Raw genomic sequence first — 71,830 nt, 5'->3', positions numbered from 1 at the left:
ACAGCACATCAGCACTTATTGTGCTGGGAGCCACAGAGACACTGTGTGCTGAAGAAATCATTCTCATACTCATCTGGCTGCTGAATTAGAGGTTTGTTTTATGCCACTGCTCCTTCTTCAGGGTTCCCATTTCATTAGTTACACCCATGTTGTGCATTAGCCCTATCACCAGCACTGCCCCAGCTGTGTCTCAGTTGATGACATATGGGAAAACAGCTCTCAGTAGTTTTTTCCAAATCATTTACCCAAATAGGTATATATTGTTCTGATTGACTGCAACTGGAATTCATTTGTACTTTTCTATGCAAAATGAGATTAGAGGTAAATATTCTGACATGCTGAGGAAGTGCCAGATGGAGATACACTGGGTACAGAGGTCTGTCTACACACCTATTCAATTTTATTCCTTTTGCTTGTTGTTTTGTCTGTATTAATCTTCCCAGGGCTTCTTCATTTTGTTTTATGTATGGAGAGCTCTTAGCAGGGTGGGACTGAGTTTCTAGGAGAGGTTCCAATCTGCTCTCTAACCACAGCTCCCACTCACACCAGCAGTCTCCACTCTTGTGCATTAGCAAGAGAAAATGTGTGTGAGATCTGCCATGGAGGGCCAGGTCACAGAAGGAAAGCAATATCAGAAGCATTTGGAGAATTAGGACATGGAAAATAGCCATGAACAATTTCCAGAAATGTCTCAGGAGATCATTGCCTTACTCAATACCTCTTATTTCTGCCAAACTATTTTTGTCTCAGCCCTGAATGTGTCCATCTCAGAATGTGCAGCTAACTTGGTAATTTTTAACTCATGGCACTAATTGAATTGTTATTGAATGTGATTAATTAGAACTGGAACAAGCCTCTAACAATGAATTTATCAGATCTCTCCACTGACTCACTGCTTCCCAATGGATTTGAAACTTGCAAATTGGGCATGCTCCTCCAGTCCTTGGCAGGTTCCAGCTATCCTAACTCCACTGGAACTGCTGCCTTATGGACATGATGCCTGTGTAGGCATCCAGGCCTTTCTCTACCCAAAAACGACCTCTGGGAGAAACAGGTTTTTTGTTTGCACATTTCCATCTCCAAGAGCATCAAGGCTGGCTCAGCAGACCTCTGCTCAGAAAGCAGCACTCCAGCCACAGTAACTGAGCTGGAATAATGCACACTCCATAGCAGGACAACAGGAGGGACCTTCAGCCTGCCTGGGCTCCTAGGCTACTATAGGAATGCAGCTCTTTAATACAGATTAGGGTTAAATATCTTTGTGGCACAAACAGGGTGGCAGAAGGCTTCATATTATGTGCAAATATTATGGCTTAGAATACCTCTGGAGATAGGTGTGTGTGTGTCCAGGCAGAGACAGATGCACATTCATCTCAAATCCAAGAGTTTTCATGTATCTTGTGGTGTTCTTGGCCACAATGATGTCAAATAACACTGATTTCCCAGTCTGATTGTTCCTGCAATTGAAAATGTCATTTTAATTAGATTTTACCTTGGCTTATTTTTATTTCCTTGCCCATATCTCCCTCTGTTTCCCATGGGAGATAGTAAGGAATACTTCACTTCAGAGGTCCCTGGGCAGGAAGGCTGCTGTTCTTGTGTTCACTGGAAATCCTTTGTAATGGGTGTCAAAGAAAGGAGCACTTGGATTGCAGGAGCTGGACCCAGGGTACAGGCTCTGCCTGGATAGATCAAGATGATGCTTCTGATGTTGTTCCTGTGCCTTCTACTGGCCATGGTTTGTACAGGGGAGAAGCACAAAGACAGCCAGACAGCCAGAGGGGAGGTTTTAACTGGGCTACTTGTCAACCAAAATGTTGTTTTCATCTAAATGGAAAAGCAGTGTAGAAAAGCCAAAAATAGAATGATGCTTTTCTAAACCATTGAAGAACTTTTACACTCAACATTTAAATTTTTTATTTCCAAATTGTCTTTCAAAATTAAATAATAATTGTTTTTTAACTTCTTTCAAGGGAAGCCACATTTGGTTCTAGTCTGGAATTCAAAATATGCTGAAATAATGACTTGTCCTGGAATATTCAGTTCTGCTGTGGGACAGCTTCAGGCCAAAATCAGTCAAAAACTGAGTTAACTTTTTGACTGTTTGATGATGCAGGTCAAACAATCTGTGAGAAATTATCATTCCCTGGAAAGTATTTCAAGCATCAAGGTACCTGTTCTGCATGCATAAAACTGAGCTTCTTCCAGGTGGTTGCATGAGCTTGAGATTTCAAACTTAGGAAAAGTCTTCTAGCTTCTCTGAATGTAGATGAAAGAATTCAAGTCCTGGCTCAAGCAAACCCAAATTTATGAAGCTAACTCCAAAATATGCAAAGGGGATTGCTAACTCATGGAGAATCATGAGAGTTTGGAAATGAAAAAATAACAAAAAATGGGAAACAAACCACAAGAGCTGTTGCTCTATACAGTGCCCAAGCATGACACAAAACCCTGATGTGTTTCAGCCCTGGCCCAGCCATGAAGTGCTGGGTGGGTGGTGAAGGGAAGCTCTGGACCCCAGACCCAAGTGCCCATCCTGTTCTCCTTGGCTGAGCACGTCCTGCCTAGGAATCTTGAGAGAAAAGAGATGCAGCCTGGCATCAGCTCAGCTCAAGTATTATTTTAAAACATGAGGTATAGCACACTTAGACAATTGGACTGAAAAACAAACAGAAGTATGTTGGTAGCTATTTACACTAGATTTGGAGTTCCCTTTTCTATGATGTCTCAACTTACAAAAAATACACATATTTAATTCTAATTTTCCAAGGCCTTCATATATTCATTGTGACAACGTGCTTTGCCACCTGAAAAGAAATGAGGACAGAACAAATAAATGCTAAGAAAGTTCAGTCCTACCCACTTATTTGAGCTAATCATCTCATCTGTACATGCTCAGCAAACAAAAGGTGATCCAAAGCAGTTGTCCTCTTGGTTTGCCTGGGGAACATAGAACAGGTAGACCATGTCACCTGGGGGCTGAATTCATCATTGTTTCTCCTGCCAGCTCACCAGAAGTCCTTTTTTAGAAGCTTTGGGGTCATGTGGCATCCAAGGAAAAAAAAATAAAAAGGGAGGTTTACTATCAAATTGTCAAGTTTGGAATTAAAACCCCCCTCTCATTCTTTCACCAGTGGTAACTTCAGTGGGTGTTATGGAGCAACTTGTAACACAAACTGGCAGCAGTATTTGAGCAGTCTCCAATTTTCCCTCTGGGCCCTGGGTAAAAATGTACACATTTTTACAACATTTTTCTGGCTCAAAGAAGTTTGGAGAGAATAAAGAGGCTTGGCTTGCACATCTCAAAGGGCAGGTCTTGGACTGATGAGAAGGGCAGGCAGTGAACTTTTGCCTTGGATTTTTCATCAGTTCACCTGCTGCAAGGTGCCACCCCCCATTCCATCTTCTTCAAAGGTAACTAATGTAAGATCTGCCTTTGGGGGCCAGAGAAGAGATTTCCCCTGGGATATTTGACTTAAGGGAAGATAGAATAGTTGTTCCTATTCATGCCCCATATAACTCTCCTGCATGGCCAGTAAAAAGTTGAATGGGAAATGACAGTTAATTGTGGATTACAGGAGATTAAATACCAATGCAACATCTTTGACAGCAGCAGTGCCTAACATGTCTGACTTGATTGCCATAACACAGGAACAACCTCATCCAGTTTTAGCCATCACTGATGTTAAAGATTTGTTCTTTATGGCCCCACTTCAGAGAAATGACCGAGAATGTTTTGCTTTTATCTGCAATTTTGCTTTTATCTGTGAGCAAAACAATTGGGAAGCTAAAGTGTCCCAGACTCCTCCATTATTGCTGCTCTAGTGGCTTTATGCCAGACAAGATGGAATATTTTCACTGCTGCTCCTCTGTGGACCAGCACTCTTCGCCCCAGCCCTGCCAGCAGCACAGAGGTGCTGCAGGAGCTCAGCACCCTGCCCTGGGCTGGACAGAAGCTGAGGCTTGCAGTCCTCACTGTCACCTCCACATGGCATTGCCACCCCAACAGCTGTGAACCTGCCCCTCTCTGGATGTGTGCCTCGCAGGTTTTGGGGGTGTTTAGTTTTGCAACTCCCTGCCAAGAGCTCCAACTCTCTTCTAACGTCACAAGATGCAACTTCTGTCCAGCCTGGCCAAGACATGGCCTTAGATCCAATGTGTTCTGAGCAGGTTTTGGAGGAACATTTGCTTACTACCAAATACTTAAATTCCTTTTTTCCTTTCCACCCAACAAATATTTCTCCAAGCCAAACACAAAGGGCTATACTGTACACAGTCTTTGAAATGTACACTTCATTTTCAAGGAGCTGGCTTCAAGGAGGGCAGCATACTTGTAGGTATTTTGAAGTAGCAAGAGAAAAGAAAAAAGACAATGCAACAGCAGAGAACTGAAGCGTGACATTTCTGATGTTTGTGGATTTTTTTCTTTGCCCTCCTTCCCTTTCTTTCCATTTCACCCCCGCCCCCTCAGCTCTAGTAATTCTTTACTCTCATGATAGTTCACAAAATGCTTCATTTGCAAAATAAAATATGACCAGCACCTGTTAGGTAAAGGAAATTATGGCCAGCAAGGTGCTGTAACCTCTTCACAGGATAAAAATAGACCAGCAAGGTGCTCAGGTGAGAAATCACCCAGGCTGCAGAAGCTGGTGGATGTTGCAAGATGTATTTCTCCTTTCAGTCAATTATAAACCACTGTGTTTGCAGAAGTGATACATAAGCTGTAAACATGGAGGCTGTGGCTATTCATATTCACTGAGTTGGTTTTTTTTTTTTTCCTAAGTTCAAATATGCCCTTAAATCCCAAAGCCCTACACTGAGTTTCAAAGTCTGTGTTTGTAAGAATTTTCTACATGCAGATCTCATGTCTGTAAGGACAGTTGGCTGATTAATTCTCTCTGTATCAGTTTTCTTTCTATGAAATTTGTGGCCACAAAGGCCTGGTAAAACAATGGCCAAGAAGAGGCTTCTACCAAGATGGTCTGAAAAAGGATATGTCCCCAAATTCAGACATCTACTAAAGGGCAACTGCAGTTACATGCATTGACCTCTGCAGATTATATCAGAGAAGATGTAACACATAAAAAAAAACCCTATAAATTAATGTCTTGGGTGTTGATGACATAGCATTTCAGTGTATGAGGCCTCATAGAGGTAAAAATCAAATAGAAGGAAGAGGTAAAAATCAAATAGAAGGAAGTAAATGCAATAAGTTATAATTTTGTCAGAGTTGTTAGTAGTTTACATTTTAATTGCTCACAATTTCCTTAAAAGTCCTGCAAAAAGAATGTTTAACTCTTGGATTATTGAAGAAGTAACACATCTCAATAGAGAGCAAACTTTCATCCAAAAGGGGCATTTGGCAAAAGAGAAGGACCCTTTTCCTTTTTTTCCAATTACAAAATATTTATGATAAAAAAACGTATTGCAGATCTAGACATTAAGTCTGGTCCTGATTTACAGCACCACCACGAACCTCCTCCTAAATATTCATGGTAACCACATTGCTTATGGGTAAGAAAATTGCAGGTAAAGTTGTTGTCTTATTACTCAGTGTGGGTAGCAGCAGGTGGGGCTGTTAGTGTCTGTGAGAAAGATAAAGAAGCTTGCTTTCAGTAGTTTTGTGGAAAGCCCCATTCAACAAACAAATAAACCTTTCACAATCTGCCACTGCAAGCTCAGAGATCTTGTCAGTACTTGAACAAAATTATCCAGCAGCTGATTTCTGGGGGGTGTTTAATACTTGGGAATAGTGAGGTGGCAGAGGTAGCCTCTGCTTTTTGCCCTCCACATCCTCTGACTCAGCTTGGAGCAGGACACCTTGCTTGACAATCACTGCCCATGCACCTGCCTGCACAGCAGCTTTGTGATGTGTGTGTGTCACTCACTTGCTTTCCCTTCCTTCCCTCAGTCTCAGTTGAGTTGATTTCATTTCTTTGTCACCAGAAAAAAAAAACAAAGTGTGCAGTCAGGTGAGAGAGTGAGGTGCACAGACATCCAAGTGCAATGGTGAGGAACCCTTAATCCCACTCCCACCAGTGCAGCCTCCCCCATGCTGCACCCTCTGCCCCTCTAACTCCACTGACTGCACCTTAGGAGGCTGTGATGAATGAGGGATTTAATTAGACATCTATTTAATTAGACACAACTCCTCTGAAGGGGCAGCAGAGAGAAAATTTGTTGGGGGTGTTGGGATGTAGGGATTTGCACCTGTGTGATGACCAGTGAGTTTTTGTCCCCAAGGCTGAAGAACAAACCATCATCTGTGCTGAGATGCTGGTGCTGTGGGTGGGCAGGATCACACCCAAAGAGAGGATACCTTGATGGTAAATGGGTTTCTAGACATGTGGAAAATGTTCAGGCATGGACTTTTGTACAATTCAGAGCTGCTCTTGAAGTCCCATAGCACATACAAGTCCATCAGAAGAATCACAGATTTGTTCCCTTTCCAATGAGGGTTTCCCAGTCCCATTAATTTACTATATTGTAGAAATTAGAATTCTATCTACATGGAAATAAAAAAAATACTGATGCTTTGAAGAATTCCTGTCTGTGACAACAGAAAAAGTTGCATTTCACAGAGCCTGCAGGCAGACAGGTAACACACAACACACAACACAGCTGGACTGTAAATTTACTTTATGGTTATGCTGGAAGTGCTTGGCCATAAAGCCTTCAAATTCACTGAGGATCACCTGTGGATTTTCTAAGACTACATTTGCATTAACAAATAGGATGAACTAAGAGGAGCAGAGCCAAGGATCAGGAAGATTTTTTTTGCTGAGGACTTGACATCCACAGTGAATGCATTTCATGGTTTATTGCTTGAGGCTTTGCTGTTTGGTTTTTTGCCTCTTTTTTAATTCTTGCCATCCAGTCTGGTTCCCAGTGGTGCCTGGAATGGCTTAGGGAACCACATATTCCAAACAAGTTTCTTTCACAGGGACAGTAATTCAAGCATCCTTAAGATGGCACCACAATGCAAACCAAGCTACTTTTACAGGGAGCTCCTGATCTGAACTGAAACACTAATGCAGACACATACTCAGGGCTTCACAGTGGTCTGAATCAATGGATCTGTAATCTCTATTGATATTTGGGGAGGAAAGCATGGTTACTAGTCCTCAAATATTCATAATCCCTGGGATCACACCAGATAAGGCATTGTGGTTACTAAAGCTATTAATTTTATGTGCTTTATCAACTTTCCAGCGACACATAAAGCTAATGTTAAAAACTTACCATCTTGAGGGGAGTAGGGAAAAAAGGGGGGAGGGAGTGGGGCAAGAAAATAAATAAATAAATAAACAAGAAATTAAGCATGAGATAAGATCAACACTACTGTTCATTTGTCCTAAGTGTGTGAGATAAATTAAAGAATAGAGATCTTTATCTAGGCAAAATGTGCATCCAGTACCCTTCTTCCCCTCCACTGAAGTAGGAAATAAGTAGCTTATGACCAGCTGGGACAATCTCTACTGAATGGCTTTGAGGCAATAAATCACAGAAGCTGGTTTGTCCACATTTCTTTCTTTTCTTCAGACTGTTTGGCTAAATCCCCCACAGAGAAAGTTACGCCATGCAGGGGATTCAGCAAAATGCATGAAAAATGTACTCGTCACCTACAAATTCCCCAGTTCTGGCCAAAGTCCAGTTGTGGCTTTAATACAAGACAATGCCTTACTGCTCTCCCTCCCTGAATCCTTCAAGGGCAGCTGTTTAAACATTCATCATTAAATGTTTCCAAAAAGAGAGCTCACTGTAGCACAATGATGCTATTTGAGCCTTCACGTTTGTTTCCGGGACCTATGGAACACGTGCAGGTTTGGGAGGGGTCATCCCACAGCCCCACAGTTGGTTTAGTTTGCTCACATTCATGCTAAATACCTCACTAATGATTTTTTTCTGTATGTATGTTCCTGATTCTTCACAAATTTGGTTTAGCAACTCCCAAGCTGTGGCACAGACTCAGTATTATAGGAAAAGGCCTTACAGCTGCATCAAGGAGGAATTGAGCCAGGGGAAAGCTGGCTTGCTTTCTCCCTCTGCTTCCAACTGCTCTTCATGTCAATTCTCCGCAATTCAATTCTCAGATTGATTTGTTCCTGTCTAGAGATAGTGTGGATGCAATAGGTCTGTGTGAGAAGGAGGAGGACAGAGAAACTTCCTGAAATAGGAATGTATAGAGTTGCTTAAGACAGAGAAACTCCTGTTGCAAATGCAAATAGTTGCATTTGGAAGATTCATATGTCCTTGCCAAGCTCTTACATGTTTTTCCATGGATCCACTAGCACATTGAAAGAGCTGGATCTTTGGGCTGAGGGGGTACAGCCACCCCTGTGCTCACAGGAGACCACTTACACGAGGTACCTCACAGGGCCATTCTCCTGTGGACAGATTCCTAAAGGGACAAAAGTCAGCACATTCCACAGCAGGATACCAAGAGCCACAGCTGGAATGATCTTCCAACCTGAGCTAGTCAGTAATTCATGATACAAAAGCATGAAACTCTGCCACCTTCAGAGATCCTGTGGGGCTGTGGATCTCCTCTGTGTTCTGGACACATGGTTTCAGGAAAAGTTTAGTTTCTCCTGAGAAATGAGTTTATTAAATGCCTGTGTGGATCTGATGGCACATGTTTGAAGGCTCCCAGGTTGCCTGTGCTGTTTTGGTGCAGCAGGAGACAGCAGCATGCCCAGCCAGCCTGCACCCAGCACTAATCCAAGCCTCTGTTTGCCTTGCAACAGCCAAATTTCTTCAGCCTGGGTGGCTGAAATGAGGCAGATAATGCTACACTTAATGACCTATTTAATGGCCCATTTTCCAGAAGTGATGAGAACTTACAATTATCCCTGTGCTCAGTGTGAGCTGTGGTTGCTTTGCAAACAAAAAGTCCAGACCAGGCATTCAGCTACCCCACTTTAAACAGGTAAAAGTAAGAAAAAAAACTCAAGCCTTAGATCCTTGTCCTACCTACAGTCATGTCAAACATCAATACACTGAAATAAAAGACTTCCTCCCACTGACTTTCATGGGATTCTCAGCATGAGGCTGGAGAATTGGTGTTTCCCAAAAGCACAGTAGCTCCAGCCAGTGGCTCAGCAACTCCTGCAGGCTCTGGCCCCACCTGCATCACATGTGCTGCTCACCAGTTTTTGCTGAGAGCACCATTGGAGCTGGGTACCCACTGGGGCAATTCTGGGATCCTGGTGACTGGAAATCCTGGCTTTTCCAACCTCCTTTGGATTGTCACAGACCTCCCTGACCATTACATCCTCTCTGCTCTTTCAGGGTAATAGAAGATCTCAGCTAAATGGCTCAGTGTAGAACATCTCCACAACTCAAAAAGCAATTATCATTTCCCAACAGCCAGGCCTGAGCACAGGCTTTGTTGATTTTGGCTCAGAATTGAGAACACTGACTCACCTGAAGTGCTGTTTGTGAGCTTGCCATCACATCTATGGGCTGAAAAGCCTTTCCTGCACAGCAAAAACCAGGCTGGCATTCTGCAAAGGGAAACCCTGCTGCTCATATGGAATCCCTTGTCAGCTCAGGGCTGCCACTGGGCACGTGGGGCCCAATCCACCTCTGTGGCACCAGGTGCCATCAGCCAAGCTGTCCCTGCTGTGTAGGCTGGCCCACAGCAACCTCCACTCTCCACATGAGGATTTAGTATTGGCAGAGTATAGTGTAAAGGAGACTGTGACTGCAGACATGGATTTTAATTGTGGTACTAAAAAATCCCCAGTTAAATTGGTTGGAAAATGGGGATTCAGGTTCATGAGAACAGTGGAAGGTGTTTTTAAGCGTATCACTCAAGTTTGGAACACTTTTGATTGAAGTATGCTCCAGCAGCAGGTCTTGAAGCCCAATATTTATTTTTGAAACACCAAAACATATCTGCTTTTAATTCAGAAGGCTCAATATTCACCAAGATGCTGAGAATCATGAAGTTCAGTGCACAGGTTTCATGTTTAAAGAGTGAGGACTTCTTGCTGCATAAACACTCTCCAAAGGCCTTCTAGAGCACACTAACATGAAAACAGCTTACTTTTGGAATGGTGTCAACAGATTTTACTCCTACACATGAGATACTTCAGGCTTCATTGGCATCTCTTGTTCTCCTGGCTTAGGTGGGTTTTCACATGTTGAGGCTGCAGCCATGCCAAGAAAACTGTTTTGTTGCCCTGAAGTTGTCATCTCTATGTTTTGCTCTCCCTGAGTCTGCCCGTGGTTTTACAAGTCAATTTTTCCCCAGTTAGCTTCACAGTGGCTCCCAGGGGTGGTTTCTGATCTGCCATGCAAGATGAATGACTTAATCAATGTCCAAACCACTGCATACATTAGGAATTTTCACCCCAGAAGAGAAAAATAATAGGTGAGAACATGGCACAGCTGCTTTAATTCACAATGGGCTTGCTGAGGATGAAAAGGTGGCTGCAACTTTCTGCTTCTGGTATCAGCTTGGGGGGACATGGTGTGAAGCAATAAGGCAGCATGTTCAAGAGAGACCATAGGAGGTGGTTTTATCACACAGTGTAAAGTAAACTGCAAGTAAACTTCATGACTTCAGTGCATGAGCACTGTAAGCACCTAAGGGCTACTGGGATGCAAAAAGAAATCAGAAGTTAAAGACATAACTACATGTTATCTACAGCAGTCTGAGCTCTGCATCCTGAATTATCTAAGACACAGTTGGCTGGGAGGACATTCTGGGGAAAAAAGCTCAATGTATTTTACCTTTGGCATCACCTAGTAGCAAGATTCAAGACTGGATGGATGATGCACCAAAGGACCTTGACCTTGAAAGATGTTTTCATATGAGCAAAACATTATCATGTTTTCATGATAATCATAGATGCCAACTCTGTCTCCAAAACCAGAAACACGTGAGAATTGCAGCCTCTGGGCAAACTTGAGAATGTCCCAAACCAGGTAAGTCAGCAGTCAGGCTGGGACTGTCCAGCTCCATCCCTGCAGACAGAACCACACCAGAGCCTCATGAGACAAAGGCAAGAGCCAGGGAGATCCCTTGTGGGTTGCAGGTTTGCTTTGTGGAGACCTGCTTTGCCCTCTAGTGACTGTTAAGGATAAACCAGGAAATCTTGTTCCATCCATTCCCATCAATAAAATTCATGTCCAGCTACATCTGCTGGCTGGGAGACAAGCAGTGGGGTTGTTCTGACTTTGTTTGGCCCAATTGGGAATATTTCCCTCCTGAGGCAGCCTGTCCCTGCTGTCCATGCAGGATGCAGCAAGGGAAGGAGATGCTATTCTGAAAAGTTGAGAACAGACACCCTAAATTGGGAAATGAATGTCCAAGGGATTGGTAAAGGAAAATCCCCCAGGGCTGATGCTATTTCTAGTCTGCACATGCCTTGGAACTGAAAAGAGACTATTTGGGGGGAAAAGGAATGGATGAATAATGGAAACAAAAATAGTTGCTCCAAATTCCTTTCCAAAGCCATGTTGCCTACAAACTCCTTGCAAACAATTGACAATTCATCAGAACATTGAGCTCATATTTTGTGATCTATAGGGCCATAGACTTTGTGAGATATGGTCAGTGTGACTATTAAAAGAGCTCTTTTTTGGAAAAATAACAACACTGATCTTTGTTTAAAGGGTAGCAAGGGAAGAGAGGGATTAGAATAGATATCTAGATTTTTGCAATTGCTGTGCTCTATGGAAAACAAAGTATTGGAAAACATTGTAGATTAACTTCCTTTAAACTTAAGAATAAATTCTTATAATTTTAATTTTGAAGATGCTATTCTGTCTTTGTTAAATTAGAGAGGCTTTTGCTACAACCCAAGATAATCCAAGAATGCAAATGGAGTTAAATTCCTTAGTATCACAGAAATTGAAAAAAAATCAAACTTCCATTTGGAGACACTCATTCAGTCAGTTTTTGTGAGCACAAATATGATTATTATAATGTAATTGAAAAATACTTTTCCTATGTATTTATATATAAACTATTTTAGAGAAACACAGATTCAGTCTAGATACTTTGATATTAGTGTTTTCTCAAATACTAAGACAAGAGAGACATTTTGTGTTCTAATGCTTACTCAACAAAAAGAGCCTGGGGAACATAAGTGAATTTTAACAGAAAACTTAAGCCCAGAAATAGCCTTGAGCTTTTATGCAAAGGTTGATTAACAGGAATATTTCATGCAGGCTGGAACCATTTTCTCACACCACTGACTAGAGTGAGGAAAAAACCCAACATACAAAACAAAACAAGAACAAAAAAAAGACAAAGCTCATCCCAACTAATTTGTGAATGAAAGAGGAGAGGCTGCATTAGATAACTTGCTAAGTCACTTATTTCTAGACATATTTCATTAGACTACTACAATACCTACAGTTGTGCCTAAGACCTCAATCCTAAATAGGATATTTTGCAAAGCTGTGTCATCAGCTGGGATACTGTTGGCAGAGGAAAATTGTTAGGCTTGGGTCGTTAAATCACTTGGAGATATTGCAGGACTTAGAATAGACTGGAAAAGCCTCACACAAAGTCTGTAATCATGTTTGAAATCACAGTCTGTCAGCTCCACATCCATACTGGATACCCAGAGCTTCACATTAGCATCTGTAGTGTTTTAAGGATGCTCCTTTTCTTGGTTTTTCTACATCAAAATCACTTTCACAAATGGTTTTCTGATAGACTTTCCTAGGCTACAGCTGCCCAAACTCTGCTGACTCACGTCTATGCCAGGGTCTGACATGTATTTGGTGGTTTGATTCATGCCAGTTTAAGAGTGGTCTTACCTGACTTTTAACTTTATTACTCAAGAATAACCATTGCCTGCAATGCCTGCATCCCAAAAGATTGGCAGTTGTATGAATTCAGTGCTCCTGTCTGACAGATCTTTCCCCAGCAGCCACCAGATGGCCTGCAGAAAGGTGCTGGACCTTCCAGCAATGTCCTGCTCTTACAGGTTAGTTAGAACCACCTTTAAAACCAGTACACCCAAAGGTATCTGTAACACATGGGCAAACTGTTTACCTGCATTCACAGCCATCTACAGCACATGCAGGTGTGTGTCAGGCTTGGCTTTACCATTCCAGAGGACTAAACATTAATGCAGACAGTCCTTCCAAAGTCAGATCAGCTGGAAAATGCTGATAGGCTAAAACAGTGATTTTGAGGCTTTAAAAAACTACTTCCTGGGGTTTGACCCTTTAGAGACATAGGTGTGACTACTCCATTACCAAGAGTTCAAGATCTTTGCTTCTGATAATAACCAAGTGCTTCAGAGGAAGGAAAACCACAACATTCACAAGATGTTTGCTAGTCTCTGGCACAGAGTTTGTTATTACATGTTAGTTTGCTACTGATCTTAGTAGCTCATAACTGCTTTAGACCTGAAAAATTAGAATAGAATCAGTTTATTTTCTTGGATCAGATTTTTTAGCTCTTCTTGATATCTCCAAGGGGTAGAAAAAGCATTAGGAAAAGAATGTGTAGTTCTTTTCATTACAGCTATCAGCCATCCTGCAGACCAGCTCAGGAGTGCCAGGAAGAAATTGGATGGGTTAATCAGAAGTATTTCTTCTCTGAATTCCCACATTTTTACCTAAGCGAGCCAGTTTAATGCCCATTTCATGTAGAGATGTGCCCTTTGTGGCAAAAATATGGGTACTGCCAGGCAGTTCCAGCTCTGCAGAGCCACAGGATAGACCTGGACCCAGCTGAGGCAGCACTCAGGTTCCTTGGAGGGAGCTCCAAGGATGCCATTCCCCTCAGCCTGGGGAACCCAGGCAACACACAGAGACAAGTTTAGTCACACTGCTGAAATCTGCTCAAGGCAGATCTCACTACAGCAAAATTAGTAAATGCATAAGAGGGCACAAATTGTCTTCAGAGTTGTCAACCTGTACCTAAGTGCTGATAAAGTCTTGCAGTCCCATTAAGGTTTTCCCAAGAGTAGACAGGTGTTTTCAGCATGTACATCCCACCCAAGTCTCTGACTCTGAAGGTTTGTCTTTTTTTTATTATTATTTTTTTTAAATGGGAGTCCTGAGAAGGCAACATTTTGGCCTGGTCATCCAAAAACAGAAAAAGGGATAGGCTGTGCAAAAGATGCCACTGACTTAGTACTCTGTGGAGGAAAATAGAAAACATCTGAAAAAAAGCTTATCAAAACTGAAGGACTCAAAATTAATCCTGTTCTATTTTTCACAACAAGTAAATTCCAAAAGGGCAAATTGTATAATGGAAAAGATTACTGTGAAGGAGCATAGTGAAAGAATTATTTCAAGAAATATCCAGATTTTAAAAAACTCCATGTATTCAAACTGGCAAGGGCTGCTGAAATTCCCCCTGGAGTGCTTATAGAAAGAATTAGCTTAATTAAATCTATGAACCATTAGTGATTGCATTTGAGGAGGCAAAGACAGCATCAGAGGTCTCAAAGGAATGGAAAAGGGCAAGCAAAATACTTATCCTAAGAAGAGGGCAAAGAGAGGCTCTGGGATTAGCCTTTCCAAGATGCAGGACATGAGAGTGGTTCAGAGCACCCCATCATTAGTGCTCAGTGGATAATGAAACCATAAGGACCTGACGCCAGGGGTTTGATGAAAACAAACATGTCAAATCAACCTGAATTCCTTGAGAAGATTAGTGACCCGATGGAGAAGAGGGAACCAATGTGTGTGATCCTAATTTGAGATCCTGGCTTTCAATTATTTTTCTCCTCATAAGCTAACTGAGGAATTGGGCTGTAATCACTTCTAACTCGTGGCACTGAGCAGCTGGGCAGGGAAGTGTTGATATTCCTGTCATTCTTCTGGTACTTTTGCATCCCACCAGTTTCATTGTATTGAGAGCATCTCCTGCTTTCTTACCTGCACAAACTCATGTCTCACGTCCCCACCATAACAGATGAGGCTGAGAGTTTTAGTACAGACCTTTAAAGATCAGCACCCATGAGACCATTGCAGATCATAAAAGTAGTAAAAAAAAAAAAAAAACTATGTGAAGCTGAAGGTAATCCAGGACAAAAGGCTGGATGGATTTCCCTTGCACTGAATTTTGATTTTTTTTTTTTTCAATTAGGGGTTTTATAAACTCCCTATACCTTTATTATGGCTTCAACCAAAAGCTACCTTGGCTAAATTGTTCCTCTACCAGTACAGTGCATTTGTAAACTAGATTCTGTGCCCAGCCTTTTGGGTATGTGTCCAATGTCAGCCAAGGGGTAAGTCTCCTTTCCCTTCTATAGGCTATTGAGATATTTTCTACAGCAAGCAGAGAGAGAAAATAATTCTAATCTTGAACCAAATTCCATATGAATAGATCTGCTTGCCTACCTCCAGCTTTTTGAGAAAAAGCTGCCATTCCTTGAAATGGTGCAGCATTTTCTGATCCCCTCCACCAGAGTCCCCTTCAAATTGGGAAGCATGAGAAAACAGCTTGGCAGAGCCAGCTTGACAAGACTTGACATCTAAATTGAACATCCAGGCCTCAAGTTCCTGATTTGATTGAAAAGCCACTGGAATTGCTTCTTGGTGACTTGTGGACTGCAAAACCGGCTGTGTGCTCCTGCAGATAAGGCTCCTTTGTGCCGCGTTGTGTAACGGCTGCCACGGGGTTGATGCGGGCCAGGCCATAAATAACTTCTGCAAAAATATTTTTAGCAAATACTTTCTGCTCTCTTGAAACACACTGGGCAGCTTGAAGTGTGTGTATGTGTGTGTGAAGGAGGCGGGGGCAGCTAGCAGAGCTCCCATCGGGAGCACAGAGCAAATATCACAGCGCTCCTGATGCGCTGATAGCGCGGCGGAGCTGACGCCTCCACCCTGCAGTGTCCAGAGCAAGCCAGATGTCTGCAGAGAGCTGCCTTATCAGAGTGGCAAGTCATGCTGTGCAGTGGCAGAAATATCAATGAGCCCAGTGCACTCAAGAGGTAGATGCCAGCACAAGTGCTTTAAGCAGGACGATCTCTGAGCTGCCAGCCTGTCTGAGGGGCCCCTTCCAAGGCCTCTCCTGACCCTTCTGATGTGCTTAGTGCACAGGGAACTGCTGGTTGTATTCCCTGTGGGCATAACCTGCCTTTTGTTCTGCATCTGAAGGGCCCTGTCTGATTCCCGCTGTAGAAAACACTACTAACTTCTGCAGTGCAAATGTAGCAAGGGTTAACAGGGAAGCACAGTTGGTAGAAGACTCCAGCTACAAGGGGGGAAAAAAAATGAACCCTTCAGTCTCATACATTAATCCTTACACTGGGAGCCCAAACATCCCTGAAAATGCAGTACAGGATAAAGTAACCTAGTCACATTTTCTCCCACCCCAGAGGCACTTCAGGGAGGGGTGATACACTGGCAATGTGTCAAACAGCCCCCACTGGCTATGGCTGATGGCACAGTGGGGAAGGTGCTCACTGGGATGGATTCCACCTATTTAGAATTCCTGATTTTCTGACTACCTCTGTGCAGGGCAAGTCATGAACACAGTGCCAGGCAGATTCTGTTTATATAAAAGAGCCAAAAAGGCCAGGAGAGAAGGAGTAGTAAAAATCTGTAAGTAGTAAAAATCTGAAAGAAAAAAAAAAAAAAGATTGAGAGTTATGCAGACTGGGATTGTCCAGCATAGCCTGTGCATTTCAACTGCTAATGTAGGGGAGCTTCATAAATTAAGATTAACTTCACAAAAACGTGGAGAGGGAGCAAGAACACTGAAGGCTGTTAAGCTCTCTAGTTAAAATATACACTTGGCATGCAATAGTACATGAGGATAGTGAGTGAGCAATCTTGTCTGGTGCGCTCTGCAGCTCCTGGGAATCTGGATCCCCAAAACTGAAAGGAGCCTGTTCTAAAATTGGCAGGGAAGCACCAGCACACTTTCCTTCAGTTTTTCCACAGAAACAACATAGAAACTAAGTTTAATGGCTGCAAAAAATTCTCTTTCTGCTATGAAGTCTGCATGTAACCAGAAGCAATTACCTAGACTGAAGTATCTGGAAGTACTCAGATATCCACCTTTCAGAACCTTTTCTCAAGGGAGATAATAAGTCATGTTTTACCATAGTGATCCATAGGAGAAGTGCTCTCTGGTGACCTTCTGGTAATATATCTCAATCCAGTCCCAGTTCCCAGACATTTCTGTGGAGGTTTGCTTGTCTAGCTGTATTCATCAGATACAGCTGATGTGATTAATAAATGCTGACTGATTATTTAATGGGGTGACCTGAAGAGAGTTGCTTGAGGCAGTAAAGGAGTTCTTGCCTGTGGGACTTGTTGCAAAGATTTTCCCTGCCACCTGCTAGCAATGTTACTTAATTATTTGGTGCCTTCTATCTTTTAAAAATGAAGGGAAATATTAATGTAACTAATCTAATATTAATCCAGTCTGCTCTGCTTTTGCAGAGACAGGAATGAGAGACAGCAAGGGCTTCAAACTTTCCCTGGTTATAACAGGAGGGAGGTTGCAGCACAAGGTATTTTGAAAGAAAGGCCAAATGCCAACCTGAGAGGAAAGCAACAAAAACCAAATAATGAAGTAGTAAGTCCAATTCATTAATAAAGGTGACAATGGGGAATGCTGGTAAGGTGTCAGCCAGGCAGCCATGAATTCTCAACAATAGCCCTAGTGCTTGCTTTTGGGCAATTGTCTCCTTATTCCAGTGTTTCTGTATAAGCATTGACTAAACAGAGAATAATAAGAGTTGCCTTTAGTCTGTGAAATGAGTGGTGACAGCTTCACTTTGTAATAGTATAATGGAGAACTGCTATTTGCCTGCCAAGTGCTGCATTTCTGAAAAAAAAACAGAAAAAGAAATAAGAAAATAACCCTATCATAAATAAAAGTATAAAAGTACAACTGGAAATGCCGATGAATACATTTTTTTTAATTGGAATGATGTGATCTACTTTCTCTGACACATCTTTCCTTGTCCCATATCCTTTCATAAGATCACCTACTAGAGTCTAAATATAAGCCACTCACTCAGCTGAAGCAGGAGGTGACAGGAGGTGACACCCTGCAGGCTGCTCCGATCTGGCTGCTCCAGCATTTTGCTGGTAACTGGCAGACAGACATCTGCACACAGACTTGGGCCAGGCTTCCTGATGAAGTCAGTGCTCCAAAGCATCTGTTGTGTTGACCTCTGCAATGAAAGCAGGGCCAAACTGAACAAACTTAGTGTACCTTGAGGAAGTTTGCTGTCAGACAGCTGGGATTGCACAAAATAAAGTCCCTTTAGAGAAGGGGTCCCCTGACATCTCATAGCACTTGGCACACACTTCCTTAGCCATGGAGGATGGAGAGGAAGAATATGCTGAAGACTGAATTATCTGGTGATGGAGCAGAGGGGTGTAAAGGCAGGAGATAAGCTGCTGTACTTCAGGGAAGAATAATGGAGAGAATGCAAGCAGGTTGGGATGGAGTACAGCCAGATGGCAAGCCCAGCCACCTGCTAAGTCTGTCTCTCTCTAACAGTCAGGCCGGTGTGCAGAGCAGCTGGAAATATTTGGATGCTGCTTGTGTGCATGGCAATGGTTATCAGGAAGCTGCAGATTAAGACAGGCAAGACAGAGGGGTAGCTAAATTAGAAAAGAAGATGGGAAACTAAATCATCTTGATCTAGTTTTACAAAGTGGTGACCTTGGATTCCCCTTTGGTATAAAATTCATGTAAGAGGAATTGCAAGCAGTTGAGCTGGACTGAGCAAAGCATTAAGTTTGGAGCGAGCTCTGGGCATCTTCCCAATTATGTCTGTGTGTAGGAACTTGGCAGGAGTGAGAGGCAGCATGTGGGAGAGGTCTGGCTCACTGATAACAAAAAGAAACAGAAGTGCAAGGTGTCCCCAGTGAAAAGGGTAACTTAGCCCAGTTACCTAGGTCTTCTTATCTAACCCCCCAAAAAAGAAATAATAAATGTTTAAAATTAGTGATATTAATGGATCCTGATGGCACTGTGGGCATTTATTAAACTGTAGCCTTGAAGTCCTCAAGGGAAAACAGAGCATGAAGGCAAGTCAGCAGAAAACTAGGACTCAGCACTAACAGAGCAGCCTAGCAGGGGTCTGATGGCAATTTGAGGAGCTGGGTAATAGCTACATGTTGACATAGCCCAAAAACCTCTCTTTTCTTCATTCAGGTCCAGCTTGGTGCCAAATGAGCCAAAACTATTGTTTGGGTCAGATAGGACTATGACAGTATTGTGCTGCTGGAGTGGATGAAACCAGCCAAAACAGATGTGGGTATTGGGGAAATGCCAGATATTTGTTGGCTGGTTTGGGCTGGGTTTTCTTCATGTATGCAGATCTGAAATGGATAGTGAGTGAGTTTGAAAGGCTCTTTGATGTTAAATGCAGGTAAATGAACATGTGCTAGGGAGGCTGACGCTGAATGGGAGCCAGCAGCTGCTCTCTCCTGCATCCCCAAACGGAGCAGATGCTTTCGGAGCAGAGATGTGAAACAAAATGATAGATGTTACTCTTGCTTGCCTCCAGAAAGGAGCATGCAATTAAAATGTAAGCATGAATGGAGCAGAATTTTCTTTCGCTGGCAACCGTGTGCACGAAAAGAGTGAGAGCAAAGCAGAAGGCATGGATTGCTGTCTGCAGAGACATCCCCATTTCTGTTGGCAGTGTACAGAGGAGAGAGCTAGTGAGATATTATCCACAGCCAAGTTCTTGGACCTGATACACAAACATGAGTGAGATTTGAGGAGCTGATACAATCTGATATGCAAACATGTTGATTTTTTTTCCAGCAAGCTGTAAGAATATAGTTCGAGGCTTTTCAATTGCTAGAGGGCTGGTTAGGGAGCTCATGGCATCACTGACCTAAATCTTTAATAAGTCTTAGCAGTCTGGGAAACTGCAAATACTGAAAACTGAGAGTGCTGGGCCAATATGCAGAAAAGGGCAATTTTGATAACCAATGCAGATCTGATGTGTTTATAATGAAATCAGCTTTCCAAAGGAAAATGATGTTTTCATTTAAGTTGAAATGTTTTAAAAGGCACTAGTCTTAACAAAGCATGCTGTAAGCAAAACAGAAGTGAAAAACCAGACTGATTTTGGCACTCTCAGCATAGCACATTTTGAGCTTTGTTTAAAAACTTTTCAAAACATGTTTATGTTAAATAAAATATAATTTTAAATGGCAATCACACGTTTTCCATTTTCATGGAAAATTTTGATGTCATTTTGTGCTGATTTTGTTCTGCTGGAGGACAGGAGAGGAGGGAAAAAAAATAAAATCAAAGAAATGGGATTTGCTGTGAATGGAAAACTCAAGTGCTTTGTGAATCTGTATAGCTCACTGCAGGCACATTCCCAGACTGGTCGATATGGAACTGCCCACATGTGGAATTTCAAGGTGTCACTGTAATCAGTAATAGCCAGTGAAAATGGCTCAATGGGAGCAGATATTCCCAAATGACCTTTTTCTATCAATAGTACTTCCAGCTTGGCTGGTAACTGTGGGTACATAGATATGGTAATGTTTTGTAAGCATCACCCTGCACACAGCAGAGTTTTGGTTCTTCAGCCATTAACCTATAGATCTCAGAAGATAAGAACATTGGACAAGTTTCTGATGGGAGTCAGTGTCTCAGTGTCTTCACTGGTGATCTGATAAATAAAACATCATTTGCTAATAACCACGGCAGATGGAACAAGGATTGCCTGTCATGGCTATTTCCCGCTTCACCAAGCATGCAACGTGATCTGCCTTGCCTGATGATCTGGCCCCAAGCAGGCACAGTGCACTGCAATAAAAAATTCATCTCAGATCATGCCAGTGGAATGCTGGGAGACACCTCAGCCACAGCACTTCCTTGGGAAAGGTGTTGGAGGCGATAAGCAATCAAGTCCAGTTGCAGTGGGATGAAGAAGAGGGTCAGTGAGAAGCAGTGAATAACTGCAGAACAAGGATTTCACTTCCTTGTGCAGACCAGGCAACAGGGGTGACACTCTGCCACCTATGGTCTGAAAATCATTAATAGCAAAGAAAAGGACAAAAACCTTTTGGAAAACAATCCTTTAGTGGGCAATGGATTGTCAGAAGATTTGGCAATAGCATACAAGTACTCCCACAGACAGAAAAAACACCTGAAAAGTCTCTTTGCTGCAGCAGAGGAGTAGAACCACCACCCCTTCTGGAAGCAAAACCCAGGTTACACAACAATCAGGGACAATATTAAGGATGAGGCTGATTATTCACTTGAACAAATACTGATGAGTTGGAAAACTCGTTGGTGCTTTCAAGCCAAATGACTTTGTGGCAGATACATTTTAGTGAAGTACAAATCATTAGCCTGATTACAAGCATATCAGTGTAAATGCTGTGTCCCCTGATGTCTGGCTATTACTGTATCTGGTGTTATGAAGAATTCAAGTCATATTCTTTTGTAAACCGTTCTGCAGCACCTCTGTTTGTCATTAACACCCTCACAAAAGGAGCCTACGTGGTACATTTATGATTCATGTTAGAGCCTCAGCCTTTCCCCAGCATGACCAGTGATGGTATCCAGTGTGAACATCCATGTGGGCAACAGTCAAACCTCAGCACCTTGTTCACATTGGTTTGGGCAGGCAGCAGCAGGGTTGTTCATGTTGCTCCCTGCTCAGTCCATAGTGTTTTAACTTATGCATTTCCAGAACAGCACCATATTTTTCTGGATGCCAGGTGAGGCCAAATGCCTGGGTGGTGAGCAGGGAGCACCTATATTCCCCTGTGCATCCTCATATGGTCTGCTCTCCCCTGCTTGGCATGGCTCTGGGTTATACTCCTAGCCTGGGTGTGTCACACAGGGCAAACACCCAGCCTAGAGGTGGTGCTGCCTTTCATAGGTCTTGGCGCTGAATCAATCGTGAAAAATAAAATATAAATGTGGAGCAAGGACTAAAGGTTTGAAACATTTTTTTCACCATTTCTTGTGTCTGCTGGTTCCTTCATAATCTTGTCATTGTTTGGGAAAATGTCTGCTATAAATACACTTAGATCAGATGCTCTGGGATCAGCATCTAGTGTAACATATGAGAATAAAAATCTGTTTGATGTTAGAAAGAGAGTTTCTTTTAGTTCTTGCAGGTTAGTGATTCATCCAGCGTTTCAGATGTGAGGAGCAGCCCATTATTGGCATGTCCACTGGCACTTGCTAGGGCAAGACATCCTAGGTACCAGAACTTTGCAGTCACTAAAGTGAAGACAGGTTGATGTTGAGATGGACCACGTGACTTGTCTGTGTCCCTTCACTGTTTAGTTCCCCATGTTCAGTGTCTTTCTGACAGCACTACCCTTCCACAGTTTAAAAACTCTAGGTAGCACTGGAAATATTGTACAAATTGTTCTGCACATCGTGTCCTGGTAGTCTTCTACTCTTACATGCCATGGGTAGGAAATTCAACTTTGTATTAATGTTTTTATATTAAGATACAGTAGAAATTCTACATATATGCTAACTGCTCCTGCTGAACTGTTCTTTTGAAAGAATTATGTGGGGTGAAGGAGGTTGTAATACTGTGCTGCCAGTTAACTTTGGAAATTATTACATTTTTGTATTCAAATGCAGGTGTACCAGAGAAGAGAACAGTAACTACAGTCCATCTGCACCAGTCAGTGTAAGATGGAACATGAACAGACTTTAACAGAATTCCAGAGAGCAGAATTCAACTCTGCAATGACTTTGTTCTGGTCCTAAAGTAGGACATCAAGCTGAGACTTAGGGTATTTCTAACAGCCTCCTTAGCATGAGAAACAAACACAATAAAAATTGGTTTTAGGGTTTGCTCCCATATCCTTGCTCAGACATCCCTCCAACATGATGTGCCTTTGACCCCTGGGACCTTGGGCTCGGGGTGCAGGCTCTCTGCACACACTGGAACACACCATGTTTCAGTATTTTATGAGAGCAAACAAGAAGGATCCATTTGATGGGGAAAGAAAAGGAGTGGTAAAATTGGACTGGCTCTGTTAAAGCATGAGGAAAAGCAATGGTCATTACTAGTTCGCATTTGTTCTTTCATGAAGAGATGACATTTTGCCCCAAAAGGCTGAATTTGTACATTTTGTGCAGCTGTGAGGAGCTCCAGCTGTTGTTTCCTCTATCTTTGTATTGTTGTAGTCGACCAAGACAACACCACAGTCAAATAAGGGCAAAGTCTGTAAATAAAAGCTGTTTAAATGCCAACAAATAACAAATATGTTGACTCTGGAGGCTGATTGATTACAAATTATTTATATTTTGTAGCTGCACTTTTCAGCACTACCAGACTCACTGACAGTACCATCCCACATTTAATTGCAAGCAACTGGAGTCATTTCACGGCATTTTGATTATGTCTTACAATGCATCCTGCAATGTATCAGCTTGCTTTCCAAATACCTCATTCCTGCTTCTCCTCTGATCACTGAGAATAGCCACGTGTGGACAAAGCTTTTCTGAGCAATTTACAGTGTTTCTGATGGAAATTAGAGAGAAATCTTCACCTAGAAACTTCTCCAGAGTCTGAATTTTTAACTCATATGAGTTGGTAGGGGTTTGTTTGTTGCCCTTGATTTATTTGGATTGACTCAGCACCAGGTTTTCTGGTTTCTATTTTTCAGTCTGTTGCAGAAAGCTGTTAGGATTCAGCTCACAGAGGCTTGTAACAGGAGAGCTGTCAGCTGTGCTTGATCTCAGAGGGAAAGGATCAAAAAAAGTCAGGGCAATACTGAGGAAGAGGGCCTGCTGAGGGAAGGAAAGTGATATATGAATTACAACTGGACTTCAGCACTATTAAAATGGGTGAGACATGCCCTGCCTTCCTCACAGCTCCAGCAAGTTCACCTGAGGCCATTAGATAGGGGTCCTGGGGCCACCAGCCTCTGTACCCCAAGGGCTCAGATCATATTTTCAAGGCAGAAGAAAAAATAATTACTTGTCAACCTGATAAGCAATTACTAGACTGACTAGAGTGGTGAAGGGAGACCTTTTTTGGTCTCAGGGAAAGAAAACAAATGCAGTGTATTAGCAGTTCTGTCATGCCAGAGCATCAGCTGAAGGCGAGCAGCCGACTCCCAGGATTAGCACCCTTCCAGGTGGGAAGAGAAGCCTTACACAATGTGGAATTAGACAAATGAAGTTATCAGTGCAGGAGAAGAGCGGGAAACACTGCTGACAGCCAGCTCAACAGACTGATGAAACAGCAGCCCCAGGGAGACAGTTCAAAGGCCCTTTTGGTTATTTAATGAAGTGTGGTTGAGTTTTAACCCCTCAGATTCAGAGCTGGAGGTTTTCTGTGAGTGTTTGACATCTTGCTTCTATCCCTGAGCCCACTGACTACTCAGAGAATTTTTTAAATTATATTCCCTGTAATGGTTTTCTTTCCTGCTGCGTGGAAGGCCACTCAACTGACAGAACAAATTCCTCATACAGTGAAGCAGGGATAAGGACCAAGCCCAGGAGACCACTGCAAACTCTGGGAACAGGAGGGGATCTCAGCCAGCTTGAACAAACCACATCTCCAGGCACCGCCTGGTGAACAATGCTACAGCATTTACCAGTTCCTATGGAACTTTTTACAACAGCAGGTTAAAGAAATCAATTTTATTTAGAGATAAAGGGCTTGTCTTAAAACAGTTGAGCAGATTCTTTTAGACCACAGCAGGTAACTGCAGTGGCAAGGCTTCCATTACCCTCTTTAGCAAAGTTTCAGCCTTTGCAAAAAGCAGCCTTGCTCCCCTTTCTCCCGAGGTTGCTGGCGGCGGGACGGCCGCTCCCTGCTCCCTCCCTCCCTGTGCACCCAGCGCAGCAGCAGCCCTGCCGCACACACAGCCAGGGAAAAGCAACGCCAGAGAAACGTTTTCAGCTCCGTCTGCAATTTAAATTCAGGAGAAGCACCGGGCAGGAAGGCCCCAGCCGCTGCTCTGCGCGTGGCTGCAGGCCCTGGCTCAGGGCAGCAGCAGTGACATTGCTGCAGTCCTCCAGGCAGGCATGGCACTGATGTTAGTGGCACCGTGCCAGCCTGTGACACGGCAAACACATCCCGAGGCTGCAGCGAGTTCCTTTCACTGGCCCAGCAGCAGCAGCCTGCGTGCTAGAGCACGTAGAAGTCATTGTTGTTGGACAGGTCACTGTAATGGCAGAGGGCGAGAGCGGGGCCCTGTGCCGGCGGGGGCTCGGCTCGGGCCCTGCCCTGCAGGGGCTGTGCCGGGGCCCTGCCCGAGCCCGGGTTGCAGAGCTGACTGTCCCACCTGGGCTCAGCCGCGGCCTGCTGCTTGTGTCTGCTGCTGCCCTGGCACTGCGTCCCACAACACCGGCACGTCAGGAAGCGCCTGGCTCGCTGCTTGGCCTTTGACTCGGAGGCCGAGGCCGTCCCTCCATGAGCGACAGTCACGGGAGTGGCTCCCCGCGGGTCGGGCTGCCCTTTCAAGCGGCTCCTTCTCCTCTGGCCGGGGTCCAGGCTGATGTCGGACTGCGAGGAGCAGCTCTCGTTCCAGCCGGCGCTGGCGCTCAGGCTGCGCAGCGGCAGGGCGAGCCGCAGAGCCTTCCAGAACTGCGAGCCCGAGCGCTTGGACTTCTCCCCCTTCCAGGTGACGAAGGAGACCGACTCCTTCAGCTGCAGGATGCTGGGGTGGGTGCACTGCAGCGGCCTGTACTCCACCACGATGAGCTTGGTGGCTATGGCGTTCTGGCACATGATGCCCAGCTTGAACTCCAGGAGGCTGATGCTCTTCTCTGTCAAGTAATCGGGACTCAGGACCACGATCATCCTGCGGCTCCTCTGGATGAAGTCGAACACTGCTTCAGTGGTATCTAAGAGTACAAGGGCAGAGGAAAAGGGGTGCACAAGGAAAAGGGAGTGGGGAGAGAAAAGCTAAGGAAGCTGTTTGGAGGCATACCTGCTCAGATCCCTCTTCCCACAGAGGGAAACCCGGCACAAGTGCTGTGACTTTTGGCTTGCCCACACTCCTGCTGGCAGCAGTGTTGCTGTGCAGTGGGTTTTTGCAAAGGCTGAGGCGGTAAATGAGAAGCCAGGATATGCCATGACTGTACTCTGACTTCTGCCCTGCACAGCATCAGTCATGCCCAGAGAAGTGCAGGAATTTGATAAAGGGTGGGTCTTGTTTGGGAACCACCTGCGCACAGAGTGAGCAACTCTGCATCAGGGGATCAAAGCAAATCCTGCCCCAACTCTAACTGCAGTGGCAGACCCACCTCCCCCCTGTCATGCTCTCTCATCTTTAAGTAGAAACCTCCAAATTTAGAAAGCAAAAATACCAGCCTTAAACCCCTCCACCAGTTCCCCTAGGCATCATGGGCGGTGGAAATACTGTCCTTCAAAGCATTTCTTGGGATTAATCGCAAGCTGTAAAGCTCAGCAAGAAGCCCAGCTGGAATAGTGCCAGGCAAGAGCAACATCTCTTTTATTACAAATTTTGAAAAGCAGCAAACCTGAAGGATGTCCTTGGACTCCTACCTGTGGCTTGGGATGTAGAAAGCATATTGAAGGTGTAGTGGCTGAAGGGTGAGCAGTGGAAAGGATGGGAACTATATGGCTTTGGCACTCAGCAATTTAACAAAAGCTGAATTATAAAACTAAAAAAATTTAAAAACCCATACACTTACTAAGTGCTGCTGCCTGAGATGAGAGGGGACCCAAGGACAAGCTGGTGTTCAAGCAGGACGAGGATCATTAGAGTAAGAGCTCTTGCACATTTAGAGAGAAAAATCTGCCTCTAGGAATGTCTTTCAAAGAGCTGTTCTGGGAAGAAGAGCTACCTCCTGCTTCCCTTCCATTTCACACTGCTAAAGCCTTCATTCCTCAGGCTGGAGATTCTCCTCTCTCCCTGACAGTGGAACACTGGTCTTTTATATGAATAAAAATACTGTTCCTTCACTGCAATGGCAGTGCCTCTTAATTCCCCAGCACTTGACTGACTCAGTTCACAGCAGAAGGTGCTGCATCTGGGTGCACCTTATTTTAATATTGCACAGAAAAATACTTTTCAAAGAAGTAAGACTGGCTGTAAAACTCATTGTCACTAGATTATTTGGAGACCAAGACAAGAAAATGATTATATAGCAATATCCTAATGGAGAAAGTAGGGCAGTGTTTGGTTAACAAAATACTGGAATTAAAATAAAATAATTTTGAGATTTTTTTTTTCTTGTATAAAACGTTGGGGGGGGGGTTACCCCCAACACACACAGGAAAACACTGATTCACTCAGGAAACCAGAAGTAGATGACAGTCAGTTCTGTCAGAATTGTCACTTACCACCATGGTGTGTTTTTACCACCCTATTTCAAAGGCATAAAGAATTGGCAGCAATTTCCAAGTTTACTAAGCAATTTCCAATTTACTAAGTCCAGACCTCATTCAAACTTTTCTACAACTGATTGAAATCTATTTTGAAAACAGCCAGGCTTCAACAGTCTGTGAAAGAAAAAGCCCTTTTGTTGCTTTGAAAGGTCTTTCTTTTTGAAACTGGAATCACAGAAACACAGCAAAATGCAAGCAGGAGCAACCCCTGGGAGGTCACCTATTCTACCTGCCTGCTCAAAGAGCCCAGGTTCAATTAATGTGAACGACTCTGATGCTGCTGGAATGAAATGTTTTGATTGAGGTGCAAGTGCTGGGTTTTTTTTATCAATTTTGAATTTGCAACACTTTTTGAGACTTTTTTTTTTTTTGAGAGTCATTTTTTTGAGACTTTTTTTTTGGCAGGGAAGATGTTGAAATTTCCAAAGATATATTTGAGAATGGGATGCATTTAGACTTGGCTGATCAGGATAACTTGGGATGTTCAGTTTGCAAAAAACCCAGCTCAGCAAAAATCCTGAGAGACATTTCACAGTGTGCAGGTAAGATCTTCCCTCCCAGGGAAAGAGCACAGGATAGCACAGGCAGCAAGAACACTGCAGGGGCTTGGGGATTCAACACTCTTAGTTATCTGCTTTTTACTAAAAAAATCTTCCATCTTTACTAAATGTTTGTAAAAGATACTGCGTATTTTTATTGGTTTACTTGTGTCACCCCAGTGCACCCAAAGATGTAACAGATTATAAAGATTATAACCACAGATCCCATAGCCATAGACCTCAAATCCATAGATTATCACAGGCACTCATTTTGCTAGTGATCTGGAAGTGCTGAGCTGTCTCTCAACTTACCTGTGGGCAGGCAAACATGGGAAACGGGCAAGAAAGTGGCTTGGATGAGAAAATATGAAGCTTACTGAACCCAGAAGCTCATGGCCAAAGTAGCCTGAGAGTGATTTCTGTGGTTTGGACAGATTTCTAAAATTCTAATTTGATCTTTAAAGCAAACAGATTATGTTGCCTTCCCATCTCTCTGTCTTATGATTGCAAAGTGAGCACTCTTCAGATCAGAGACTTTCTGTGTGTGCATGTCCACTGCTGTGAGACATTTGAATGCTGTGTGTCACTGTGCTTCTGGGAGCTCAGGTTCCTCTGCAGGCACAGCATGAAACAGCCAGGAAAATGTCCCATTCCAAGGAGGAGCCCCATACAATCTTGATACTTAATCATCTTTCTTTAACAGCATTTCGCAGACATAATGGGAAGATGGTACTTATGAGAAATGCACAAGGACTGAAATGCAAAAATGAAAATGTTTTATTGAAAAGCAAAAAAAAATAATACTGACACTTCACAGACCAAATCACACAAAGGCAAAAACATACAGAAAAGAGAAAACTCTGGAACAGCTGTACAACATCAAACAGCACAGTGAAGGAAGATATTTTTTCCAATTTGTGCCATGCTGTTTCCCAATGAAAAAGCAATGAGGAACTTTGCATGAGCTGCATATTGATAAATGTTAGGTTAGAGCACAGAAACTCAAACAAATCAACTGATTCAGACGGATGCTGTGACAATCCCACAATGGAAACTGCATGTGGCATAGAATGAAATGACAGGTGTATCTGATGCACTTGAAGATCTGCTTTACACTTGGGACTGGGCTTTACCCCTGGCCTGAAAGACCCCAGCAAAGCCACTGGAAATGCTCTTGGTGAGTGGAACCTGCTCCAAGACTATTCCTTCCACACTGTTCCCTCTGACCTCTCAGGCCCCTTCCAAACCATCTCACCTTTCACCTTGTGGGTGCTCTGCTGATGTCTCTCAGTAACCCTATTCTCAGGTTGCAATAACACCAAAGGCCACTGCAGTGTGTGCCTGAGAAAGTCAAGGTCTATTAATTATTTGGAAAACTCTTTCAATATAATCAGCAAAATACTCGAGAGGATTTAACTTCCTGAAATAATCCGACTTGCTAAAACATCAGCGTAAGTTCTCTTGGTAACTCAGCCAAAACTGAGATGTGATGTAGTGAGATCTGGGATGTCAATTCAATTTATGAGTAATTGGGAGTCAATCTTTTAAAAATCACATGGGAATCTAACACAGCTCTGCTTTGGCCTCAGGGCCTTCCCTCTGCCTGCAGATCTGGCAGCTGATTACAGAAATGCTTAAAACACAAACAAAAAAGTGAAGCTGGTCACAATGACAGGGTTGCAATGGGTTCACAAAGCTGAGCACAGGTTTGGGTGCTATCTCTTAAAAATGAAGTTTTCTGGAGTGTAGGAAGCAGCTCTGTCCCTCCACAGATAACCACAGTAGAAAAGCTCATAACAAAACTTTTAAGCACCTCTGAGCAGATGAGGAGCTCCACTGCCACCAGTGAAGCTGACTGCAATTTTACCTGCTTAAATCAAAGCTTACTTGGGGTGGGAAAAATGAAGAGGACAGTAAAAAGAAGCCCTATTTGTTAAACATTTGTACAGTGTCCTGGTTCCAGCCAGGACAGGGTTAGTTTTAGCAGTAGTCAGGAGGGGGCATGTCCAGGACAGTGAAGTTATTCTGTACCATTTGCAAGGGGTGGGGGGAAGGGGATCTCTTCTGGAGACAAAAGGCCCCAGCACAGTGCAGCACAAAGAATGGTTGGATATGGTCAATTGTCAGGGGGTTTGTCCATGAGAATTTTTTATTTCTTGTACCCTGTATCCCCAGTATTGTTTTTAATGCTCATTTTCTTATCTCACTGCTGTTTCCAGTAAATTTTTTTTATCTCACAGTGGGATTATGACCTTTTGTGCCTCCAATTCTCCTCTCTCACCCTCTGCAGGGAGAGGGGAAAAATGAGGGGCACATGGTTTCAGGGAGAGTACTGAATTGTGGGGTACCATTCCTAAACACAACATACAGTACCTGACTAAGGGCAGGGGGGGCTGTAGCTCCCTGCAGCCCTGGAAGAACATTATTAATCATAAAATGCTAAGGATAGAAGGTTTCCCTGACACCAGGATTTAGTCCCATACCTATAAAGCTGGGTTTTTTACTGGGATGCTATCAAAGCTCCCAGCTCAGCTGGGTGAATAGTGTATAGACTCCTAACTGTAGTGTTTTTATAGTGGCATTATGACTGCTTATGCTTCAACCACTGGACACCAACAGAATGAATGCACGAGTCAAAGGTCACTCTGGAGCAACCACCACCAATAAAAATAAACATGCACTTGGTGTGTGTAATGCTGAACTCCACAATTAAGTGGGCAGGTCCTTGCACTAGGAGCTGCAGGAGTATGGAGACACTCCCAGAGCCTGAAGTTTTATTTGAATACATTGTGAACATAGCACCAGACAATACCAGGGCCCCACTGTGCTTTGGTGTGTCCAACAAGAGAGAGGAAACCCCTTCTCAGCATGACCTGTGTGATGGGGGCTAACTCACCACACCCTCTCCTGCTGCAGCAAGGACACCTACACAGAGGGGTTTTGTGCTTCTCTTTTGTGCAAATGTTGCAGAAGCTGGTACATCCTCTGTTTTGCAGCTCTGGGCTGGAATCAAGATGGGGAGAGACTTGCTTTGTAAAGCCAAAGTTTAGTTAAAACCTAAGCCCTGAATTAGAAATGGTGACATTGTTCATAACCAGGCACTGAAGAAAGAGTCTTTATAAAATCATAGAATAATCTGGTTTGGGAAGAACTGTCAAAAGCCACCCTCCCTGCAATATTCAACTGAATCAGATTGCTCACAGCCTTGTCCAACCTGGCCTTGAATGGTTCTAGGGATGGGGCATCCACCACCTCTCTGGGCAACTTGTGCCAGTTCTACCACCCTCATTGTAAAATATGTGCTCCTCTTTTAGTTTAAAACCATTATCCCTTGACCCCAAAGGGATAATTGTAAAAGGCCCTACAAAAAAGTCTTCACACACTTTTCTTATAAGGCCCCTTTAAGCAGTGAAAGGCTACAAAAAGGTCTCCCAGGAGCCTTCTCCAGGGAGAACATCCCCAGCTTTCTCAGCCTGTCCTCATAGTCTTACTACATGGACAGAATTAGTAGTTTTTAGGAAGTTCAAGTAAGTTTGTGGGGTGTCCTTCTGGGTTGGACTTATATCCAGTTTCATCCCAAAGACCTTGGGAGCACCTTGCATGATGCTTTCCCCCAGCCAGTGGCAGAGACAGCAGGCAGGTTCAGTAGTACACTGGGGTTCCTTGTAGTGCTTTTGAAGTCCCTGAGTTTATTCTACAAAGAAACATCTCTCACATGCACCATGGCCTGTACTCAGGAGAGACTTCCCTGGATTACAAGCAGCTCTGAAGGATCTCGTACTAGTGAGACTGCAGAGTCCCAGAGACTGACAACTTGTACCTAGATGTGCTACAATACAAGCACCCAGTAGAGCTGTGAGGGTTATTTTAACGTTTCTCTAACAGCCATTTCTCACTGCCAAACTACCTGGATGCATCTGCTTCAAAGGAAATTTGGGGAGCAAAGATGAGGAGCTTCAAGACTCTACACTCCCCACCATGCAGCAGGAATCTGTGATCCCACAATGATTGGGACTACAGATACAGGACATGCAGGAAAGGCTCTACACTGGAGCCACTTTGCAAATTGTTCCTCAGCCTCTGCAACAGGGACTGAGGACCAGAAAGGAGTGGAGTTGCTTAGGAGTGGAAAGAAGCTCTGTCCTGGATGCTAATGAAGGTCCCAGAGGAACTGCTCTAGGAGTACTGGCCATGCTGTCACAAGCTGCTGGATGCATCCCAACTGGACAGCAAATTCAGACTTTAAGCCCAGGGTTTTTGTGGTTGATAACAAGGGCATACATTTGCAGAGAGCAGGTGTTTGCATCTTTGGTCTCTCTACCGACAGAGCAATATCAAAGCTGCAGGGAAAACATGACAATCCTCTGAAATGTTTGGGACATGGTCCTTCATGGAAAAAACCCTGAGTTCCTCCCCACTCCCTGGCCTAACTTGTGGATTTTTGCAGTGTGGTTTGGTTTGTTTTCTGATTGTGTCAAACATTTTTCAGGGATGTGCATCAACCCATCAAGGCTTAAACTCCTGCTAATTTTTCTCACTGGCATTTCCACCTGCAGCTGCTTCCAGAACCTGCCCTTTGGGAACTTGGATTTCTCGCCTTTCCATTTAATGACATTCAAGGCCGCCTTGGCCTGCTTCAGCTCCTTCACTTTGCTCTTCTTGATGGCTTTGTACTGCACTAGAATGACTTTGATGTTGCCCTTGGAGGCCATATTCTCTAGGCCAGCCTTGAGCTCCAGCAGGGCCTGTGTCCCCTGCAAGACGTAGTTGGGGCTCAGGACAACAAGCAGGCGTCGGCTTTTCTGGATGAAGCTCAGGGTTTCGTCTGTGACAACTGGGAGAAAGAAACATTGAGGTGGTTAGTGATGTCCAAGAACATGCTGCTGAGCTGCTGCTGTGACACCAGGTACCTCTTGAAGGGGACAATAAATCCTCTGGAGGCCCTCCCTAGACTACACTGGTGCTTCCCAACCCTGTAGGGGGCTCTAGATGGGACCTCTTACACCACAGCTAGCTCACACTGCCCATACAGTGACATCTTCTCCATTAGCTCCAGACTACCTACAGATGCAGTTTCTCCTCCCCATGCTACACAGAGAGAACCAAGAGAGCTACATCTGAAAGTCACTGTACTACACATCAGTGATACCACCCAGTGCTGTCAGGATGCCCTCTGGCCAAGAGGGCTGCTGATCTCAGCCTGAAATTTAGCTTCCTTCTAGTAAGAGGGGAAAAAGAGGCTCTCTGGAGCAAAGCAGGGAAACTGCCAGCTGCATAACACATGAACTCAAGGGAAGGACTCACCCTGAAGATGCTCCAGAAAACCTGAATGTCTATGCTTACATCCTCTTCTGGCAGGTGTCCAGAATGACTCTGGGTACTCCCTTCACTCCTCTCACCTCAGTTTCCCCACATAAAGTAAGCATTTACACCCTCCCTGAGTGTCCTCATGGGATAATTTGCTTTGGTAATGCTACCATCCTAACTCCTGTTACTCATCCATCTGTTCCTGCTGCCATCCTCTATGAAAGCACATTAGAGCACTTTTAGAACTGACTCTGAGGACTTTTTGTGAAGTGTCCCAAAAATGACACCCTTTAAGCTGGAAAAATGTCATGGTAACTGTGGATCTTCTTTCATTTTCTAACAACTGCAGGTAGACTGTCCTTGGCCACCTTCCTGTAATTAATGTGAAAATCCCTTGTAAATGCGAATCCAGCTCCTTGTACTCTCTCTGCTGTAGAATCTCCCACACTTCCTTGATAAGGGAACACTCTTGACTGGTCAGAAATCACAATGGAGAGTAAAATAATGCTGACAGACAACTTCATTTAGCTGTCAAGCACGTTTGATTAGTTCCTGTCAGCTAACTCACGGGATAATCCATCTCCCACTGTTTCTTCATCAAGGACAACATAACTCTACCCATGACACAGATGCACACTCTGGAGGCATGACATCAGCTGCCAAAAGCTATTTCCTGGCCCACCGTGCTTTCCTGAGGAGGAGATTAGTGAAATCCTGGCTAAGAAGCTCTGGGGAAACCCCAGCAGCAGCATGACAGCAGTGCAGTGACAAACCACTCCAGCAGTGCTCTGCAGGGCTGGTGCTGGCTTGAGGCTAGCAACAACTGAGGGGGCAGAGATGGAAATGTTTGGGGGGAAGGTGAAGGACAGAGAGTCCAGGAGAGCTGTGCTAGGAGGAAAATTACAACCTCCAAAGTGAACAAGGCAAGAAGTAGCAGAGGGAAGGAGATGGGTATCTGGTGAAAATGGCTCAGAGCAGGTTTGCTCTGACACTGGCATCAAGCAATTTGAGCCTGGAGGGTGCCCTGCCATGACATTCAGGCTCTCTTCAAGAAGGAACAGCACCAGGATTGCAGCTGTCTCACTGAGACACACGTTATTTATTTACCCTCAAACTTCAAGGTGCTCCTAGATCCTGGCAACAATCTAGGAGAGAAAGGTAACAGAACCCAGCCTGATTCTGCTCCCTTTGTTGGGCAGGTGGGCTGAGAATCCAGCAGTTCCTCCTATTCCTAGTCAAAAGGGACCACCCCAATGGACTCTGTCAGTACAGGTTTTGTCACCAGTGGGGTCCTGAGCCAAAGTCCAAGAATTCAAAGTGGGGTGGTCTGCACTGGCAGAAATTCAGCCTTTGAACTTTTAATAGGCATCAGTATCATACAACCAACTCAGCCTCCAAAAACTGAAAATCAGGAGTGTTGCCTAGATTTGAGCCCTTGCTCTGAATCTTGTGGGAAAGTATGTGTATCTGGATAGCTTCACAAACTTCCATTCTTGGTGATTCCCTGCCTCCCTGCAGCAGACACTATGTCCAGAACTTTGTGTGATTTATCTCAAAACAATAAAAAGGGACTACATCTTACTGAAAAGTTGTCTCACTACCTGCAACAAAGTACTTTCAATAATAGTCACTTAATTGTGTGCCATATGAGGCACAAATTCCTAATTAACAAGGATGAATGAGATGATCCAGTGTAACTTTCCCTGCCTCTTCTAGCCTTGACTTTATCCCATTTTTTAAGGCAGCTCAGAGGGCTTGCATGAAGGTCAGTTTTCCAGCTCCCCAGGCTGACATCCCTGCACATCACTCCTGGAAAGAGCAATTGAAACAACCAACCACCATCCCCAGAGCAGCCATTGGTGGCCTGGAGCATCTGCCACACTGTCACGTGAAGCAAAAACATCAGAAGACACCATAAAGAGTTCATTAACAAAAAACCCACAAGATAATCTGGATAAGCTTGTTGCAATCAATGCTCAATACCTCAAAGAACAACAGAGAGAGCATGGAGCACAGCCCCTGTGAGATACTCACTGCCCCCAGGGAGGCTGTCTCTGTCGAAGATGCACAGCTTGTACCCAAACTCGTTCTCCAGGACTCCCCGCAGCGTCAGCAGCACGAACTCCTCCTCCTCCGCGTTGCGCGCGTAGGACACGTACACGTCGTACTCCTTCCCATCTGGGCATGGCAGCACAGGGAGACACAAAGGGCACGAGGGACACTGTGACACTGCCCATGCTGGGCCTCTGATTTGCAAGGGAAGCAGGTAGGAAAGCTCATTTGGAGCCCAGGCACTGCAGGTTAATGCACATAGATTCCATGGACCAAGCCGTTCTGTCCAGGCTACTTTTGCCTCTGGACATCTTTGCCTCTGCTCCCTCTGCTGCTGTCTATCCACACGAGCAGAGCCACCAGACAGAGACTTGCACCCTGCCTACACCCTCTGAGAGCTGCTGCACCCCCATGGTAGGTTCACACCACAAGCTGCAAGGGCTCAAACACCCTCCTCTCCCTCCAGAGGAGGGAATCTCACCTCAGAGTCCCCAGCAATGAACTCCCAGTAACACAGGGAAGCTGTGGAAGAACTGAGGACAGAACAGTGCTTTCCACATCCATCCTTTTGGATGCCTTTTCTCATCTTAAAGTAGAGCACTTGGGATCAGACCATGAATCCTTTACACAAAGTCACCAGGGAAACCAGGGACTTACTGAAACCTGATGACATATCTTGACAATCTAGAATGGAGGATACAGCTAGATCAGCAGGGCATGGCCCTGGGGAGCCTGACATGTCCATGCTCCACTTCTGCAGAGAATACAGAGGACTTCTTTCCCCTTTTTCCTGAGCCAAAAGCCTGACTCCTCTTGTTCTAAAAATGACCCACACAACTGCATGTAGATAGAGAAATGGAAGGTCAAAATGTGATTATGCTGTGATGAGGGTCAAAAATAGCTTATAGGAAAATTCCTATATGGAAAACAAAGGGCCTGGCCTGCAGCAGGATAAATACATTAAAGCTTTTTAACTTCTTACCTAGAATGGTTTCATCTGTTCCAAAATGAGCCCGATAGAAGAGGACCATTTCAAGCCAATACACGTGATAGATGACTATGAGCACCACAACAAGCAGGATGGTGGCCCCCAGGCCACAGGCCAGCTCCACAGTATACTTGGGTGCTACAACTGGTACAAAAATAAACAGAGGGTCATGGTTAAAGAACAGGCTGGACCTTCAGCTGGGCAAGAACAAGCTTGTGTCATGTGCAGCCAAACAATACAGAGGAACAGACAGGAGCCAGGTTGACCCTTCAGAGTAAGGTGGCCAAGCTAAGGCTTTTCTGACAGGACATGTGATGGCTGGCCACCCTGGAGCCCCATTCTGGGTTATTAGGTGTGGTTATGCTGGCAGAGCAAGTCCATAGCCCAGGCTGGACTTCTGTCTCTGAGCGAGGCCCAGGGAGTAGCCAGGTAGCAGAATGAGCTGTTGGTGGAAGAAACCTGCATAGTCCAAAGCCAGACCATGAACACATCCCTCTCAACAGTATCACAAACTCTTGGGCCAACACAACTGCTCTGATGACTAAGAGATCCAGGCAAACCATCTGCAGCAGAATAAAAGCAATGTTATTATTCTCCCTCCCTATCAGACACAGGTCTTGTGGCTTGTCCCAGATGACACCCAGGATATAACTAGCCATGGTTTCTTTTCTACCATGAAAGAAGAATCAGAGTTCCTTACAGAAAACCTGAAATGCTTGCAAACAAAACAGGACAACCTGTGGGCATCAAGCCAGAACATCACAGGCCCCCTCTAGCTCATACACTGTCACACCACTGCTGCTTCTTTGTACTAAGGAGAGAAAATTTCTAACTGTATCCCTAGGCAACTTTGTTGGTGGCAGCTGATGTGCAAATTGGCAAACTGCACAATAAAAAAACAACAGAGAGTGGAAACACCACCAAATTCCAATATTTAATAAGTTTCTAATAAAACTGAATTACAAAATCAAAAATGGAAGGAATTGACCAATCTTCATTAGGTGATGAGCAGCAGAAGTACTTGAGAAGGAGAGGGAAATCATCCAGAAAAAGCAAGAGATGTATATGACCTAATATAATGAAAGAGTTGGAGCCAACATATGGAGCCACTAGCTAAAAGCCAGGTGCTGAGGGGTTAGGTTCTGGCATGCCTAATGCTCCTATGGGATGTGCAGTGGGATGGGCTCAGTGAGCTTAGCATAAGGTTGCTTTGCCAGCAGCAGCTAGGGATGGTTCTTGGACTTTGCAGGAAGAAGGAGTGGTGGGTAACCATATCTGCTTAGAGCAAACCCAGTCAACTAACCAAGAACGTGGGGAGGAAAAGGGAGGATGGTACATATCAGTCCACGAGAAAACAGTATTCAGGCACTGATATATAAAGAATCTGGGTATTTCAGGTTTACTTCTGCCACATGTACAAATATTATCACCACAGAAGAATTATATATGGGGTATGAACACATTGACAGATGGTTTCAGCCTTTCTCAGTTATGTGTGTGGTCTATTGTTTCTCCCTAACAATCCAGAAAAGGTTTGTCTCAGTGGAATGAGATTAAAAAAGGAGGACAAGTACCAAGACGAAAAAGATCTTCCAGTAAAGACCTCCATGAGTCTTCCCATGCTTATAATGCAGAGTAGAGGGAAGAAGGTGTCTGGTGTGAGCTACACGAGGCATGGCAGCATTCACTGTGGGAGAGGGGAGGTCTGGTTTACAGTAAAAGCAGGTGTTGAAGCTCTAGATGAAACTGCTATGGAGGCAGAAAAATCTGCCTTAATCAGGAAGCCTCACATAGCTTTTATTACTGATAGATGGGTCTGGAAAACAAGAACCAAATCTTTGGTGAAAAAAAGATGTAGGAAAAACCCACACAGAATAGAGCTGAATCAGTCTACACCATCCATGCTGAGGTAGCTGTACCTAGACTGCAGCACTGTGACAGCAAGGAGTAAAACCAGAGAGCGTTGTGGTGTGACTGTCTCACTCCCTGAGCAATGCCAGCGGGTGCAGACTGGCTTCTGGAGGATGCCAACTGTGTCATGCAAAACCCTCACACAACCAAATAACCTGAAATGATTTCAAGCAGCCTGTCCCCTCAGCTCTGCTTCAGCTGTGGCACACAGATGGGGTAAAGACAACAGATCTGTCCTTTCTTTTCCCAGGAACTCGCCCACGGAAGGGCCCTTTGCTCCCTGCCTCCCAGGAGTGGTGCAGTATGACAGCAGTGCCTACACAACAGACAGTGTTAGGCAGAAAGGCCTGATGGAATTCTTTACTCCTTCACTGTTTTGCAGGGCAAGGCTGAAGGCAGCAGCAAGAGCCCCCAGCAGCCCTCCCTGCTGAGCCCTGCCCTGCAGCTCCGCACCTTTCACCCGCACCACGGCCTGGCTGCGCCCCTCGCCTCTGCCGTTCCTGGCAAAGCAGCTGTAATTCCTCTTCAGCTCCTCTGCCGTGGCTTTTGCAACTGTTAGAGTCCTTATCACAGTTTTGTCTTCAAAATCTCTAGGAATTTCACTGTAGGAGAAAAATTAGAGCATTACACACATGAAAGTGCAGCAAGTTTTTAATGACAGGTATTCCTTTCCCTGATATAAACTCTTCCTTTAAAAAGGCCAAAACACATAACTTGATATTTACAAATCAATATACACTTCAGATTGTAATACAGCTACAGCTATTCCTTTATCTGATTTTCCTTAATATTTATTTTAGCACTCGTAATTTCCTCTTTGCAGCTGTGCCACATTGCCTTGTAGAAGAAATGGAAGTTCTTGCCTATAAACAAGAAGATCTCATGAACTCAAGATTCAGAGCTCATATCACATTCTCTATGCAGTCCTGGATGAGTCACTTTGCCTCTCTCTGCCTGAACTGACCGTCCGAAAAATGAGGATACAGTATTTCCTTTTGCCTTTCCTTTTTCTACATTGGTTTACAAATCAGCTGGGGCAGTGACTGCCTTCCACTTGTAATTCAGTATCCAGCAAATGGGACTTTGATCCTCATTTGGGTTCTTTATGTGATTGAATCTCTATTCTTTCTAATCAATACTATGTATGATATTGCATTTTTGTTTTCAGCCTCTGTTTTTCTGAAACATTTTTATCCTCTATGCCATTTTTGGAACACTCCTCTAAATAGGATTGTCTGCCCCTGTTTATAAGTCCCACAAGAGCAGCAGCTGTTGGTATCACTACCAGGATCTGAACAAATGATGATGGGTTAACAAAGCCCCCTCAAATCCATTATCTGTAAGATATGACACTGTCCAGGTCTGGAGGCCTCCTCCTCAGAGGTCCTGGTGCTCACCACAGCATGGTGCAGACACAGGGGCTTCTGATTAACAGGGTGACTCCACTAGCACTGTCACATGCCTGTACCCACATAGGGCCCAGGCGATTGGATAGAAATGAAGGTTCACTTTACATGTTACCTTTGTGTGACTTTTATTTTGGGGTCTGTGATGTCATCTGTGTTTCTCCCATCTATGGTCCACCACACCTCAGTCCGGGAGTCCTTCAGGAATGTGAAGAAAACCTCACAGGGCAGGATAAGGTCCTCACCTGCACAGAAAGAACCATCATCTCCTAGGAGAAAAGGAATTGCAGTGCAGGAACAGCACCACCCTTACTTCAGTGCTTTCCAAAATCCTACCAGCCTGAGCTCTGCCTCCCTTTGGAAAGGAATGAGGCCAACATCTATTTTCTGACAAAAACTGTAATAACAGCTTAATATCTCTTGACATGATAATTTGTGACAGACAGATAAACGGAAAAAAATGTCCTGCCTTCTCAAATGTGTTACAAATTCCTGGACTGCAGCAAGTGACCCACCCAAAGGGACATGCTCCATGCCAACCACTTCCATGGAAAGCTGGGCAGTGCTAATCGATCCCACTGCACAGGGGACAAATGCCATAAAGTGAAGGATCAAGCTCCAAAAAAGCATTTTGGTTTAGAAACATTTCTTCAGGAATTTGACTTCTGCTGAAGATCAGACTTGGGAGTGTGAATATCTTGGTGATCAGCTTGTAAGTGATTTTATCTTACAGAGGACTGTGGATGAAATGTGACCTTCCGAGCCAAAAGAGCTGTTCTTTAAAGTGAAGACTCTGGTGCTAATCATCATCATTGCCACCACATTTATTACAGCAATGTAATGGGACACAATCCATTTGATATAGAGAATTTCTCCAAAAAGCTATTAGTCAAAACTGAGGGTGTGGGGGAAGGGGTGAGGAGAAGGGTGTGGCACTCCATTACCCAGTGCTGCGAGGTCAGCAGAAGGAGAGCTGTCATTAATTAGGAAGTCATTAGCCAAAAAAATAGAGAGATGAGTAAGAATTGGCTAGAAGGCTGAAGCCACTCTAGGGGTGAATGAGGGAGGATGGAAGCAAACCACAGCCAGGGCCAAGACAAGATCCTACAGGAATTCTCCTAAGCAGCTGAGTGTCCCCATTTCATCTGCAGCTCCAGTTCTGTATCTCCATGCCTGAGTATCTGTCCTTAGTTGTGCTCGCAAAAAAAATCAACTTTTAAAGCTGTGCTGTCCTATTCTAGCATCAAGAACTGGCATCCCACACTGTGTACCATGCAGCCCATGGCAGCCTGTGTGCTCTGCAGGGGAAAGCACCAGGGATGCAAAGGAAGGGGAGAGCTTTGGGCCTGGCTGGGTCTCCCTTCCCACTGGCAGCTGTGAGTGTTGGACTTTACCTGCTTCCAGCTCATACACAACTTTCTCATTTGGAGAGGTGAACTGTGGTGGCAAGGCCTTGTTTGGAGATCCTGTAGGAGACAAGAGAGAGCCCCCAGGGGGACCCACACTTCATAAAAACCTGGAATTCTTTCAGACTCACTCCCAATGCCCTCGCACCACACTGCACATTCCCCAATCTAACTTGGGATGCATTCCTGCTGCAGAGTTCCTGCACACACTAATCTATTCCTAGTCCCCAAACTCAGGGCCAGATCCAGATTTTGGGGCTCCCCCCAGGTTTAGGTAAGCTGGTTTGGGCCTCTCACATCAGAAGAGCTTCTTATCACCCATATGGTGCATAACCTGCACCAGCTTCTTTTTACCACTGCTTCTAAAAACAAAATACAAGCATCATTTCATGTCACAAATATTTATTTCAACCCTTAAAACAGCTGTTTCCATAGAACTCAGATTGTATCCTACAGTTTGCTAGGTTTTTTAACTCTACAATTCCCTGGCAGGTAGGCTGAACTTCTGTGCCTGGGATGGATGTGTCCAAGCAGGGAGTACCTGGAGCTCTGCCTGGCTGATTAGCAGTCTCAACCCAACACAGATGGCTTTAGATTACAGGAAGATCAAGAGAAGCTGGCTATGGAGTGACAATCCCACAAACAGTGACTAGCAAAGGGCACAGGAGACGAGCAGGAGTGCCAAGGTTATGCATTCACATGCCAGCAGAGGGTACCCCTGGCCAGGTCATGGGCTGAACCTCACCAGCCTGAGCCTGGCCACTCTCTGTGTTTGGGGCATTTGACAAGGTGGTGGAAGATACCTCTACTGCAATGAGTTCTGGGCAGTCACACAAGTCTGATCCCAGCAAGAAAAAATACACCAGATCAGTTGGGTAATGCAAAGTGAATACAGCCACAAATGAATCTTACAACAAACCCTTCCAGCTGTTTTTACCACATCTGCAGCTACCCACATGCATTTTACACATTTTGAAGCCATTCTTACCCACCACCTTCATCTTTACGGTTCTGGTGAGATTATAGGTCCTCCCGTGGTCCTTGAAGGTCACAATGCAAGTGTAATTCCCTTTATACGCACTGCGGACAATGCCAATGACCAGCCTGGGCCCCTGGGGGTACCGCTCATAGAAGCCATCCACTGAGATGCAGTTCTGGAGTCAGGCACAAAAATGATCAAGTTTTGGATTCAAAAGTACAGATATTGATTTAAATGCTACTGCACTACTACAAAGATCTGATTTTAAACTATTAATATGACACTTGGGATCACTATGTAGGTCAGAGGTAAATGCCATGAACTCTGAGCATGTAGGAGTATAGACTATGTTCACCTTGAAAAGGAAGTGATGAAGTAGGTCCCCTAATAGCTTTATCCCACTTTAAACACAGACAATTTTATAAAGGAGAGATCTCTGATCCAGAAGTACCTTGGCAATCAAAATGAGCACCTCAGCAGAGTGAAGAATAAAAGTAAAAAGTGATAAGAAGAAAACAATGACGTATTCACAAATGACTACTCAGACTAAAGGACATGTACCCCATTGATGTCCATCTTTTGGGACTAATCAAGCTCTCCTGGCTGACTTCAGCTGAGGATGAGGCCCCAGAATCTGCAAACAGCAAATGAGAATCTGTAGTACGTAAACCTTAATAACTCCTCTCTTTCTGTCAGGCAAGGCAGGAAAACTGCCAAAATACCAAGCTGGAGATCCCTTTTCAGAAAGAGGTTATGCAGATAACATCTTGATTGTCATAAAACCCAAAGATGTGCACATTTTCTAAGAGATTATTTTTGAATGGTACATTTCCAAATCAGATACATCCTAATGGGGTAGTATAAGACAGGGGTCATATACCATTTTTAATGATTTTTATTAGGCATGGGATGACTTGCTGCCTGAAAAATTACTTCCAAGGGGCTTTTTGTTTCATTCTACTAATTGATTGCCGAGATGTGAATTTCAATGAACGATACAAGTAAAGCATTTAAACTACTGGAGTGAAGCAGCTCCTCTTGATACAAGAGGAAGTTTTTCCTGAAGGGTTTTAGAGGTGGGGTTTTCTTCTGGGTCTTTTATTTTTTTTTAAATCAGCAGATTCATTTGTTGACAACTTTCTTATTATTAAATTCACTTATACAACATCTTCTATCTAGAAATACAAAAGCACTTTATAGGTTGTTATTAAAGAATTTATTCCCATAACTTTCAGACTTTACATCCCCTGAGACTTCTTATTCTCTACTGACTAGAAGCATCCATCTAGAGAGAAAGAGTGAAATCAAATTTAGTAAAATTGAGCAGTAATTCTGTAGGCAAGAGCTTGAGGATGGCTGGAGACAGTCTAATAAACAGAAAAGTATGGAGGGTGGGGTAGAGATGTCTCAGTCTTCAGAAAAGAGGTTTGCTGAAAATAGGATACCCATTGTCCTCACAGAGCCTGATGTACAACATTACTTCCTGACCTCAGAGGATTTTGGAAAGGATGCAATTAACAGGTGGGTTTTTTAAAGAAGAGGGAATTTGAATGACAGTTCCCTTTACAGGGAAGTGAGAAGCTCACACACAGCAGGTCAGGCACTCTGCCCATAACTGAACTGAGCCACCTAAATCCCTCCTAGGAGGATTTTTCACTTGTGCATGCTGGTCAAAAAAGCTTCAGTGTTAGCTCTCAATTCCTTTCCAAGAGCAGTTTTACCCTTGAACTCAATGGAAGCAGAGCTCTTAAAATTAGTAGAGCTTCATTAACAACATTGTCACTGGGGAGACTCTGAAATGCAGTTCCATGACTGTCATGCCAACCACTGCTTTTTCTCACACACACCACTACATCCTCCTGCTGCCCAAGCAAATCCTTCTTACCAGGTACCACTTGACAGTTGGTGTCACACTGGCAGGATAAAACCCATCAATATCTGGACATGTGATCTTCTGATTGGTGTGCTCCAAGTAGAACATCTCCTCAGTGGGCTTTATGGAATGGCTCACACAAGAGTGCTGGTCTTTTGGAACAATCTCCAAGGGAAAAGCAACTTTGCTGCAGTAGGTTGTGTTCCTAAGGGTGGACATGAACAGGGCTGATTAGCTGAAACTTGTTTACTCCTACAGCAGTGGAGTGGAATGAAATAAAAATTACATCTGCAATAAGAAGCACCATAGCGCTGATGAGGTATGCACAGACTTAGTTGACTCATTTATAAATGGGAAAGAAAACCCCACCAGAGGTGGCCACACAAGCTCACAAAAGCCTATAAAGATGACTAACAAGCAACATCCACTCCCCTGCTGCTAAAGCAGATCATAAGGTCAAAGTCACGGACAAAAGACAACATGAGGAAGATCAGAAAGAGCTCTTGTGTACAGCAGATGCTATGTTCATTTTGCACCAGTTAGAGACACTTTTAATTTCCTAGAAATCTGAATCTCATGAATCTTTGCCAAATTAGCGTGCAGTCAAAACATTACCCCTGCATCTGAAGCTATTTTTGCTCTGGAAATGCAGATCACTTCTTAATGGTGAGCGCCTGTGGATTTTGCCATGGGCTCTGCAATAATATTTTCACGGACACTTGCAGCAAGGAGAGACACACTCATTAGTGTCTGCAAGGCTCCAAGCATTATTGCCATGTAAATTGGCTCAGCACTGAGCAGTCTTATAATTGTAACATTCTTTTCCCATTAATGCTTATGTAAATGGTCGTCTCCCCACAAAAAGATCTGGTGCTAACAGCATCATTTCCCCACCTCCACGGAAATCCTTTGATTGCACTGACACCTACAGAAACTGCAGCACACAACCTACCTGAGCATGCAGGTGTAATTCCCAGTGTCATTGAGAAGAGCAGGCCAGAACCAAAGGGTGTCTTTATCCTTACTGATGTGATTGTCTGGGAGTCGATAATTAATGGGCTCCTCCAGGTCCCGGTCCTGGGCGATCCTGTACCAGATCAGGGTCAGGCCAGCAGAATGGGCTGTGCTATAGTTGTACTTCAAGAAGGTCTCAAAAAGTGGGCATTTGATCTTGGCAGGCTCCCCATCATAAATCTGGATCTGCTTCATGGTGTCCACGCCCCAGTCATCGCAGCGTTCTGCAGCCAGGAAGAACAAGGTGCCTTAGGCTTGCAAGTCTGCAGGAGGAGAACAGTTCTGCCCATGCTCCCCACAGCCCTTGCTCCTGCCCCCACTAAAATCAGAGGCAAAACCATAACGTTCTCAATGAAAGCACACCGGGCTTTCATAAAACAGAGCAAGAACATTGTGTTCATTTCTAGAGAACCTGGAAACTTCTGTTTTCATTTGTACACCTCCTACGTTCCTGCCAAGCTATTTATCTCTCATCAGGACACTAGAATAGGATATTCCTGCATAAAACTAGGCTTCCTAGGGCTCCAAGAAAATTTACCACAAGAGTCTTATGTGGGAAGATAAAATTTGGATGACAGTAATGCCAGAGGTGTTTGTGCTTCCATACACAACGATAGGGAAGATGGAAACAGATGTTCTGAAAGAGGAGGGAAAAAAAAAGAACTCAGACATCAACCCTCCCTTAGAGCAGTGGGTCACTTTCCCTGCCAGAAGAAGCTGGACTAGGGGCTCTGGAAGTGAGGACTGTCTTTCCTGTGATGGATTCATGTGCACACACAATGAGTACAAGCAGTAACAAGTGATACAGAGAGACTGTTGATAGTGAAGTTTAGAACTGGAGGCTGGGGGGCAGAAGGACAGTATGGAGGAGGTAGCAGTGGGTTCTCTTGCATTCCCAGGCAGTGCCCAGGTGCAAACCCCAAGCACAGTTCAACAACAGGCAATGGCTGAGTGTGGCTTGCAGCAGACTTGGACTGACAGAAACCAGCCAGCATGACAAAAAGCTGTATAGAGCTTCTTTTCTTTAATTACTTTTTTAAAAAATATTCCTGTCATTATCAGTTTCATGACAGTCCAAACCCATTTCTCTTCCGAGAGCTCTTCCCCACTCCATTCCTCCTACCCATGAGGATGCCCAGGCAGGCTGGGACTCAGTGCAAGCCAAGCTCAGTACCAGGGTGTCAGCAAACCTGAGAGCAACCTGAGAGCAACCTGAGAGCAACCTGAGAGCAACCTGCCCTGTCAGAGCCAACTGAGGCACACGGAGCTGCTGTCACTGCACCTCCTGTCTCCCCACACTGACGAGGCAGAGCACAGCATGGCACACTTCCCAGTGCCTCTCCTGGAGCTGCTGGGAGGCATTTGCTAGGGCAGCCTGACGTCTGAGAACCCAAAATGAGTCAAACAGGAGAGGGGTGTGCTGCCTGCAGCAGTCCTTGTGAGCAGTGTCTCAGCATATCACACACAGGCTCACCAGAGACGACACTGCAAAGCCTCTCCCATTTGCAGATATTAGAAGAAGTCAGACTGCGAGGAGAAACAGAATACAATATGCTCTTTGAGCCAAATTCTTCTGAATTCTTCTGAACTGACTTCACATACCCAAAGCAGTGTTTCTGGCATTTATTCTTCCCTAAATAGACAGTGGGATGTAGCTTGCCCCCAAATTCATACTTAATGAAAAAAAGCAGAGATAAACCTTTGAGAAGACAGGCCTGCAGCATTTAGAGGCAGTGATGCTAACTCCTATGGCTCAGCAGTGGTTAGTCATGGGCAGGAGAATCTGGGCCAGTAAGAATAGAAATGTTTTCTGGCGGGTTTACACATAACTGTAAATGCAAGCTGCACTGCTCCTCCTGCAGTATGCCAAACACCCATATGACAGAGTGCTACTTCTGCAGGAAGAGAATGAATTGGGCTAGGAAAAGACAGTGAAGCTACCCAGAACACAAGCATTTGTTCACAGGAACACCAAACCCAAATATCTTGAGAGTGCTCACCATCTAAAAACACACAGATCTTTCAAAAGTGCACAGCATCACACACCATGGCTGCTACCACAGGCAGTGCCAAGGCTCATTTTCAAAGACCAAACCATGCTGGAAGCCTCACACCATGGGAAGGAGCATAATGACCCATCACCACCATGATTAGGGCAAACTGGAACCAGCAGGCTGCTTTATGCTGGTGGGGCCATGAACTAGGCATGGTCAGGTGTCCCTAGAGTGGTGATGAAGACAAATGAGCCTGCAGAGACTGCCTGCTAACTGCAGGATAAAGCATGGCCTGTTACTCATGGAGACAGGGCATTTTTTTCTGTAAAGAAAGGCTTCCCTTCTGAAAGGAGCAGATCTAGAGCTGTAAATCAGGGTGCCCAGGTTCTCTTCCCAGCACCTGACTTGTGTCTCCTCTTGGGCAGCATAAAGGCAAATCATCCTTATTACTTCAAATGGCAGGACTGGGGAGAGAGGAAACTATATAAAACATTACTGTACTGAAATTCTTCGAGTCAAGATCAATGAAATTTGCAATCATGAGCAGCTCTTGCATTTTGCAACAGCCCATAAATCAGCACTGTAAAACTACTTACCCGTTCAACCTGAATGAGTTATTGAAAATAAATACAACCATTTTCTTTTTTTTCTTCCTACATTTCTCTAAAACAATGCCCAGTCCTTGCCTTCTTGGCTTGGGAAGAGGGGACTGTTACTGTTTTGCTGTCAGAGCTGTACTTGGAGGTTTTGTCTCAAGGTTGGCCTGGCTTCAGGGACTCTGTCACAGCAAACAGGTGGTGCTAAGGCTCCCCAGGTGTGCCCTGCCCTGGGGTGCTGCAAGCTCTGAGCTGAACCCAGATACAGCACAGAGCTGCTGGTGATGAGCAGCTACACCCAGAGCACAGGGGTAAATTGAGATGCCAGGCTGTGCCTCCCTCCCAGGCAAGGACTCCAGGCTGCCAGGGCAAAGCCACCCAGCATGACTCCGTGCTCAGAAGTGCTGCCATCACTCAGAGCAGAGATGGGGAACACCACAGGCTGCAGTCCCTAGCATATAAAACACCAAGGACAGAAACTGGTGCTTCCCTCCTCCCTGTGCCATGCTGACAGTTACACTGCTATTTCTACATTTTGGGGTGTTTTACTCCCAAGACAGCCAGGCTCTGCCTGATAGAATGTGTGAGAACTGCAGGGCACCCCTCACACACACACACCTTTGTGAAACTCCTCCTCAGCTGTGACAGTGCTCTTCTCCCTGTGACAACAGCAACCTTTGTGGTGGCACTTCTGCAGCAGAGCCCAGCAGATGGGGCAACATATGCACACACATCCATTAAGTAAAGGGGATACTTACATTATTATTGCTATAACTTTATTTGTATCCAACAGCTCCCCACACTATTTTGTGCTCCTTCCACTATTTTAAGCTCTATTGGCTATTCAGAGCCTACTTGCTGCTAACATCAGCATGCAGCTGCTTGTGTGTCAGTTTCCTCACCACTATCTTTCAAGCTCAGTCAGGGAGAAGGAAGCAGAGGAAGCCAGGTGAATGGAGGAGCAGTGCTGTGAGCACAGGAGGCACCAGCTGTGGCCAGCAGCAGGCATGGGTGCATCTCCCATTGATGCCAGTGCCAGGAGCACCCACTCTCCCCACTGTGTCTGCATTCTCCCTTCTCCACCCTGCACCCCCTGCTCCCTGGCAGTGTTCTCTGCTCAGCACTATCCCATCTGACCACACAACAGGGTAGAGGGAGAGAAGCAGGGAACACAACAAATGAGAAGCTCTGCCCTTAACTGGGAGAAGAGGCACAAACCAAAACACACTGAGAGGGGTGGGAATGACACAGAAGTTGGGTTAGACCCAGCCAAGATCAGCTGGCTCTCACCATTTGCTCTCACTACTTCTCAGCAGTGATGGTGGCCACGGAACACCTAAAAACTGGTTGTAGCTGAATGCTCCCTTGGAGGCTCAGCCTAGAAGCTGTGCCAACTCTGCAGAAATTTATAATCTCCCTTTCAGTGGAAATGCATCCAAAGAGGCCTCTCATAACCTCACTGCCTTCCTCCCACAGCCTCTCCAGTAGAGCAAGGAGGAGAAGTGGTCCTGGCACAAACCTCCCACACAGCCCAACCCCATCCACGTAGTTGTGTTGTGATGGCACTGCTGACATGGTCTTACACTTCTCCCAAGTCTCATCATATTCATCCTGTGCTGCCACTGAGCTGTGGTGCCCCCACAGAAGCTTCTCATCTGGATGCTGCACTCTAGGATGGAGTCTCTCTCTCCCCAGGTGCTTTTATCATTTGAATAAGTAGGATAGCTGAGAAAAAAAAAAAGGGAAAGGACTTTCTGTTGCAGAATGGCTCAGTTTTGAAAAGCATTTGTACACTGTGGTCGATTACCTTTAGACCCTGAATGCCTAACTTGAACAGGTGTGAAAACCTGCCTCTGCCAAAGTCATGAAAAACAAGCTGATTGCATAAACTGTTGACTTCAGGGGAAGCAGCCAAAGCAAGACATCCAAGAAATGATGATTCTGTAATGGAGCCCAGAGCTTCTGACTCTGAATCGCCTTATCTCATCAAGCACAGCCTGTAACATGGGTAGTCTTTATTTGTGTCTCTTAGAACTCCTCCACAGTGAGCTCTCTGACTTCACTCTCTATCTGTGCATAAAGCTGTTTACTGCATGTGGCAGAGTATTTTGGTTACCTCCAGCAACTGGGCCAAAAAAAAAAACTAAAAGAAAAAATTTATATTCAGATTTCTCTAGCAAGCTTGACATATTTTTCTGGAGGCTTTCTTTAAATTTGAGATCAAAATGATAAAGGTAGGGGCATGAACTGCTTCCCTGAAGGAGAAGAAGAGCAAACAGCTACTTTCCATCTGACTTCATTGAGAAAATTTTTGTGTGAAGCAAAGCACATCAGCATAGGAAGAGGAGAGGTACAGGAAATGGAACACCCCATTACAAAATGCAACATAGGACAGGCAGATGAAAAGGGGGTTTATCTGATCAGCATCACTGCTGAACTGTGCTTAAGCTGGCAGGGGCTCTTGTGTGCCTGGGACACCACACTGGGACTTGACAAGGTCCAGGCTAAACTCCTGGCTCTACCAACAGGCTTGCTCAGCTAAACCCATGCAGGCCAGTTACTGCATTTAGCCAGGTGCTCTGCTCCCTGCTTCAAAATACAGTCATCAATTCTTGCCTGTCCATCCCAGAGATGTCTGCATTACAAAGATGCTGCAGCAGTTGTCCTGGGGCAAGGATGGGAACTGAACAGATGCAGCAGGCAGTGAAATGCTCTACAAGGGTCCAAGAGTCCAGCAGAGTCACCTGGGTGCCCCAAAACGTCAGGCAGTGAGAGCACACCTCTGTGGCTGCCAGAGGGACATGACAGCTCCTGCTGCCCTGCTGGATGCACACAGAGCAGCAGAAGTGACTGTTCAATACCCTGTCAGCAACACCCAAGAGCAGCTGCTCCTCCACTCACTCCTGCACTTCAGCACAGAGAGGTCACACCATGAGCCTGCACAGAGCTCACCCTTCACAACCCATTTCCTCAGCTGACAAGAAGCAGATGTGAGGTTTCATCTCCTCAGTGGGCACAGCTCTGGTTGGTGTGGAGGGAGGCTGGCAGCTGCACCCAGGTCAGCTCTGCTCTGGGTTTATCTCCATCCACTCCAGGGCTGGCACCTTTCAACACCCTCAGTGTCAAATGACTTCATACCCCCAAGTGCCATCAACTTCTACAACCACAGTAGCTCACAGATGGGTATGGATGGTTACAAAATCACATCCTAAATTAGGACAGCAAGAACTGAGATTGGAAGAGTAGGAGGAAGTCAGGAAATCCCAGGAGATGATGGTGGGGGAGGGATTTAGTCTCTTTAGAAAACAATAATGCAGTTTAATCTATTTTCCTTTTGACTTTACACACTAAAATAAGCTTCTCAGCTTCTGGGGCTGTCACAAATCATAAAGAAAATAAGGCCACTGAAAACCCATCACTAGAATAAGAGCCATATAGTAATAATCCTGAGGAGCTGCACAGGGCTTTCCATCTTCAAAGTGTTTTACAGACAGTAATTTATTAATCTGCAGATTTCTCCTGGCCAAAAGTAACTGTTCTGCCTCTCTGCTAAGCATGAGAGACACACAGTGCAGTTCAACACTCAGGAGAGAGAGTGCAGACACTGGCTCTGACCTCTGAAGCCAGACCTCTGTTTCTTTCTCACTGCAGCCAGAACTTCACTGCTCCAGCCACCACCTGAACCCAGAAACACTGGTGACATCTGGCACTTTGGAGCCAACTTCAGAGCAGACAAAACCAAAGTAGCTGAAAGCCTCTGATATGGGGGAGTGTCAATAGACACGTTCACAATCCAGCAAGGAACAGCAAAGCCTGAAATAAAGCTCCCAGGAGAGAAGCTCCTGGCTGCCTTCCAGCCAAAGCCTGCCATGCTGGGGCATCATTCTGGCCCAGTCCTGGGCTCATCCCTCCACACAGCCTGTCTGATAGCCCCCAAAGGAGCTACAGAGGCAGTTTCTCTGCAAACATGATGACTGCCCCTCCAAAGGGCTATTTATGCCCAGCAGGTACCTGCTCACACTACATGAGTCTGTTAGATAATCAGCATGAGGCTGCTCCTCCTCTCCTGGCAGCAATATTCTTCTGCTGTTGCAATTCCCTAAGAAAATACTCCCAACCATGGTCATCTCCCCTGCCCACACCCTGCAAAAGCTCAGAGCTCTTGGAGGGTGAGAGAGCAGCCTGACTAGCAGAGAGAAAAAAAATGGAACAAGAAGCAAAATTACAGCAACATCTTATAAATAAGTCAGTATCTAACACTGGCCAGCTTTGTTCAGAAATAGGAAGATAACATTATGTTGTATTCATACTGGCTGTTGTGTTCTTTGTCCGACTGGTTTTTAATCTCTTTTAAGCCAGTGTATATTTATATGACTTCAGTAGTGCCAAAGAAACTACTGTACAACCAGACCCAGGTCCATCAGTTTTTGTTATCCTTCCCTGGCTATCAGAACAGCTCGGTTCATTCAGCATCCTACAACATGAGCTCCATCTTAAGGATGGCTTAGCCAGGCAAGGAAAGCAGAAGACCTTGAATACCACTGCAAGCCTGACCCAAAGGTCACTGGTGAGGAATTCAAACCCATTCCTTGCAGATCATGTATATTCTCAAGACTAGGAAAAGATCTGCCCACACATCCAGCGGGAGTGAATACAAGACTCAGGCACCAATTCAGTCCCAGGCTCTACATCTTTTACTCTACACTACTCAGATCACATTTCTTCCCTCATACAGCTTGCACCTCCCTTTCAGCAACTCATTTTGTTTCAGCACCAGCTTCCATATGCAGCAGAAACAGCAGAGCCCAGAGAACAGATGTTTAGAGCCACAGTGCTGTAGGCAAAATCTGGAGGGGAAATAAAGCTTGTGGGTTTGTCTCTCTAGTAGGAAGCAGGCTGAAACATAATGCTAAAGCTTTCTGACACTGCCAGAGAGACTGACAGCCACAGTGGCTTAACTGGATGGAAAGGCCACTTGCAGACAGAGCAGTGCTGGCATTTTAGAGCTGAAATTTACCAAGTGTTGGTTCCTCACCTCCTCCTTAAGCTCACAGAGCTTGGAACTCAGCACATCTGGTACTCCTGGCTTAGGCAGCCCCTGGTCAGTACTACTGACCAGATTCCCACTGCTCCACTGGGAAGAACGGCAGAGGCAGGAAAGGTGACAGCAAACCACAAGAAGACTCCTGTCCCTGCCTCCAGCCTTCCTCAGTCCAGCTGGGCTGGAGAGAGAGAGCTGGTCCCAACAATGCAGCACTACATGACTTAGTAGTCAAAGCACAGAAAAGGACTCAGCTGAAATGACAAATCCCTACCAAGTCACACGTGTTAAACATCCCAGGAGCTGGGTTCCCCAGAGAGAGCCACCTGTCTCCATGGCCCAACTTGATGGTAGGTGACCACCAGGGCAGCTGTAGACTGTGCACAGCCCTTCTGCATTCACTCCAGATAAGCTCAGCTCTGCTCCCCCCACCTACATGCCCTGCTTCAAGAAGGAAAAGCAAGCCCAAATGCTGTAACATTTCCAGAACAAGGCCAGCCTCCCATACTGCTCTGTATTTATGACTTTGCAAGGGTGAAATGAGCTCCAGTCTCCTTTTGGTGCCAGTCCCAGGAAACCCTGCAGAGAAACAGAGGGCTGCACAGACGGCTGCCCCTCCATCCAAGTACAAACAGCCATCCAAGCCCATCATGAATAACAAAGGACATTCTGACAGCCCAAACCGGTTTATGAAGTCCATGGCACAAAAAGGAAGCTTTGAACTGAAGACTGTGTCTGACACCCACAGACCTGCAGGAAATTAAATGCATACACTGCAGTGGATTTGCAGGAGAATGTATTTTAACTGATCATGTGTCTCATGTATCACCCAGGGTTCTGACCACCCTGTCCAGCAAATCTCTGCTGGAGGAGAAATATTTAAAAAGTACTAAATGCCCTACAGAAATGCATAGAGTGTTCTGGTTCTGCCAGATGAATTGGCACGAGCCTGTGTGACCCAAATGCCAGGGTGCTCATTTCACCTGACTGAAATCAGCCTCTTCCCAGCCGACTGCGTCAGCTTTTAGAGCCGCTGTAACATTTCCTGGGCAATCCTGATTCAATTGCACCTACCTCCCATTTCTGCAAAAGCCCAAGATGACTGCACGTGGGGTGTTGTAATGCTGCCTCAGCAGGAGGAGGATGTTGCGTTGGTGGAGAGCAGAACAGCTCGTCCAGAAGCACAAGCAAAGCAGGGATTTTCCCAGCGAGCAGCTGAGCTCCATGGCACTGGGTCCCTCCTTCCCAGGCACTCCTGCTACCTAGGGCTGAGTGGAGGAGACCTGGGCTGTGTATCTTTCTCCTTTGCTCCCCACTTCCACCCAGCCCCTGTTAGCCAGGATGGGATATCCCTCACCAAAGATCACAGCCTATTCTGAGTGCCTGCAGCCCTTGGGCAGCCCAAGGAGAAAAACCTCCCACACTTCAGCCTCTGTGATGAACACTGCACTGAGATGAACCTTGCTGAAGTGCACGTTGTGAATCTGGCCCACAATAACTCAGTGTGGTCCAAGAGAGAATGACAGAAGAGCTGTTCATCTGCTCGGGGAATATCGTAACTGCTTGTTTGCCAGCATTGCAGAGGGACAAGGGTTCATGGTGGGGCTTGTCAAACCCCTTGCACAGCCCTTATTTCTGAACATTTCCCCCCATAAAACCAGCTGCTGTTCTTTCCTCCCTCCCTCTTTCCACTTGCCTCCTGCAAATCATGCTGTCTCCTTCCACCCCCAAATAGGAAGTCCGGAGCCGAGACATGCACAATCTGCCTCTTCACAAGAGCTGGGCTGAACGAGTGCCAGAGGAGCTGAGAGCATGACAACATATTTCCTGTCAGGAAAGTGACTCAGTGAGACGGGTATCAGAGCTCCTCTTACTCTAGAAGTTCCCCTCTCCCCTTGCATTGCTGAGACATGAGTCAGAACCGGAGAGCTGAATCTCAGTCCCCTCTGGATCCAACCAGGGATAGCAGAGCTCAGGTTCAAGCCGAGGTCTTTCCTGCAAAATCATGGGCTGGGCCCTGGATTCACCCCTCACAGAAGGGCAATAATGATACCAACCAAGGGGGTAGCTTGAGTTTGCAAAGCACTTTTTGCTCACGGTGATGTTGTTATTTGCTAATGCACCTGCTCGCACCACACTGGTTGTCTCTACAGAGAGCATTGTAAAACACTTCCCAGAACTGACATTATGTTCATGCATTTTACTGAAGTATTTTACATACAACTGTCATTGGATGCTGCTGGGAATCAGGGAAAAATCAGCCTTGAAGCCTTGAGTTTGTCAGGCTTCACAAGGACAAGAAATTATAACAATGATTATACATCTGCAGGGTGCGTGAGAGCCATGTGAGTGTCTCGTGATACTTTGCAGAAAGTATGTTTTCAATGAGGTGTTGCCTTCTTGGACCAATAAGTCTTTTCTATTCTATTTTGCATGTATTACCCTATGTATGTGTTTCTTTAAATAAAGCTCTCTCTCTCTTTTTTGCTTCTCCATTGCATGAGGAACTATGTTGCATTATCTTTTTCACCACTGTCCTATAGACTAAAATGCAACACACAACCATTTAATCCAGAAATACTGTAAAGGCTCAAAACTAGCTGCAGACAGTTTTCTCCTCTGCACAGTAAGTGGGCAGGTCCATCACAAGCCATATCCTTACCCGAGCCTCTGCCGAGGGTGACCACGGACAGCCAGAGTGAAACCAGCAGGACACTGACCATCTTCATCCTGGGAGACAAAGCACACAGACCTGGTTATCCGACACTGTTTTATCACTGCACCCCATTTTTTAACTTTATGTGTTTATCCCTCTACCCACCCAGTGATCCTTTAATTCTGCACATCCCTTTTTATTTCATTAAGATTTCTTAAGAACAGCACTCACATGGCAGCTCTGCTCTGCCTACAGGCAGGTGATGGCTCTGAAGAGCCCAGCCCAGCTCACTGCCTTAAGTCACCAGAATAGTCTATATCAGGGAGCACACAGAGTCAAATGGACGTTTGCAGGCTCCAAATCCCAAGCTTTGACTCCCAAAAGAAGGTCCTTTGCCAATGCCCCCTCTGCTCATCTCTAGGAACGAGCGCAGCGCTCGCGGCGGTGAGCGGCACATCTGCACTGAAGGCACGCTGGACACTGACAGGACACCACACCAGGGCAGGCTGAGCTGCCAGGGTCTGCTGCAAACATGCAAAGGGGCCAGAGACAGCCTCAGCCTGCTCCTGCAGGCAGCAGAGGCAAGACAGCTCACCAGCTCTTCCCTGCCAAACCCTCCTCGGAACTTGCAGAGTAAACAAGCACCAGGTTTGTACACTTTTCAGAAAGGGTCTAAACAAAGGTTTATACTTTCTCAGCAGCACTGATAAGCTAAAAACAATCCCAAACTTTTCCATTCCTGCTACAGAACACAATTTCCTGTAATTTGAGATAAATGTACACTGCCAGAGTTTCACTGGCTGCCCGCTCCAGTATCTGGCATTCGGCTCTCAGAGCTGCTCGCTCACTGGAATTAAATTTCCCTGTTTCTAGGTTTTTCAGGATGCAATTTATAAGCTGGTAGTCATGAAAACTGACATCTACTAGATGCTCTCATTAAAGGGGTTAAGGTCATATTTGATATTCCTGGGTGCTGTCAGATCACAAAGGGAGAAGAGATGGTTAAAAGGCTGAACTTCATCAAAGCATCTCAGCTCTGCCAGGCAGATGCAGTAATGAGCATGGTGATACTGTCAGGAATGTGCTCACGAGATGACAGAGAAACCTGCTCCATCAGGGTGCATTAAAAGTGCGGGGGGAGAAGCCACAGAGCTCCCTTAAACATGTCCCTCAAAAACCTGTCCAGAATATATGCAGTACACAGAAGGGCTTTGAGCATAAGCAGAGAACACCTAAGATTGCACAGATTGCAGAGATTAACAAGAATGTGACACGTGAACTGCACTACCCAAAACCCAGCAGCGGATATTGAATCCTTCCTTTTCAGAGCTTACATCTGAAAAGCCTTTGTGCAATGCCTTCCCTCTGCTGGGCTCATCTCAAAGAGACAAAGGAAATCTGAAGCATGCCTGTTCTTCCCTGCACAGTCCATGGAAAGGGCTGCACACTGCCTCTGAAGCCATCAGGCTTTCAAAAATGGTCAAGAAGCAAGAAAGAAAGGGAGGGTTTTTCTTCCCTGGGGTCCAGCTGAGAGGGCTGATCATCCCCTACCACCTTCCTCCAAATTGAAATTCCAGCTGCTTATCAAATCTCTCTCTATTGCCACCTACAACCAGCTCCCAATGTTACTTAAGACTCCATAGGGAAGAAACAACATTAAGTATTCCCACCCCTTGGAAATGCTGAAGAAAGATAAAACATCTTTATGCCATCAGATTGGACAGGAAGATCCAACACACTGCACCTCTGGCAGGAATTTAGAAACTTTTGATAACTGAGATGCTTGAAGAGAGGGGCTGAAAACAGTGGCAGGGAATCATTGCCATAATAAAGATCCCTCGTGGTTCCCTCTCCATTTGTCATTAGCTAACTGCACAAGCGTGTCCTAACTCACCCTTATTTTCCAGTGACTCTCTCCTGCATTTTGCACAAATCAGACTGAAGTCAGCCCTGAAGGAAGCAGGAACAACTACAGACTTTGGATGAGTTTCCCTTGTACTGAGCAAGGCCATTTGCGTGGCCTGAGGCCAAAATAAACTACTACATTTCACTCGGTGATACATGAAGTCTGCAGTGAGCTAATATTTACATCCATTAGCTATGCTCACAGGAACATGCTCCTTTCAACTGTCTCACAGAGCCACCAGGTCTCTGTTGCCATGAGCAAGGTATCCAAGATTTCCTACTAGTAGGAAAATCCCTTTTTTCTTGCTCTACCTAGCTACAAAACCAGAAGCCTTGCACACAGAGTGATTTACTTCTGGTTCATTCCAGGCTTTCCAGAGATCTTATCAGTGGAGACAGACGGACACAGAGCCTGTCAGATTACAGCAATTTCTCCATTACAGAAAAGGGACACAGCTGACCACAGTCCTGGCTGCTCCCACTCCACACAGAATGCAAGGGGCCATGGAAGGGACACGCACAGAGCCAAGGGCAGCTCAAGGGGAGGCATCACAAATGGCTGGATGCCCTGACCATGCCAGCATTTGCCAGCCCAGCTCCACTCCTGTGCCACACCATTACCCCACAAACCACTGTGACATCCCCCAGATAAAAAGTGGTGACACAGGAGAAGAACATTGCATCCCAATGCACAGAGGGGTGGGTTTTGCAATGCCCTTAAAACCTGACATCACAGGGCTACAAACCACCCTGGTCTTGCCAGGAACAGAAGAGTTTTCTCAACCTTTCCCAGCAGCCTGCTGCTGTGTTTCATGACAGGAGAGACCACATTGCCCTTTTTCCTGCCTGTGATGCAATCCCAGCAGTGCCTGATGAACTTCTTGCACAATTCTGTAGAACTGCACCTAAACACCAGTTTCTGTGGCTGCAACCAAAGGAGCCAGTGGCCAGTGAGTGCAAACCCAGGCTGCAGCAGAAAGCTGCACCCAACTGCATCCACTCAGGGCAAATAAAAACAAAAGGAAACGCTAAAGGGAGCCAGGAATAAAATCAGTGAGCACGAGAGCTTACCAGCTCAGAAATCACAAGCAGAAAGCAGGCAATCACAGCAGCCAGAAGGCAGATGGAGAGCTCTTATACATCCTCAGCACTCCAGGAACTTCTCACGAGACCAATATACTCTGAGGTGTTCTTAATGTCTCCATAAATTAACATTTTAATAATAATTCATAGAGCGGTTAGGGAAAATGATCCATCACAGCCCTTGCTAGCATTTTTTTAAGGAACTTAACTTGAAATGTTCACTTTGTTTCAAATCAGAAATTGTTCCCTTTTCCTTCCTGAGCACTTTTTCTTCATAACTTTCACCTTCTGTCTAGTGAGGAGCAAAGAAAAATGGGGTGGGGGGAAGCACAGTCATGGAAGTGTCTCCTTGACATCAAAGGGGGTGGAAAGGTTTGATTTTTTCATTTGATACTGGTCACAAGCAGCCTTTATGTCAGAAAAAAAAAAAAAGAATATTTTTATATTAAACACCTTTTAATACAACACCCTTGCCAAAGAGACCTCAGCAAGGCATCATTCCCTCCTGCCTTTAGCAGCATGGACCCTGCAAAGCCCACGCACCTTCCAAACAATTATAAAAACAAAGACAGGTGTCAAGTAATTAACGAAGAGAACTGCACTCAAAGTAACTACTGCACACCTATTCTCAAAGACACTGTACCAATCTCACAGAACAATGTTACATTTTCCAAGAAAAATGTCTTTGTCCCTGCTAACCACAGGTCTCTAGGGAGAGCTGATAGGTTTTTTGCTTTTCACTGAGAAGTCACACTACGGCCTGCAGAACAAAAGCACCCTTCAGAACCTTGCCACTAAGTGCTCTGACTGAAAGGGAATATAAAATAAAGCAGTTACTGAAAGAGGAAATAAATAATTTCAGCCAAAGCAGGTTTTACATACTATTTTCTTTCTGTAATTCTGTCCCAATTCAAAAGCATTTGAGAGCCACAAAAAATGGGATGCAGAGACAGGAAGGCTGGCAAAATCCAGAGTGGGCTAGCTTAGGAAATGCTTTGGTTCTGTGCCACATGGACCCGAGGATGAAGGCTGACTGATGGGCTGCTGAGGAAAGGGACACAGCTCTGTGCTCCCATCACAGCCTGCCCACAAGCCCTGGTCCCTGCACCACCACACAGCAGCACTGCAGGAGGCTGCTCACTGAGTTTGCTGGGTTTTCTTATGGGGAAAAATAGATGCACAGTTCAAGTAAATTCAAAGAATCCAAAAGGCAGACAAAGGACAGCCTGAAAAAGCAGCTGCAGAGAAGCAACAAACAAAAACACTAATGGAAAATGGGAAAAGGCACCTCAGCCCTCCAGGAAACACTTTTGCTTTTCAGTATGTGCGGGAGTAAGTCAGACAAAAGGAAGAATTACTGTAGCATAAACCATCTTGGTTTAGGTTTTTAAGTCAGCCAGGGTTTGCAGTGTCTCTCTGACCCCACATCTCCTCCAGAGGCCCCGTGGGCACTGCCTGGCACTGCCCTTTGCTGTGTGCCCATGGTCCCTCTCTGCCCTGCCCAAAGGCAACTGGCCAGTCCCAGGCACAGCCCTCCAGAGGAGCTAAGGCAGAAACAGGTTTTGGGAACCCAGCCTTGACTGGCCAGGAGGAATCACCACACTCATCACCATTCTCATGCCCAGCCCTCTCCCAGGAACGGAGCAGGGAGGGATCAGCAGCAGTGTGATGATGAGCACCAAGGGCAGCTGGCAGCACTCCCCCTGCTCCCCTGCATGCTGTGCCACATCATCACCTCACACACAGCACAGTGACCACAGGGCCCCAGCACTGTCCTCAGAAAAAACACCCCCAGCCCTGCCGAGGGCAGCCAGCCCAATCCGCCTCGGCAGCAGCTCCCAAACAAACAGCAGGCACGTTTCAGCAGGAACCAAGCAGAGCTGGAGCCTGCCCTGCAATCAGGGATATCACAGCAGCCAGAGCTGAGACCCATCACTGCATCTACTGTGACACATCCATGGCACAATCAGACTGGAGTCCCACCTGTGCCAGGGTGGCTGCACTCACCATCGCCTGCCTGACAGCAGAGAGGGCTGAAAGGCATTCGCTCTGAAATGTTTCTATTACAAAAGTAATTTATGTCATCAGAACCAAAGGAAATGCTGAAATTTGAGCAGCTTGAAAGCTTTTCATCAGCTAGAATCACAGCAGATATTATACACCTGCTTTTGCAAAGGGGAAAAAAAACTGAACTAGTGGGAGTCAGATGGAAAGTTGCCCTGGTGAGAGGTGTCTCTTGCCACCTTTGTGTCAGCACAAAGGACTTTCTGCCTTGCTTGGCCAGACCTGACCATTGGCACACAGCTTTACACCAGGGCTACTGAGCACCCTGAAGGGAAAAAACACCAAACCAAAACCAAACACACAACAAGAAAATCTGTAAACAGTCTTCTCAGCCAGTACCTCAGCTTAGAGGTACAAAGTGAATTTATTACTAGCTCACTGCCAGCCAAGGACATGACACCAGGCATCCAAAGTGCCTCCATTTGCCTGTCACCCACCACAGCCCATCCCTGGCTTCCTGCCTGTACATCCAGGCCAGGGATGGCTTTTTAATAATGACATTGTACAAAATCCCCAATGTGGGGATGAACAAGCTCAGCAGCGTGATGCTCCAGAGTCACCATGGGAAGTGATCCCAGGCTATTTCTCCTCCAACAGAGCAGCACAAATTGCAGAAGCAAGGCTGCCCTCCCAAGAGCACCAAGAGCTCCCAAGGGAGGGCAGAGCTGGCAGCAGCCTCCCCTCAAGCTCAGAGCTCTGGAGAAAGTGTGGAGACTTTCATTCACAGTGAGTCATTCCTGGGAGCTTCCTTGGTAGTGCAAGATTTGCCTGTGCCAGTGCCAATGTTTGGGACATGGAGGCGAGATTTCCAGGCAGGGAATTTGTGATTTGCTGCTGGCATTTAGATACCATCTCCTGGCACCCTTTTGGCTCGGCAGATTTAACACTAACAATGAGAATTCAGAGGAAGAAGGTTTTTTTCTCCCTAGCAGAATAAAAAAAGTGCAATCTAGGCACATGGAGAATGGAGGGGGGGCTTGAAAATGTACCTGAAAACATTTGGAATCCCCTGCTTCCCTTTGTAGTCCTCCTGGGGTCCTCTCAAGGCTTGGAGAAGCAGAAATACTACAGAACTTGCACACTGCTCTGCTGGAGTCCAGGGTGCCACTGATTATTCTCTGCCACCAATTCAGCAGGCAGAGCACACTGCATTTCATACATCGAAAATAAATGAGCTCTCTGTCACCTCTACAAAATATGCACACCTGGATAAGTCAAATAAGCAGCTGGGACTATTGCCTGGAGATGTGTGGAGTGGGCTGGAGAGGGGCAAGTAGAGCCACAGCTATAGAATCAAAGAGCACAGATTACAAATGGATCCACGCTGGCCACCGAGCAGCTCAAACACTAAGCTACAAGAGCACTTCTGTGCTCAAGCAAAAGGTACCCAGCTAAGATAGTCTATTTTTCATGTGTGAATAGGCAGGGAATGAAAAGTTTCCAACAGTGCTTCAAAGAGAGCTGAGATCTTCCATGAAGCCAGACACAATGCTTCTATTTTGGACAGCTATGTTACAGGGAAGGCAGAGTTCTGAGAAACATGCACATATTGTGTTACCACAAAATAAACTGAGAAACTAACCTTTGCACAGAAGAAAAGAAATCTGCAATCAGCGAGGCTCAAAGACCTGAGAAGACTTAAGAAATCCAAAGTGACATCCCCCCTCCACTGGAAAAGGTCCAATTAACTGTCATGGAACACTTGGAGACATTTCACAACGAGCATTTAATTTATACATTCTGCATCCTGACCTTTTTAATGGTTTTACAATGTAAGCAGCTCCACTAACCCTCCCTAGGAGGTTGTTCCACTGCCCCAGTGGACACAGCAGCAGCCCAAGCTAGCTCAGCACAAGTCTCTAAACCCAGAGAACACAGTGCAGATTTCAGCAGCTTTAAAGATGGGCTTAATGCCTTTTTCAGGACAGGCCCAGGACTCTCAAACCCCAGAGCAGCTTTTCCAGGAGGTGTCTCCTTGCAAGCCCAGCCTGGTCCAACCACTCCACATCTCCCCTGTGCACCCAGCCCTGCTCAGCACCATCTGCAATAAGCCCTTAGTGCCAAAAACACTCCAGTAGCTCCTTTTCTTAAGTTCAAGCCCTTGCTGGGAGCTACATACCTGCTCCTTCACTTCATCTTCTCTCTTCACAGCACTAAGTGAGGACCAGGTTCCCAGGAGGGCTGCTCTATATCCAGACAACATCCTTCCATTCTTGTTCCTCCAGAGATGGACACAACAGGCAAAAATCCTCCAAGCACCACTGCACTCCACAGCACATCCTCACTGTCTTACACGTCCCTTCCCAAGAATCTGCTTTCCTGTGGTGCCACAAATTCCTCAGGCAGCTGCAATGGCTCCAGCACCACTACCAGGTTTACTCATGCTACTGACAGTGTGGAAGTCCCACCTCTTCCTGAGGCACAGGAGAATGATTTCCTCAAGTGACTCTGGGTATCCTGGGATGAACAACATATTCTAGGATAAAAGCAAGTCAGATGAGTTTTTCAAGTTTGGGCCACACAGCATTTCCACACCTGGTACTTATATTAATCATGTTAATTTAATCCCATTTAACCTTATAAGTAAAAGCAAACAAGAATTAAGACATCAAGATGCTTCAATCCCTATCCTGCAGCTCAGACAGGCTGCTCCAAGTGGGCTTTACACATCAATCAACTTAAAGCAATATTAAAATAGAAAGCCCAGGAGCTACCAGCCTCCCCCAAGACAGCACCTCACTTAAAAACAGTTCCATGGAGGTTCTTCCAGCCCTCCATACTCCCAACACACCCACCTGGTCCTCCAGGTGACTATCAGAGCAGTTTCTTTTGCATACCTGTCCCTTTCTGGTCAGTATAGTACAGTTGCATTCTGCAAAGGGAACTAGAAAAAGCTGTGTACACACAGACAAAATGAGGAAAAGAGAAACAAAGAGTGAGACAATCCTTCCCCCACTGTGATGTATCCCTTTTACTCCTCGTGTCTCTAACATTTCCCTCTGCAAATATTGGGTTGCACCATCACAGGGAACCTGCTCAGGCTCTGCCTGCACTGGCCCCATGAGTGCAGCTTGAAATTCAACCTTCAAAGAACAGCACCCTGAAATTTGAAGTCCAGGAGCCTCCTTGGAGAAAGTCTGCTCTGTGACCCACAGCACCTACACAGTGGGATGGCAGAGATGGAGCTGCAGGCAGCAGTATTCTGTGACTGTCATCAATATTAATTATTTGGGGAGAATATGATTGATCTCACAAGGGCAATGAATTCATTCCTCCAGCTGAAAGACAAACAAAAGGCAATACATGCACTGCTGACATTTCCAAAGGCTATGAGGTGCAGAGACACAAGGAAATGCTGCTATGCACTAGAGCCCTCCTGCAAAGGGCCAAAACTTGGGAAAATTTTCATTTCTGAGCACCTTCAGTGGCAGGAAGTAGATACCTTCATATTCTCCAATCTGTGCTGAGCCCAGCCCTGGGCTGGCTCACATCTTTGCATTGAGAGGAAGCAATCACTGAGTGTCTTTGGGAAGTTGGTGCCATGGTTTGACACTGGCCCAATGCCAGGCACCCACAAAAACCACTCACTCACCCTCCCCTGCCACAGCTCGGCAGAGGAGAGACAACATTAATGAAGGGCTCATGAGTTTAGATAAGGACCAGGAAAAAACACTCCAAGGGCAAAACAGAATCAGCTCGGACATACAAAGCGATTTTATTACTAGTAGAGTCAAAAGAAGATAAGAAGTAAAAGTAGGCCCTTAAAACACCTTTTTCCCCCAACCTCTCCTTCCTTTCCACCAACAGAACAGGGAGACAGGGCATGGGGGTTTTTGGGTCAGTTTATCACTGAGATTTTCCTGTGCTGCTCAGGGAGAGCAGACCGTGGGGTTCCTCCCACGGGAGACAGCTCTCCATGAACCTCTCCAGTGTTGGTTCACTCTCAGGATCCTCCTCCCAGACACGTTATCACAGAGGCACCACCAGCCTCTCCAAGTGGCCCAGCCTTGTCCAGCAGCACGTCCTTCTTCAGAGCCATCAGGAACCAGCTCTGCCAGACATGGTAGAAGCCTCCAGCAGCTTCCTTCCCACAGAAGCCACCTCTGTGACACCCATCACCACCAAAAACCAGGCCAGGCAAAACCAACACAGCTGGGTTGAGCTTCCCTTCTGCTCCTTGATGCTTCATGTCAGCAACTAGAGAGTCATTACACTAGTCAGATAAGGGGGCAAAAAATGTATAAAGGGGAAACATTACCCTCCTAGATTATTCAACAGGGCTGAAATGCAAGGCACAGCTCCCCTGTGCACAGGGAGAAAAGGAAGGCACAAGGAGCCTGGAGAAAAGCATTTCTATCTCTCCATGGCCTGGGGTCAGGGAGTCAGTGTGTGTGAAACCTCCCAAGTAGAGTTAAACAGGCTCCCAAAATTTCACACAGCAACACGAGAGAGGACAAGGAAGGAGGAGAAAGGAAGATGCACTGAGATAAGGGGGAAATCCCATCCCAGCCCACAAGGATGTTATTCCAGCAGAGCCTGAGTTCTGTTCTTCAGTCACCCCAACACATCTGCTCAAATGCAACCCACACAATTTGCTAGAGCAACACATTTTGGGATCCAGCAGCACATCTGTGCTCATCAGAGAGGCTGGGTGCCCTCAAGACCCCCACAGCCTGCCAGCTGGGCAGCAACAGCCTCCCCCCACCACCCAGATCCCTTCTTAAAAACAAGGGCTGGGAGGTATCTGGGCTTGAAGGAAGAGGGGCTATTTCTCAACAGAACAAATCCAATTATTTGTATTAGAGTCAATTTGCATGGCTCTTACTGCCAAATTATTTTTTTACACATCTCAGGGCTTTGACTCAACAGATTGGTAATAAATTCATGTAGGTGGGGCCCTGGATGTTACTGTGGTGGGAGGGAGGTGAGGTTTCACTTTTTGCAACAGGACTAACCTGCGAAAAAAATAACTAGGAATTTGAGCAGTGCCATTTACTAGGCTCCCTTAAGTCTCTAAGGTTGAAGATTTTAAAACAGTCTCTAGTTTAGGGTAGAAATGTGAATTTCTGGCTAAACTACATGAAATCTGTATGCAGGCATCAATCACCAAACGCAGTGCATTTAAAATTGCAGAGCCTCCCTGACAATCAGGCATTAGAGAACTTCTAAATGGCTGTCCCCTGAACTGAGTGCATTAGTAGAGGCTTCTGAAATCCGTGCCTCTGTTTCCCCAGCCACATTTACACAGCCTCTCCCCACCTCACACCACAGCAGTGCATCTTAATATCTCTAAAGTGCTTAGAGATGCTGAGATGAAAGATAACACATGAGTGAGAAGTATGGATTGATTCCCTGAGCTCAACAGTCAGTGCAGCTGATGGGGCTAAAAGTAACACATACCCACCACAAAAAACAGGGGTTCTGAGCCTATCTTAAATAGTAACTATTTAAGGAACAGTTCCCTTGGAACAAGTCATTTTGGGGCTGGTTAGTTTGGCACATGGAGCCCCAGCAGGCAGGAAACAGAGAAATGCAATACACTACTATGAAAAATAGATGCTTTTCCAGAAGGTCTTCAACCTGTTCCTGTAGAATTTGGTGGTGGGATTTGAACTCATTTCAGTTAGAGCTGTTCACATTTTAGCAACCAGCACACAAAGAACGTGACCAAACATAATTTGAAAAGCTATTTCCATTTCTGTTTGTTTTTATAAATTATTAAAAATCCAGTTTAAACAGTGCAAAGAAAACTTTAAATTGAGCAAGATAAGTTTTGGCATGCTTCCAAGTAGAAGGCAAACCCCAAAACGTTACTGCAAATCCAACAGATGGGAGTTATTTTTCACTCTTTAAAATTTCATTCCTTTGCACCGAGATTAACTGTAATTAGCTCTTTATTTACATCTAAAACAAAAAGTAAAATGATAAAGAAAGGCAGATATAACCACAACTCACAGGCAGAAAAAGGCCAAAAAATAAACCCCAACAAAAATTCCCTCTGAAAAGAAAACATGTCTTTCTTGCCAAGCAGCATAATTGTTACAAATATACAGTTAAACAACTCCACAACATCCTGTCAGCACTAAGGATAAACATTTAAGTCACGTTTTGTAAGCTTTTACATACAAATTGATCAAATACCTAAGAATCTTCCTCAGAATGCTGGAAAAATCCTGCATCCCTCTAAATAAACAGCATCAGGCCTAAGAGAGGCAAGACACTCCACCACAATTTTATTTCAGTAACGAGAAGGATTAAACAAAACTGTGAGGAAAACAAACAAACAAACAAAAAGCAAACCCAGCAGCTTTCCCTGATAAAGAGAGAGGTATTAAAACTGACTCCTTTTTCAAAGCCCTCTCCTAATTCTGGTAACACCTTGGCTTAGCATAGCTGGAGAGGGCTCTGAGTATTTGTGTGAGTGAATGATTTTTGGTGTGTGCTGGTGTTTCAGCTGCAGCACAGGGAGCCCAACTCCATCCTGTGGCCATGGGCAGCAGCACTGAGCTCCCACCTGCACCCAGAGAGCCCTGACCACAGCCACAGCCAGCACTGCAAGGGTTAAACAGCACTGCCTGCCCAGCCCTGCCCAAGCAAGCTGTTAGCAGTGAGAAGGAAGAGTGAGTGGGCTTGAAGGCAGCCCCAAATGCTTCTGAGGCAACGGGAAGCTCTGCCCGGGCAGCTCAGGCTCCCAGTCCCAGGGATGGAGGGATGGACCACGCAGGGCTCCTGCCAGGCACAGCACTGGGACCCTCTGTGGGCACCCAGAGAGAGCTGGAGCCTCTGATGGCCCCACTCTGAGTGGGATTTACAAGCCAATGGTGCTCTGGCACCTTCCTAGTGTCCCCAGAAGGAGCCACCTACCATCCTCCCTGACTGAGCCCAGGATTCATGGAAATCTCTCATTCTCCGCTGCAAATAGAGTGTTTAAATTAACAGTCTCTTTTTGTTAGCACATGTAAATGTAAAAGGACTCTGTAAGAATCAATGCAACTTTTTCCTCTAAATACCAAGTCAACAAGACAGTGTAGAGGGAGGGAGAGAAGAGGAGGAAGAGAAGAGGGAGGGAGATCCAAACACCAGGGATCTTGAATCCACTCACTGCAAAAGTTAAGGACTGAAATAATTCTCATTTACTCATATGAGAAAGCGAAGCTCTCACTCTCTCACACTCTCTCCTTCTCTTTCCCTAAGGCTCCCAGATACTTCTATCTTTAGCCAATTATCCTGGCTGTAATTTTCTTTAAATTGTAATTGGATAATCATCCAGACTCAGGGGAAACCAGTGTCAGAGGAATTCCTGGGGATATATTCCTATTTGATGAAACTGAGAGTTGTTAAATTAACAAAGGACTGACTAAAGACATGATTCTTCACTTGTAGTGAAAATACCACTTTACAAGCAACTGTTTTTAGAGAATCCTATAACTAAATACATACACTTGAACACACATTTTCCTGTATTTTATTTCCTGCAAATTCAGACTGAATTTATGAATATCATGTTCTGTGCATGTGTGTTACTGGGACCTCTGAGGCTGAACACAGGAAACACACCAGCCAAGATCCAAACTCCCTAAAGCATAGGCAGCATTTGAAGTAATTTCCCCAAATCAGTTCCCTCCTGCACTGACTCTGAGCTCATCTGGCTCAGTCGAATGCAAAAGCCCCACACAGACCAGCTCTGTGGCTGAGAAATGCCAGATTAGCCCTGTGCCTGGCAAAAGCACTGGTGTGGGGAGACAAATCCTAAAACACCTCCCAAAAGAAGCTGCTTTGCTCCAGTTCAGCAGTGAATCTCAGCCACACGTTTTTCTGGAGGTGGAGCAGAACAAAGCAGCTCCAAACCATGGATGGCACCCACCTGCACCAGCCCCCAGCCTCACTCAGGGTGTGGAGAAGGGTCAGTCAAACACAGCACACCTGACAGGCAGCTCTGCCCCCTCCTGCCTCCACACCTGCCCCACTCTGCCCAGCCAGAGGTGCTCCAGCTCCCACCTGCCAGGTTCAGAGCTGCACCAGCCTGGCAGCACAGAGAGACAGGCTCTGCTCATGGGGGCACTGAAATCCATGAGCTGTGTCAAGAGAAAGGGAGGGAGGAAGGAGGAGAGCAGAGCTCCACTGGAGAATGTGTTTTAGTTCCCAGATAATGTGGTGCTGTTCACAGATTTCAGCTTATATAGGCTTTTCCCTATTTCTATTTTTATTCCCAAAGCATTCTCCGTTACTGTATGATAAAAAAAAAAAAAAAAAAAAAAAGCAAAGAAAAAGACATGAATGCATTCACATGCTGATATAATCTTCCTAACTGTCCACCTGGCTAATGCCTGAGAACCAGGCTGGGGCACCACCTCTCCCAGACCACCAGTCACAAGGGCTTAGTGGCAAGTTTTTGCAAGTCAGAGTCCTGCTGAAATGGGAGGACACTTGACAAGAGAGGGGACCAAGGACAGATGGGGAAAGAAATATGAATCATGTGCCTGCCAAAATAACCAACAGAGAAATCCAAACAGAGGTGAAAAGAAGGAAGAACTCAAAATATGGCCTCTTATTCTGAAAGAGTGTAATTCTTCCTCCCTAGAGCTGGCATCTGGTTTGTGCAGGTCTTGAAGGAATAAGGCTAGGAAAAAATCCCTCTGCCTCATTCTTCCTAAGTGCTTATTTTAGAGCTTACAATTACAGCTCTGAGGCCAGCAGGGAGGCATTTCCCACACCTCCAAGTATCCAGGCTGTTACATCACTTCCCTACTCTCCTCTCTGATCTGCCTGTGCTTTGGGGTGCCAGGTGTTTTTGGGTAGCACTACCTGACCCTGGGGATGAGGCTGGAGCCCAGAACAGGGCAGTACTCATCCCCACTGCACATGCTCATGCTCAAATGCAGAATACCTGCACAGACCAACAGAGTCTGGAAGGGGAGAAGTGTTCATGCACAAGCTTTCCTTCCACACCCTGGAGGGATCAGAGGATCTTCTGGACTCCAGGCAGGCATGGACAGACATCAGCAAGCATCATATCAAATGCAGACACTTTGAACTCAGGCTAGAAGCAGAGACATGGGAAGCAGTCCCAGGGCTGTGTGGATGCAGCCCTGCCCTCTGCAGTGCACAGAGGCACGGAGGCAGAAACACAACCTCTCACCCCACAGCCCCTTCCTTCAACTCCATGCAGCAGTTCCCACCTTCCCAGCTTAACATTTCCTAGTCCCTGCAGTGCCCTGCAGGCTCCCACCACTCCAAGTGCTCACAGGCTTACTCTCCATGTCCCTCATTATCCTACATGCCTAGCTGCTTCTCCAGACAAGGTGTTCCCACCATGCCCACTTCCAGGGAAGAAGAATATCTGGATTTTAGAGTTGAATCCTCTCTGCTTGCCCTCTCCTGTTCATCACAGGCAGGCAATGGACCCTTTCCAGCATCAAGCCTACCCACCCAAGAGGCTGTGGGCTGGAGTGATGCTCTCCATGAAAAAAAGGAATGCCTTTCCTGCAAGGAATACAAGACAGCAAGTAAATCTTCCAGAGCTGCCAAAAGCAACCCGTTATAAATGACCCTCTAAGTTATGAGATATGGACTCTCCACAGTACAGTTAATAAATAACACCTCACAATCCTTCTAGGTATAGAAGCGTATGTTGGGTGACAGTTCTGCTTGCCCAAGAGGGGCACCGTTAAAAATGGAGTGTCAGGAAAATAATACTTTTTAATTACAAAGGAGATAGATGTTGTTAAAATATAAGGAGCTTGCTGCAATCTCACAAATCCAGAAGTGAAGAGCCTTTCCTAGGACAAAAAACTGAATACATGGAACAAATTCCATCATTTTACAAGAAAAGAAAGATCTGTAAAGCCAACCAGAATTTTATCCAAGCATTATAACCAGCTATTCACAAAGCAGAGGTCAGGATGAAAAGACAGAGCGTGCATGTGAGAGAGCATTTATAATCCAGTTTACTGTTACATCCTAAGGCCCCACGATCAGGATTCGGTTGTGCCAAGCGCTGTGCAGGCACACTCCAAGAGATCAGCCCAGAGTGAAGAACAAGCCCTGCCACTGTAACAGAGGAAAGCGATACTGGAGGAGAAAAGGGACACCTGAAGCAGTGATGCCTTGATGGTTTCCTTTCCTCCTCCTTTTCCAGGAAACAATTCTTACCATCCAGTTTCCCTCCAGATATCCCCCAACCGCTTCACATAAGGGGGCAGCTGCCCCCAGCAAGCACAGCAAAGGCCATATTGCTGCCAGCATCTAATCGCTTCCAGTCTGTTTTCTTGTCTCTTCCACTTTATTTCCCTGCTACGCCTTAAGCCTGACCCCTTCCTCTCCCCACTTCCATTTCAGAGACCCGTTCGACAGCACAGAGCGGGTATCACAGGCTCAAGAATTTGCAATCCGGATGAAAATTAAAGTTGCATTTCTCAGCGCGCGTAGCGCTCCAGCCAGGAACACCCAGATCTCCAGGGGAGCGAATTAAAGCAAATCCCTGCGCATCTCGGGCACCGGTGGCACGGGCAGCCCGGCTGCAGGAGCGGCGGGGACAAACCTCAGCTGGGCTCGGTCCCCGCACACCGAGCCGTGGCCGGGGGTCCCCGCGGTGCGCGGGGTCCCGGCAGCGCCGCGCTCGCCCCCGCCGCGCTCCGCTCGCCCATGCCGGCCCCGCACCTCGCTCTCACCGTGCCCACCCGTCCTCCTGCCCGCGGCCGCCGCTCCTCGGGCTCTCCCGAGCCGTTCCTCTTCTTCCCTTCCTCTTCTCCCCTCCTAGCTCCCCCCGTGCCGGCGGGGTGCGGGGGCCGCTGCCAGCTGCGCACCGCCGCCGCCCGGCTCCCCCCGCGCCGCGCTGCAATCCGCCTCCTCCGGCACAAACTTTGCCTTGGCGTGTGGGGAAGTTCACGGCCGGGCCGGGGCGGGGCGGGGCGGGACAGGCTCCGTGTCCCTTGTCCCTGCCCACGCCTACAGAACACGGGCGTCCCCCGCGCACGGCCACGCAGCGCGGCTCACCTGAGGACGCGGGGAGCGCGCAGCTGTGCCCGGCGCGCCGCGCTCTCCTCTTCCTCCTCCTCTTCCCCTCTTCTGCCTCCTGGCCGTGGTCCCCGCTCCGCGCCGCCGGGCTCCGCTCCGCCCCGCCCGCCCCTTCCCGCGGCCGCGCTCGGTGCGCTCGGGGCGGTCCCGCGGTCCCTGCGGGCGCGGGGCCGGGGCTCGGGGCCGGGGCTCGCCCGGAGCTCGCCAAGGGCTCGCCCGGCCCCGTCCGCCCGCACTGCCGGGTCCCGCCGGGGAGGCGGGGTGCGGGCGGGGTGCGCGGGGCCACGGCTCCCTCTCCTGGCCGGAGCCGTCCTGCCGCCCGCAGCTGCCGGGCCGGGAGGTGCCCGAGCCCCTGGAGCCGGCCCGGAGCCCTGGGAGACTTTCCGGGCACTTTTTGGGTGGAGCGGGCCGGTGGGCTCAGCCTTGCGGGTGCCGCAGCCCCTGAGCGCTCTGCGGGCCACCTGCCCCCTGGAAGGTAAAGCTTCCCGTTCTCTTCTCTGATGTGCTGGGATTGTTTCCCAGTGATTCTTTCCCTGGACATTCTGATGCCACCTCGCCCCAAAGAAGTAGCACCGTTTTTGTTCTATCACTGGCACAGATACAGCCTTGATGAGGCTGAAATTGTTGATGGATGAGGAGTGGGCACCTGAAACAGATTGCAAGGGTAGTGTCAGAGAGTCTGAGGAGTGGAATAAAAATCTGCAGAGATTTGGGCCAGCACCTGCTCC

General features: G+C 45.9%; 1 protein-coding gene across 3 annotated transcripts; it reads right to left on the bottom strand.

The window, feature by feature from the left end:
- Positions 1-24,757: 24,757 nt before the first annotated feature.
- IL1RAP (interleukin 1 receptor accessory protein) lies at positions 24,758-71,185 on the bottom strand. 3 transcript variants are annotated; one of them, XM_079315060.1, is made up of 11 exons: positions 71,082-71,185; positions 55,041-55,108; positions 44,686-44,971; positions 43,746-43,938; positions 41,870-42,035; positions 40,870-40,941; positions 39,591-39,720; positions 38,523-38,671; positions 36,153-36,302; positions 35,153-35,296; positions 24,758-25,762 (listed from the first exon to the last, which is right to left on the bottom strand). In XM_079315060.1, exons 2-11 carry the CDS (start codon positions 55,105-55,107, stop codon positions 25,044-25,046), a joined length of 2,076 nt encoding a protein of 691 aa, XP_079171186.1. In that variant the 5' UTR covers position 55,108; positions 71,082-71,185; the 3' UTR covers positions 24,758-25,043. The 3 variants fall into 3 exon arrangements, with proteins under 3 accessions (XP_079171186.1, XP_079171184.1, XP_079171185.1); XM_079315058.1 differs by lacking the exon at positions 24,758-25,762 and adding an exon at positions 31,122-32,645 and having other exon boundaries at positions 71,082-71,173; XM_079315059.1 differs by lacking the exons at positions 24,758-25,762; positions 71,082-71,185 and adding exons at positions 31,122-32,645; positions 56,929-56,949.
- Between the last annotated feature and the right edge of the window lie 645 nt (positions 71,186-71,830).

This window comes from Erithacus rubecula (assembly GCF_903797595.1).
Source record: "Erithacus rubecula genome assembly, chromosome: 11".
NCBI lineage: Eukaryota > Metazoa > Chordata > Aves > Passeriformes > Muscicapidae > Erithacus > Erithacus rubecula.
This window is presented reverse-complemented; position numbering and strand designations above follow the sequence as displayed.

Coding starts and splice junctions, on each gene's coding strand:
- IL1RAP (XM_079315060.1), bottom strand. CDS start 55,107: ATGAAGATGGTCAGTGTCCTGCTGGTTTCACTCTGGCTGTCCGTGGTC. Junction 40,942..41,869: donor CGTAAAGATGAAGGTGGTGG/GTAAGAATGGCT, acceptor TGTCTCCTACAG/GATCTCCAAACAAGGCCTTG. Junction 36,303..38,522: donor GGCCGTGGTGCGGGTGAAAG/GTGCGGAGCTGC, acceptor TTTTTGTACCAG/TTGTAGCACCCAAGTATACT.